The sequence below is a fragment of the Ochotona curzoniae genome, unplaced genomic scaffold (genome assembly GCF_017591425.1).
Source record: "Ochotona curzoniae isolate NIBS_2020 unplaced genomic scaffold, NIBS_Ocur_1.0 contig_293, whole genome shotgun sequence".
NCBI classification, from domain to species: domain Eukaryota; kingdom Metazoa; phylum Chordata; class Mammalia; order Lagomorpha; family Ochotonidae; genus Ochotona; species Ochotona curzoniae.
Genome location: NW_024465655.1, coordinates 2,692,367 through 2,754,252, shown reverse-complemented (window position 1 = coordinate 2,754,252; position 61,886 = coordinate 2,692,367). Strand labels below are relative to the sequence as shown.

At 39.1% G+C, this 61,886-nt stretch overlaps 1 protein-coding gene, 1 long non-coding RNA gene and 1 pseudogene across 2 annotated transcripts; all 3 read left to right on the top strand.

The window, feature by feature from the left end:
* Nucleotides 1-1,185: 1,185 nt before the first annotated feature.
* Nucleotides 1,186-8,783, top strand: LOC121155638 (melanoma inhibitory activity protein 2-like; the record flags this gene model as incomplete). Its single annotated transcript, XM_040979079.1, has 5 exons — nt 1,186-1,324; nt 3,745-3,846; nt 5,295-5,355; nt 6,136-6,171; nt 8,661-8,783. Coding segments are annotated over 5 exons (461 nt in total), but the record flags the coding sequence as incomplete, so codon positions are not given.
* A 273-nt stretch (nt 8,784-9,056) lies between these two features.
* On the top strand, nt 9,057-17,014 carry LOC121155645. Its single transcript, XR_005883694.1, has 4 exons — nt 9,057-9,124; nt 15,038-15,133; nt 16,339-16,399; nt 16,987-17,014. It is a non-coding gene; the product is annotated as an uncharacterized LOC121155645 (long non-coding RNA).
* Nucleotides 17,015-20,735: 3,721 nt separating this feature from the next.
* On the top strand, nt 20,736-45,559 carry LOC121155637 (annotated as a pseudogene).
* Nucleotides 45,560-61,886: the final 16,327 nt, after the last annotated feature.

Here is a 61,886-nt window from a genome sequence, read left to right as displayed (position 1 = left end):
ATCTAGCTCTCAACTTGTGGCCTGGGAAAGCAGTCAAGGATGGCCCAGAGCCTTGGGACCCTGCACCAGCATGGGTGACCTGGAGGAAGTTCCTGGCTCCTGGGTTCAGATTGGCTCAGCTCTGGCCGTTGCGCTCACTTGTGGAGTGAATCATTGGACAGATCTTCTTCTCTGTCTCTCTCCTCTCTGTATATCTGAGTTTGCAATAAAAATAAATAAATCTTAAAGAAATAATACTCAACATCAATTTAATAAATAATTTTTTAACAGTGGCGTAAGTAGCTTAACTTTTAAAATGGGTTGCAAAAGTTTTTTTTAAAAGTACAGATACACATAGTTTTGTGTGTATTCAGTCATTTTCAGTGATTTATTTTTAAGATATTTACTTAAAATATCCTTGCATTCTCATTTAAGTAAGTAGTGAATATTTTAGAATAGTTATATACCCATTACATGTAATTACTAAAATTTTTTACTTATTAATATGATTTTGTATTTTTTCTTTTCATTAAGTTTGGGGTAGTGATAGGTGCCACATTTGGGAAAATATATCTTTCCTACATTCTGTCATCAAATAATACACCTATTTTTGAAGCATTCAGATTATTTAGAATTGTTAGTTTTCATTTTTATAGATTAGTGTAGGTGAATGAGCAGTTGAAGGTAGGTTAAAATTTATACTTTTCTCTCAGGCATAGTTTGGTTTAAGTCTGGAGGACATCTGAGTATTTATTAGCCAAAAGGTCTAAATTTCTTGTATGATTTATTACCCATATTATGTTTATGCCTAAATGTCAGTGCTGAATAGAACTATAATACTATTGAGAGGCAAATTCTTTACTAGATGAAATGGATATTACTGATTGTTATGGAAATAGTTTAAGGGACTGTTGAAATAAAATACTTTTAAAAGCCTTTTTTTCTTCATGGATTTTAGCTTCTAAGTTGAATAATAGATGCTAGATTGAATGAAGTTTTTGAGGATTGTATACAAAAATATGAGACAATATTTAGAATAGTAGACCTAGATCTTTAAACTATTGACAAGCATTAGATATTCTATCATTGGAGCCAGTTTAATTTTGTTAATTTTGTTATTAACTTATTAATTTGGTAACTTCTGTCTTCAGATGTTAGTATGTAACTTAAAATATTCCTTGTGCTATGACCTAAAATTTCCTTTAGAACATATTGAAAATCATCAGAGTGAAGAAATACCTATGAAGTCAGAAGGGACACGATTTGGAAATGAAATTGGGACACATCCACAGGAAGTCCCAATAAGGACTGAAGTATATCAAGGAAATGACATAACGACTTGCAGGTAATAAAAATCATATTGCCAGCTCCATTGGATGAAAAGTAAAATAGCCTTTGAAAGCAGAGTCATATATTACATGCTCAAATTTCTGTGATTACTGAATGTTTCTAATTTGTGATTAGATTTGCAAAAAAATTGATTTGCTCATTCATTTTTTTTTTTATGGTGGAATACTACTCACCCTTTGGAAAGGCTGAAATTCTACCATCTGCAACAAAATGGTCCCAAACCATTGACCATTATGCTCACTGCAAATAAGCCAGTACCAAAAGGAACATGTGCTTTTTCTGATATAAAGAAACTTTCATGCAACATAGATGGATAGTGTGGTATCAAAGAATCACTGTGAGCCCTGCATCTGGATCCAATCACAGTCATGCACTGCACACTGTTGTTTGGGTCAGACAGTATATATAGGGGTGGATCCAAAGGTGTAAATTACCTGGTGACATGATACCTATGTCCAATTATGTGTATTTTCATAATACTGTTCCATAGGCACAGAGATTCCCGCTTCATACCTCATTCTGAACTACTGTATTATAACAGTAGTGTCCTATAGCAACAATCACAAGTCTATGACTCTTCTATTTAAGTATATCTTGGCTTTGTAGGTATAGACAATGCTAGAAAATCTCGTATGCTATGGTCAAAATGTATTTAACATTTTCATTGTGAGTCCTCTTACTAGGGAGAAGAGGTGCATATTGGAAAGTATCTTTAATGATAAATATATGTATGTACATGTTTGCCTAAATATTGATCTGGGATTTTGCGTGCAGGTTGACATATCAGAGAGAATATGTGATGTTTGTTCTTTGGGGATTGACTTCACTGAGAATAATGGTCTCTAGCTGGGACCATTTTGCAGCAAATGGTAGAATTGATTCATTTCGGTGTCTGAGTATTATTCCATGTAGTAGATCTGCTAGCATTTCTTTATCCATCTTTTGAAAGGCATCTGGGTTGTTTCCATGCCTTCGCTTGTGTGGATCATGCTGCTATAAAGTTGCAGGTCACTTTTTCATATGCAGTTTTCACATTATTTGGATTTTTTTTTCAGTACTGGACTAGCTGTACAATATGGTAGATTCACTTTCAGTTGTCCTAATACTCTCCATACTGACTGACAAAGTGGTGGCACTAGGTTGCATTCCCACCAACGGTGAGACAGGGTACCATTCTTCCCACATCCATGCCAGCCATATTAATAGATTGACAAATGTAGTCCATTCTCACTGGTATTTGCTGGAATGGTAATGTGGTTTTTATTGGCATTTCCCTAGTAAATAGGGAGCAGAACCCTGTGAGCCTGTGCCACACTGGGGACCCTAGGATGGCATTGGAGGGCCATTCCCCATCCCCAGGTACTGAAGCAGTTGAGAGTATGGGTGTCACTTCCCTCCCACTCCCTGTTTTCCAAGACACAGAAAGTAGAAAAATTTTGAAACCATGGTCTGATCTACTTTTCCCTAATCCAGGACACTTCCCATCCTAATCGACTGTGTAAACAAAATAAGAAATAAAATGTATATAAAGAAAAAAAAAGAATTTATTTGCATTTATCATGATATAAGACCTGACTTAGTTTCTTGGATTCATATATATATATATATATACATCATTAACAATGCATATATACATTGTTTAGTGGATTGTAAAATTTTTGTCGTGCTGTCTCAGTCTTTAAGCAAGATCATTACATGTAAGTCCTAAGTATAGATTCTGGTACAATCTCAGGGCTTCAAAAGCCACTTATCATTGCAAGAAGTATGCACACTAATAAAAATAGTACTGATTATACTACTAACATAATTTACTTCAGGTGTAGTATGATTTTGTTACTTTCTGATCAGACCCAAAAGCCAACTCAAGACTTAAAACTGATTTAAAATGATTCATTTTCTTATTTGAAAATCGGCATTAGAGAGATGGAGAGGAACCTTGCATCTGCTGGTTGATACTGCACATTCCTGCAGCAGCCAGTGCTGTGCCTGGCTGAGGATCTGCATGTGGGATTCCCACATCATTAACCACCAATCTAAAATGACTGAAACATGGTTTGTTGTGGCTGACTGCTGTGTAACAAATATAATGCTGCTTTATATAGGAAGTCTGGATAAATGTTATGCCTTCTCATAATTTCATTTTTTTACCTTTTAAATCTAATTTCTACATAAAATTCCTACATAAAACTTTGGCATCTGTTGTGATAGCAGTAGTATTTTAGATGGTTTGCATTAAAATTTGAATTTATAATGTTAAATACTACACCAGGAATGTTTATATAGCAGTTTTATGTTGTGTTTGTAATGATAAGTACGAAAATACTTTTGCGAATCACCAATTTTGATATAGTTAAGCAATAAAGTTCATTGTTTTATCATGTGTTATTAAGGGAAATATGTAATATTTTGCTTAAGGGAATTAATGACAGAGGAAAATTGCCAACTAAGGAAGGAAGATCATCTTTTCAAAGTGGATGATACTCTTAAGTGTGAAACAGAAGCGATCAACGTCTATCGGTATTAAATGCTTTTTCTTTTGTGGGTTGGAGAGTAGCTAAAAGCTCACCACGAGAAAAAATCAGAGAAAATGCACAGTTAATATTACTTGGATAGGTATATGAGATTTTTTAAAAAATTTATTCCATTTTCTTGGAAAGGCAGATTTACAGAGAGGAGATAGAAGGAGAAAAGATCTTTCATTGGCTGGATCACTCAAGTGGCTGCAATAGCCAGAGCTGAGCTGATCCAAATCCAAGAGCTTTCTAGGTCTTCCACATGGTTGTAGGGTCCCGAGGATTTGAGCCACCCTCCTTTTCCAGGCCACAAGTAGGGAGCTGGATGGGAAGTGGAGCAGCTGAGATAGGAACTGGTGCCCATATAGGATCCCTATGATTTGCAAGGTGAAGATTTAGCCATCACACTAGGCTGTTTAAAAGTCTCTTTTCATGTATTTATTTTATTTGAAAGTTAGAGGTACAGAAAGACAGATAAAAGAGATTAGCTTGGCCACATGACCAGAAGTAGAGCTCCTGTAATCTGAATGGGGTGCCTATATGAGATTATGGTGCCTCAAACATAGATTTATCCCATTTTGCCACTGAGCCAGCTTTGTTTACAAGACTTTAAGTCCAGCTTTAACCTTGGATCCTCCTTCAGTTGACCCAAGGAAATAATGTAAAAGCTATAGACAAAAGGCAAGGTTCAGCTGTACATGAATAGTTGTGCATCACACAAAAAGCAAAGTTGGACTTTATCTGATTTAGCTTGTTAGTCTTTTTAATTGATTCATGTGTTTGAAAGGCAGCAAACAGAAAGATGAGAAACATGGAGCAAGGAACAATTAGAGAAAATGAATGAATGAAGCTTTTATCTGCTGACTCATTCTCAATGACCACAGCTGTGGGTGGGACAGTATGAAACAAGGAGCCAGTAGCTTGCTGTGGGTCTCCTACATGGGCCCAAACACGCAGGCCATTTTTCTCTGCGTTCCCAGGCACATTAGCAGGGAGCTTGATAATGTGGGGCAGCTGGAACTTAAATGAGTGCCCATGCAAGATGTGGGTGATGCGATAGCAGCCTTTAACCACCTTGTCACAGTGCTGTCCCCATCACTTTAATCTTGCAAAGGTAATGAATAACATTTGCCAAATAGAGGACATTGACTTCCTATGATCACATTAAGATGTCAGATGTCTGAATAAGCCTCCCATGATCATACTTAAAGCAGATATACACACAGTCTAAATCTTGGGATGATCTTTGTTTCAGGAGTGCCTAAATACTAGAATATTAACATCAGATCATGCTTTTTAAAGAACGTGATAGTTCCTCATGTTTATTTCTCAATATGTATAGTTTGGGGAGTTTTGCCCCCTAGAATAGAAAACTCTTGATGTAAATAATGTTTTATGAGTGCCCTGTGTATTGTGCTTATACATTAATGTCAAAATAATTTTTCTTCCTAGCTGGAGAATCAAAGTCCTTGAACAAGAATTGGAAAGAACAATCGATTACTTTCAAATACAGGTGTGTGTGATGTGTGCATGCACATGTGTGTACCATTCATTATTACCAGGTGCAGGTGTGTGTACATGAATGCATGTACCATTCATTATTAACCAGGAACAAGTATGTGTGTAAACACGTACATGTATGTACCATTAATTGTTAACAGGTATAGGTGTGTGTCTCTGTGGAACATTCAGTATTACCACGTATGACACATGTGTGTGCATGTATGAGCATGTGTGTACCACTCTTTATCATCAGGTACAGGGGTGTGTGTCAAGTACAGGTGTGTGTGTGCACATGTGCATGCATGTACCATTCTTTATAATCATGTTTAGGTATGTGTGTATGTGTGTGCAAGCACATGCATAGATGTAGGTCCTAACACCTGAGTGTTGAAATTGAATTGAAAGAGAAAATGAATTTCTCCATCCGTTGCACACTTTTGTTTAGAATGTCACATGTGGCTAAGACATTTCAACAGTTTCAGGATTTCAAAGAGCTTGACACAAGACTTCTTAGGTATCATGTCTCCTGCCTTGTTTTAAAAGTACATTAGATTTCACAAATGAAAATTATTGACTGAAGAACCTAAAGTGGAAGTGTATTACTTATATTTTAATTGTCTTCACATATTCCTATAATATGTGATGTGTACATGAAAATTTGCATCAATATTATTGTTAGTGATGTTAGTGATGTTTGAAATAGTTTTGACTTTTTGAGTTATTTCCTAAGCAAATGATAGGTACGTTTTTATATAAGAAAAGTATACATTTAAAATATTCTGTTTTTCAGATTATTTATTTGAAGAAAAATGCAAATGATACTTGGGTAAGTTTCAAATTCCCTTAAAGCTTTTTAACTTTTATCAATCAAGTTATGATTTTACTTCTAGAAGATAATACTGAGCAACTAAATTGAAGAAAATAAATTGCTATGTAAAAGGATCACTTTATTTTAATTACTCTTCTTGTGATAATAAACACTTTGACCATTCCATACAGTCTGGTTTTAACGCATTGTTATTTTGAAAGGAACCTATACTGTCCGCAAGGGTCAGAAGGATGTGATGTGCATATACAGATATCATGGTCACAGATTCACATTGTTGGGGCATTGGATTGCCCCTTGTTATTTATGAAAGAAAAAAAGTTCTCTGAGTCATTTTAATCATTTGTAAACAATGGGGTGGATAAAGTGCTAACTAAGCCCCTTCTACTTCTAAAATTCAGAGTTCTTTAAATATTTATTGAATTACTCACTACGTATTAAGAAGTGTGTGATTGTGAACACTGGTCTGTGCTGCAGAGAAACTGCATGAAGTTATGAGATGTCTTTTGGGGAGTCCCTGACACAGAGGAGGAGGCTACTTTTGTGCCTTTTGATGTTTTAGGCACTATACTTGAAAATATTGTGAAATAACATCCATTAAGTCTACTTAATAACTGTGAAGTAGATTTTATTGTTACAGATTTTATAGATGAGACAACAGCCCAAGGTCACGTTATTAGGAAGTGAAAAGCAGAGATTGCAATCCTGATCTTTCCGAGCCTAAGTCTTGTATATTTTCTATCACTTTACTTTGATTTTATTATTTGGTGTGTGTGACTTTATGTTAAAAGACATAGAAAGTGTGCCCTCTAGATCTCAATGAAGCAGTATTTGCCACATCCAATAGAAATAGCATGTACTTACTGAAAGTTCAGACCAGGGCAGTTGTCTGACCTAGCATTTTGGATGCCAGCTAGAATGCCTCCATCGCATACAGGGTATTTCGGTTGAACTGCTCTAACTGCAGCTCCTTCAATTTCCTTACTTCCATCTTTGCCCTGGCCCAGTTCCAGCTCATGTTGGATTTGGGAAGTGAAGCAGAGTAAAGGAGTTTATTCCATCGATCTGCCTCCCCATATAAATGAATATGGCAACCCAAATTCAGATGATGTACAAAGCATGTATTTACACACATTTTCAAAATATTTCTAAGATTTGTTTACTTATTTGAATGATAGAGGGGAATGCAGAGAGAGACATTGAACATTCTTCCATCGGCCGGTTAACTGTCCAAAATGGCCACAGAATGTGTCCAGATCTGATTGTATCCAGGATCTAGGAACTCCCCATGCAATCTCCTGTGTGGTTGCAATGAGCCATCATTCCTCGCCTCTAGATCACGTTGGCAGGAAGCTCTGTATGACACTTAGAGTAACTGTGACTTGAACCAAGCACTCTGTTATGGGATGTTGGCTCTAGTCCTGTGGTGCCATAAAGATTACCAAAAGCTCATATGAGCATTTCACAAAAAGTGGAGTACATTATATCCTATCTTTGTAGCCTTATTTCTTAATGTGTTACAGGTATATTTTTGCCTTTCTAAAACTGTTTTCATTATTATTATTATCACTTTATGCTACAATTCCATAGTCCCTGGGATTTTCCTTACTCCTTCCCCAAGTTACCTTCCCTACTGGGTTCCCCTATATTATTACCATAATACATAATACATAAACAATCATATGTCCATCATTGTGGGCATGGACCACGGCAAAGAGCCCAACTTTGTAGCCTTATTTCTTAATGTGTTACAGGTATTTTTTGAAACAAATATTTCATAATTTATTTTAAAAAGTCATGTTTAATTAACCTGTTTGTTTTTTCATTCTTTCCCTTATAATTTCAAATAATTTTGGTTCCACATATCAATATTTCAATAGTTTATTTTAGTGATTATCTTGGCATAATTTCTTAGTAAAAATTTGTTATATGTAGGAATAATATTCACACACAAGCATTTTTGTATGATGGCAAGGTTTGCAAATAACTGATTCATTTTGTAAATATTTATGTGGTTTACTCTTTGTCCAAGCTATTTCTGCCATGCAGTTCAGTTTTTAATAAATATCAGAGTAATTACTTTTATTTTTTAAAAATGCAGACTAACTTCTTTTTCTTTGTAATAAATTATAAATTAAGTGACTTTACCTATGCTTATGTGATAAGCCTAGTGAATCATATGGTTTTCCCAGTCCGAAATTTCACAAAATGATTGCAAATCATCTGGAGATCTCTCAGAATGAGGTTAACCTTTCCACATGAATAGTTGTGATTATTGCATGCTGTTGATATTCACTAGGTTGTGCAAGCTTTGTTCTCTGTAACATTTGATTTTATCTTTACCTCTTACTGAATAAAATGGGATATGATTTATGCAGCGCCATGAACTTACTGGAAGGGCAACATGCATTGATAATTTCATCTATGTTTAAAAAAATAGCATTTAGCCACATGCTGCTGAACTGTTTTAGACCTTTATGGTTTCACAGAATCATAGTGAATTTTCTGTAGAGATGATGGCCTTGAGGCAACTATGCAAAGCTGCCATGTGTAATGATTCTGAGTCTGTGTTGCAGTTGCCTGAGGCTTGCATCCTCCCACATTGCCCTTAGCATATTACTTGACTAATCAAACAGTCCTCCATCTCACATCAGAGAGCAGCATTCATTGGCAAGTGCACAAGTCATCTCCAGTTTTAGGCCCATGTCATCTGCTTACCTGAAATATTTCCTTTTCTAAAAGATCCTTCAATTCAAAATGTTTTATCTGCATTTCGTTATAGTGGATGCATACATTGACAGTGATATGTGTATGCTCTGGAATGTTCATGCTCATTTTCATCTAACATTTGTCTGCATGTTTCTCCATCTTTTGTTATTTTTCAGTGGGCAGCTCGGTTTGCCGAGAGAGAACTCCATAACTTTAAGAAAGAAAATGTATATAAAAGCAAAAAGTAAGTTTCTTAGTGGTAACACTTAACAACTTTCAGCTCTTTTATTGTTACTTTCTTAATTAGGTAATATTATAGGGATAAATAATGAAATTTCAGTGAATCCAGCATGTTTCACTGTGAAGTATTTACTCATTTTGACCCTTGTTTTAAATACTTAGGTCACTGACATATAATTTGAAAGAAACTTCACAGATTTTTATGTATGCTTTTATGTTTTTCAGTATTTAATATGAACTGAGCTAGTCATCTAGTCTAGGATTACTAATTAAGAATCATGCTTAAATCTCCAGACTGAACAAGTATCTTTGCAGTGAAAAAGGCAAAAATGAAGAAGCTTCAGGAAAAACTTACGATAATGACTGAAATGTATAAAGAAAATAAAATAAAATGTCACCAGTGACAAGGATTATATGACAAGCTGCACTGGATGGCAAGAAAGCTAGAATTCAAAGCCTAAGCATATATTTCATGTTCAGTCGCTGTGATCACTGGATATTCACAATTCATGATTCATTTATAAAATATTATTTGTTCTTAAATACTTTCCTCAAGAAAGTGTTGAAAGTAATATTAGACATTCTAAGCTATTACACAAATCATGTATCATTATCATGTGACTCCTCAGTGTAAGATCACCTTAAATTAGATCATAATTGATGCTATCTGACTGGGTCAAGGGATTCAGTTCCATTCAATTTTGCGTGCATCCACCTCTAATATGTATAAAGCTGACACTTCTCCTTTGTGCTGATTGCTCCTGCTCAGGTATTCTATGTCTTAGTTAAAGATTCATTTGTCTAGTTGATCAGGGTGACTCCTCAAGCTATACTTGACATCAGCGCTTTATGACATTTAAAATGCTAGAGAGGAACTTCTTATTAAAGAAGATTTATTTTGCCTAATGGGGTGGAAATACACTGTCCAAAATTGAGTGGCCTCATGGGTTCTGGCTTGGTGATGGTGGAGAACAGTAGAAAGACCATTTATCATGGAGTGGGCCAGGAATCAGAGAGAGACTGGAGACACTCTGCTTCTATAACCTGCTCTCTCTACAGACCTGTCTTGTTTTGGCAACTGTTCAGTGACCTACAACCTCTCTTTAGGTGCAACTATCTTCTAGATGATATGATTTGATCCTGCCTCCACCACCAATGAGCTATCATTAATCATTAGCCTTTCTTCTTTGAAAATAAGATTGATTGAATTCAGGGAGGCAAATAATAACATTTTTACTCATTTTATAAATGTATTTTGACCATTTTTGTGGTTTCTGTTCTCTTTTTATGTGTTTATTTGGAGATTCCCAGAGCCGCCCTCCTTCCTCTCTCCTTATTCTCCCCCATACCATTTTCTCCTATATTATAATAGTATTACACTTTAGCAACAGTCATGAGTGCATCATTTGTTATTGAAGTGTATCATGGGATTGTAGGTATAACTATTGATATAGAATCTAGTATCAGACTGTCAAGGTGTACTTGACAGCCTTACTTGGAGTCCTCCTTTCAGTTGGGAGTAGAGACGCAAACCAAAACATATCTTACATTACTGGTGTGCTATCCTCCATTGTAAAATTTATCTATGAGAATATATGTATATACTTTTTTACCCATATTTCTATTCTCTTTTGTATTTTGTGTGAGTGTTTCTCATCAGAGAAACATATTATTTATTTTGGGGGTAGACTGGCCTATTGCACCTATCATAATAGTATGTATTTACAAATGGCAGATTGGTACAAATGGCTCAAGTTCATTGTTATAGTTGTTGTGCGATATTCCAAAAAGTAGAAGCACCACGTTGTTTTTGTTTTGCATAACCAATTCCACTTTTAAAAGGATATCTGGATTGTTTGCATTTCTTTGCTATCGTGGATTGTGCTGCTGTAAATATAGGTATGCAGGCCACTTTCTCATATTCAGATTTCAATTCCTGTGGATATATTCCCCGAAGCGGGATACTCAATCATGTGGCAGATCGGTTTCCACTTGGCAAAGCACTCTCCATACTGATTTCCATAGTGGCTGGACAAGGTACTCTTCCCACCAATGTGGAGCAGGTGTGCCTTTTCCCTCATTCCTATGAGAGGTGATATTAGTAGATTTCTGTGTGTGGGTCTTTCTCACTGGAGTGAGGTGGGACCTCAGTGTGGTTTGCATTTCTCTAATGGCTATGGAGCCTGAGTGCTTTTTCATAAGTCTGCCAGCCATTTGAATTTATCCTCTTGACAAATTCCTGCTCATGTCCTTCATCCATTTCTTAATGGAGTTGTTTGTTTGACTGTAGTTTGAGTATCTGAAGCTCTCAGTAAATCTTGAATGTTATTCCACTATCTGTTGTATATCGTGCAAAGAATCTTTTTTTTTCCCATTTGGTTGGTTTACAGACTGTTTTTCTCCACACTCCCCACTATTATTCTGGTGTAATCCATTACCACTTATACCTGAGCCATTCCAGTAGCTTCATGAGCTCTTACCATTTGCATTGTTGCCTTCAAAGAATCATTCCCTGGCTACCTAATTAAAACATGTGAAACCCCTTTCCCTATTCTATCTTTTATATTTTTTTCATAGCCCTTATCATTTTTGTTTGTTGCCCTTATTGTCCTGTGATTCTTTTTTAAAAGCATTTTCACATTTAAGGTAAACATCATGAGTGAATGGTGTTCTCCTGTTCGTGTCTAAAGCTATGCAAGCCTGAATACATGTGAGACTGAAATCAGAAACCCAGAGCTGCTTTCAGAGCTCCCAGTTGGGTGCAGGAGCCCATCTACCTAAGTACTCTTGTGCTGCTTTCCAGGCTGCATTAGCAGGGAGCTTTGTTGGAGACCTGGGAGCAGCCAGGTCTTAAACAAGCACCCGTATGGAATGCTGGTGTCACAGGCAGAGGCTTAACATACTATATACCACAGTGCCAGCCGCAGAAATTTCAATTATGAACTATTTCTGTAGCTTGTGTTTTTTATCATAAAGGGCAATAAAATACAACAGTTTGATGCTTCATTAGTAAATTAATGAAGGGTATTCCTGGCTAATTTTTACTTTCTGTTTTAAAAAAAAAAATTTCTGCTTGGTAACATTTGTAATATAACATCACTGCTAACTCGTGATTTATTAAGCATACATTTCCAGCTGAGATTGAGCAGGGCGAAATAAGTTTCAGTTCTCATTGTATAAGCAAGTGTCTAATACACAGTATGTATTGTGCCACATTTTGGTGGTCGTTAGTTAATTAGCTACTTACTGTGATGCCCAAGCATAGTACTGAAATGTCTTGCACTGTCCTACGCGTAAGCAGGATACTATGGTTTTTCTTTTTTAAAGAGAATGTATTTGTGTCAGATAAATTTTGTTTTGGCATTAATTACAGTGCTATCGACTCTGAGCCCAATGTTAATAAGTCAATAATACTATATTAAATGAATCAAAACTAAAGCAAACCTAGAATATAGTAAGTATTGGTTGACTGATGAAAGTGTTTTGTTATAAACTAGCGGAAATGTTGCCTTGTGTTTTCCTTAGAAGTAATGATACACCATTTAACACTTCAGGATTTTTTCACTGATAAAATATTTTCTTAATTCCTTTTATGCTCTAAAGTTAGACACCAGGGAACACAGAATTACTGAGAGAAAGACAAAGAAATTTATCAAAAGAGACAAAGGAAAATGAACTAGATGCTGGTTCATTCCACAAAAGTCTGCAAGGCCACAGAGCTTCTCCCAGACAGAGATCTGTTTACTGTTTTCCTCCTAGGATAGCTGAAACAGTCAGGGCTGGGGCAGAGCACACAAGCTTCATCCTGGTCTCCCGTTTGGGTACTAGGCATCTCAGATATCAGGTACCCTCCTTGCAGAGCTGATTTAGTCATTAATATGAGTATCTGCAAGGCGTATGAGCAGCTTATGTTAAAATCTCAGGGCTCTATAAGTACATACTATTGCAAGTAGTATGCACACTAATAGAAACAGGCAGTACCTATTATACTACTAGCAAAATTTACTTTGGTTACAGTATGATTTTGCTTCTTTCTGATTTGAACCAGAACCCAACTCAAGACTTAAAACTGATTTAAAAAGTTTTATTCATTTACTTATTTGAAAATCAGCATTAGAGAGAGGGAGAGGAACCTTGCATCTGCTGGTTGATGCTTCACATACCTGCAGCAGCCAGCCTTGCGCCTGGCTGAGGATCTGCATGTGGGATTCCCACATCATTAACCACCAATCTGAAATGACTTAAACATGGTTTGTTGTGGCTGACTCCTATGTATTAAATATAATGCTGCTTAATATAGGAGTCTGGGTAAATAGTATTTATATGAGCTATTTCATTTATTTTACCTTTTTAAATTGCATTTCATTTTGTGACACAATTTCTAAGGCTCTGGGATACCCCTAACCCCTCCACATACACATACCCTTCCCCAGGGTGGATTCCTCCACCATTTTGCAGTAATAGAAAAATCCAGTCAAGATTCTTTCATTGCAAGCATGTACCATGCATATAGAGTCCAGCATCTTATTGTCCATATAAATTCAACAGTTTCTTGGGGAGACCATCTCTCGTCAGAACGTAGAGCTGGCAGAATATCATCCCGATCAATTAAAGACACAGCATAATAACAATAATTTACAACATTATGGAGTTAATTGACATGGTATTGAGTAACCAGTATGTTAGAAGATGCAGGTTTTTAACCACATCCTGTGATTACTTCATTGACATTTCTATTTTAGTTTATACACAGCTGGCTGCTATACACCTTAAAATGGCTATAGGGTACTATTCAGCTGTCTCATGTCTATTTTCATTTTAGTATTTAGCAGTTTATAGTGTTGAAGCATAATTTTTACTGAACTTGGCAGATTTTAGATAGTCTAAACTGGCTTATAACTCTAACAAGCCATATGTCAACAGTTGAGGTACAGAACACTTTTAGGAGGGGTGTACAGAGAAATCTTCAATACCTTAGTGAGGAGTAACTTATCTTTGTGTCCTACCTAGTAAGGTATATGCGAGTCCTAGCTGACCTTTTCCTGTCTGGTTCTAAGCTTTCCTTGTTTTTCTCTGACTATCTAATCTAATTTTGGGGGGAAGTAGCTCCAGAGCGATCTTGATGATCATTGCAAGAGAGGATGGGGATCCAAAGCTGGAACTAAGTAAGGAGCAGAGAAAGCTCCCTTCTTGAGGTTTGAAGGGCATTTACTATTCTTCTCTTTCTGCGGACTGCTTAGGGCTCCTGGCTATTGTTCCAATGACATTAGATCCAGTGAGGAAGGATCTGGGCATCTTCCATCCCATGTGGGAGATCTTGGCCTGTGAGGATGGAGTTATTGCCCTACGAAGGCAGTCCAATTCCCCGTGGTCTCTTTGGCAGTTGGGATATAGCTCTTGGTGCCTATACTGGTAGTCCTTGGTGAGGATCCAGGAGTCTCCAGGGTTGGTATACAAGCCTTCTCCTGTCCACCTGCTCCACTTTGGGGTCTCCCCCAACCCCTGCTTTGTGCATTTGTCTTCCTGTTAAGAGGTTGTCAGGATCACTCTTGATTCCTCCTGTATGTCTTTGTGGTTTTGCTGATGTCTAATGCTGATTTGAGTCTGTTATCTAGAAGTTATCTGTTATATTCATTTTTTTTTTACCTTTTCAATCTTATTTCTGTGCCAAATTCATTCACAAAACTCTGGAGACTGTTGTGATAGCAGGATTATTTTAAGAGATGTTGCTTTGAAATTTGAGTGTGTAATGTTAATTCTACATCAGAAATGCGTGCATATTAGTTTTTCATGTTGTGTTTGCAGTTGTAATTGTGGATATTTTTTTATGGGAGACTCCAGTTTTGATACAGTTAAAACACTATAAGTCTTAATGACATGCCTTGAATGTTTTATAAATTTTCACTTTTGCTTTAAGGAACCTGCTGATCGAGGAACACTGCCACATAGAGGAAAAAACCATCTCAATTGTTGATGCAAATTTCAAATCTACAAGAGGAGTTGACTTATATTGGTATTAATGCTTTTTCTTTTGTGTCCTGGAGAATAGCCAGAAAAATATTTAAGCAGCCTAATATAAGGAGCATATTTTGCTACTTTTAAATTCCAAGTTCTTGTTATGAAATTCCATACAAAACCTTAAAAGGAAAAACAATACCCTTATGCATGTGATTTTTAATCTCATGTTTGAATATGGATCAGTCTTACCTATTACATCAAGGAATTTATGAATAGACACTTATTTCGTTTTTACTCTTTAGTTCCAATGGAGAATAATGTGTAGGACATGAAGGAATCCAGCAGTTATGTTATAAAGGAATGTATGAGCCATAATTAGTATTATTTGTATAGGTTTATAAGAGAGTAAGTTTAGTTTTTACCTTGGAGCTTTCCTTTCTTGGCCAAAGGGGATACTGAAAAGCCTAAAGACAAAGGGTAAGATTCAGCTGTATTTGCATACTTGGAGTACTTCATTATATGTCAGGAAGTGTAAGGTTGGGTTGGGTCTTATTTTAATGAAGGAAGTAGCTGATTTCTTTTTGATTTATTCACTTGAAAGACAGAACAAAGATAGAACCTGGAGGTAGGGGTAGAGGAATACACACACAAGCACACAGAATGAGAGAGAGTGACACTTCCATTTGCTGATGAACTCTCCAAATGGTCACCACACCCAAGGCTAGGTCAGTCTGAAACCAGGAGCCAAAAGCTTCCTTTGGAACTCCCCCGTTGATACAAGGGCATGAGCAGATAGCCAGCATCCTTTACTTTTTCAAGCACATTATCGCAGTGCTGGATTGTATGTGTAGTAGTAGCTAGGATTATCAGGTATCCATATAGTTATCAGGTGATGTAGGTTGCCCTCGGTGCCACAGCTTCAGTCCCATATGGGTAGTCTGATAAGATATGTAATTTTGTGAGGGAAAGAATTCATTTCCTATAGCCACTTAAACATTATGAATATCTGGATGAATCTTCCATCATGTACTTACAATACCGTATGAAATATTGTTTTAGGAAAGTTTAATGAGTAGAATTTACATTAGATGAAGAAAAAATGAGAATTCTATTTGATATTTCTCAGCATGTGCAGTTTTTGTTATTTGTTCCAGGAAATAGTGTGTTCTTGATGTTGTAATGTATATTTTTAAAGTAGAGTATATTATTTTATTACAGTGATTACATATGAATAATTGAAAATTTATATCTTCTAAACAGTAAAAAAGCCAAAGATACTGAAGGAAGAGTGCAAAGAACCACTGTTTATTACCAAGGAAGGGTAAGTGTGTGTGTGTGTGTGTGTGTGTGTGTGTGTGTGTGTGTGTGTGTGTGTTCAGTGTGTGAGTGTGTTGTGCATGTTTAGGTGTGTGTGTAAATATTTATTGTAACCTGTGTCTTTATGTAGAATGGAAAGGGAAAAGTGATTCCTTTACTAGTTTTATGTCTTTCTTGAAGTGTTACATGTGGTATTCAGTCATTTCCATGTTCTCAGTGCTTCAAAGAATATGTAATAAAAAAATCTCATGTCACCATGCCTCCTGTCTTTGGTAAAAGGAATTACATTGCAGAAATAAAAATAGATTCTAACTCACCAGTTGGGTCTCGTATTCAGCCAGGCTAGTTATCTGTTCATTGACAGTTCCTTTTGTGGCTGATTACTGACAAGGGAACATAAACTAAAAGTGTATGAATTACAAATTTTAGCTGCTTTTAGTGATGATGTGTCCATGAAATTTTGCATAAAGTTGTCTTTACTGACACAAAATGTGTGTGGAATATTTCTTAGCTTGTGAGTTACTTCCTATGTGAAAGACAGGATGTTCTTTTTGTTTAAGAAAACTAATTTTCAAGCATTCTGTTTTTCAGGTTATTCATTATAAGAAAAAAGCCCACCAAAATTGGGTAAGTTTCAAATTGCCTTAAAGATTTTTCTATTTCTTAAAATAAATTCTGCTTTTCCTTCAGGAAGATAATGCTGGGGAGTTAAATTTATGAAAAAGATAGTATATAAAAACCAATAGTGGTATTACATTCCATTTGGAGAAATAATACATTATCAAATGGTGGTTATTTCCACAGTCTTCTTTTAGCATTTTTCTTCCTCAAAAGTAGCCTAGAAGAGGGTAAGAGGGTTAGAGAAACTTGGTGCATATGCTCATGTTTATGTATTTACATTTTGGGACATTGGATTGCCCCTTGTTATCTAGAGGAGCCAGAAAGGTCTCTGGATCATTTTACTCAATTGTCAAACAAATTGGATTGGAAAAAGAGCTAGCTAAAGCCCTTTCTAGTTCTAAAATTGAGGGTTCTATTAAGTGATTCTCAGTGTTGGTAGGAATTAAGGAAAGGGTCATCCGGGGAACTAGTTGTCTGTGCTGCAGAGGAACTGCATGATGAGGAAGTGAAGTGGCTGTAAGTTTGAGCAGTTAGAAGGAAGAGCAGAGATGGAGCTGTTGACAGTAGCTGTCCACTGGGAGTGCCTGTCACAGGGAGGTGGAGACAGCATTCAGGGATGTTTGTCAAGTGCTTGACACTGATAAGCATGAAGTCAGTGTTAACTGGTGTTACCATTGCTATTACAGTGAAGACAGTGAAGACTTGTAGATGTTAGGGCAGTCAGAGAGGAGCATAGAATGAGAGAGTGGTATATTGAATGTCAGGTCCCACCCCTTTCTGACATTCTGTTTGTTTTGATTTCAAGAGTTCAAGTGAAGATTCATTAGTGAATTAGCTAGGATCTTTATAGATTCAGTTTTCTTCACCATTTCACACCACTTTCTAAATACTTACGCATGTTAATTTTTAAAGATGAAGAAGCTTTTTTTTTTTAAAATTCTTGTTATACTAGGCAAAGTACTTGAAAGTATTTTGTACATATAGGTATGAAATCCATTTAATAACTGCAATTGGATTTTATCATTACAGATTTTATAAATGAGAAAACAACCCAAGGACACATGATCATTCAGATTCTTTTACAGTTTCTATTAGTTTGCATTGAATATTTGTTTAGTGTGTGTGACTTTGTGTTCAAACATATAAAAAGTATGTTCCCTACTTGTGGCCTAGAAAAGCAGTGGAGGTTGTCCCAGTGCCTTGGGACTCTGCACCCACATAGAGGACTGTGAGGAAGCTCCTAGCTGCTAGCTTCAGATCAGCTCAGCTCTGGTCACTGTACCTCTTAGGAAGCAAAACCATGGATAGAAGATCTTTTGTTCTCTGTTCATTTCTCTCTGTCAATCTGTCTTTCCTAGAACATTAAATAAAACTTTGAAAGTATCTACACATTTGATGAAACTTGCTTTGTTTCCAGTTTTTTACCTGTGTAATTTCAACTGTTACTTTCTTCATTGACCACTTCCTTGTTCCATCCTTTTGGATTAACTTTATTTCCTTTAAACTTGCATAGTAGTCTCTTTCATGGTCTGCGGTGAATACACTGTTCTTTACTGAGGTCATTTAAAATGTATTATTCACATACACAAAGTTAAGAAATGTCATATATTTCACATGCATGATTTTTAAAATATGCTTTCTACATTATTCTTTTCCCTCTCTCCTTCCTACTTTGTTATTTTTGTTTTAGTTTTTAAAATTATATACTTTCCATTTTCTTTACAATCATATGCTTTACCTTTCCTTCGTTAATTGAATAATTCAATCTATAATAGTTAGAAAATTAATGTTCTTCAGAAGAATAAATGATAGTGTTCTTCAGCCATAAATGATAGTGAAATAACAAAATATTTAATGTATTTGTTGCACTCTGCATATTTTTATGCAAAATTAGGGAAAGAATAGATGTCTTTTGGCGACTGACATAACAAGTAAGCGTAATGGTCACCAATTCCATAATATTGTGAAAGACAAAGTTTACTTTAATGTGTGAATACTGTTCCATTATACATGCGTGTGAAATGAGTATAAAGTCTTGAGAAACAATTAGGTGGAGAAAGATAAGGAGAAAGAAGTGGAAAAAGAACGAGGCAGGGAGAGAGAAATGGCATGCAAAAGTGAAGTCATTATTTGGTTTAGTTCTCTGAAAGCTAATCTACTTGTGCAGTTTTCTGAGACTACTGAAGCTCAGTTTGGAACTCAGTCCATGTCTTTCATGCAGGTGGCAATGGATCCAGATGCTTAATCCATTGCCACTAGTTTCCAGTGTTTGCTTGTTCAAGAAGCCAGAACCAGGAGATGGAACCGTAAACTGAACCCAAGTTCTCTAAAGTGGGACATGGCTGTCTTTACTGGCAGCTTGCCTTCAACACCCAACAACAGCAGCCCTTACTGTGATCATTCTTTGTGTCTTTACCCTGAGTTTCAAGTTCCATTAGTGAGCGGATGTCCCTGTTTCCTTAGCAGACCTCTCAGAAGGCTTTATAGGTGTGAGTGCTCAGTGTTTGATATAGTCATTGGCTGAAATTTGTCTTAACCTTTGAGAATAAGCTGTAGACTCAGAAGTAGGTGGGCAGTTCATGTGGCAGTAAAGATGCTACTTAGGATACCTGGTCCTCAGTTGGGCTGCCTGGCTGTGTGCCAGATGAGGCGTCAACAGGTGTATGGAATAAGTCTTCCATTGCCATTCAGATAAAAGAGTAAAAGAAGTCTTAACTATTGGCTGTGACTTTGTATTTATTTATTTTTGGCACCATGTCTTTGATATTAGTAGTGTGTTGCCTATATAGTTTTTTGCCTTCTAATTATCAAGTAGATATGTTACAGTATTATGCAAAACATTCAGAAATAGTTTTGTTTCCGCATTAGTATTCATTCAAAAACTGGGTGATTTTAATAACAGGATCATTGTGACATAGTTTTTCAGAAAAAATGATGACGTCATTTTGTGTTGGGGAAAGATTTTTATATGTAATCTTTTTGGATGGAAAGCACTACAAATAATTTGTGAATATTTGATCTATTCTTTGGCTGAGTTACTTTCAACAACTTGATGAATCATAAGTTAACAAATTTCATGTGTGTGCTTATATGCATAAAAATTTGAACTGTGTGATTTTCAGTTGTATATTACAAAAGTATGTACGAAGTGATTTTATCGACCTTTATATGATGAACTGGTGGGTTTTGATAGTTTGGTTAGTCAAATTTTCTAAGTAACTGCTGCATCTAACCTCTGTATTCCTCAGAATACATTTAACTTTTCCATGTTAATTTTTTGTGGTTATTGAATATGGTTGAAAGTTACCATGTTTTATAATTTGTTTTGCCAGTAACATACTGAATTTTATCTTTTGTGAAATAAATGGATGAATATTTACACTACAGTGAGTTTTTTCTAAAAATGATAGCCTTGAGGCAAATAAGCAAAGCTGCCATTGATAATGACTCTGAGTCTCTATTTGCATTGCCATAGCTCATGGAATATTTCTTGATTAATCAAACATCCTTCATCTAACATGGGGAGCTTAACATTCATTTACAAGTGCACAATAGGCTTCATTTTTATGTTCACATTATTTTCTTACTCATTTTCTTTTTCAATAAATCCCCCAAATTAAAATCTTTTATTTAGATAAGACTTTTAATAAAAGTGATATGTGCATTGACTATGATATTTGTACACTCTCAATAAGATGTGTTGCTCATTTTAATCTAAATTTTGCATATATGTTTACCAATATTTTGTTATCTTTAAGTTGGCAGCTTGTATTGCTGAAAGAAGCCTGAATGACTTGAAGCAAGAAAATAAAAGTAAAATGTAAGTATATCAGTGATAACACTTGAAAACTTTGGCTACTTTATTCTTTTTTATGAAGTAGTTATTTTCTAAGGATAAATAGGAAAGGGTACGGTGAATTTTGCATATTTCATTTTGAAATATTTACTCATTTTGTGGCTGTTGTTTAAGTTCTTGGGTCACTGGAATATTATTTGAAAGAACACAGCTTCCCTACAAAATTTTAAAGTTTTCCATTTTTGATATTAATATGAACGAAGTTAGGTAGCTCGTTCATTGTCATTGAAAGCACATCAAAAATGTCCAAACCAAGTGGAAAAGGCAATTAAAATTTCTGCATTTTGAAAGTGAAATTCCAAAGATATTTCCATTATTGTCTAAGTGATATCAAGAAAGTGAAAAAAAATTTCACAAATAACAAAATATATGTTGATAACTCCAATAAATATAATGAAATAAAGCTTGGAAATTCTAGTCCTTTATTGCACATTCACTTTTTGAAATTACTGGACATTCTCAGTTTCTGATTGAATTTGTTCATTCATCTCTTGGGATGTTATTTGATCCTAAAATATTTTGGGGGGGGGAAATTGTTGAACTAATATTTATACTTTTAAGGTAGTGTTATTTCTATTATGTGAATATTCAGTGTATTTTTGCTTTAAATATAATGATACTGTGAGGCCAGGGCAGGGAAATAAGCAGGACATGCATGACTGCATTATTCCTTACATGCATCTCTGATTACACACACACACACACACACACACACACACCATTGATTCAACTTTCCTGGGCAGATTGCTCCTGCTGTTGTCGGGTTTTTGATGCCAAGTACAGCAGCAACCTCAATCCTTGTCTCATAGGAAAGAAGAATTTTCACTCACAGTTTAGTTGTTGTTTTTTTTTTTTTCTTTTTATTGATTGCATTGCATTATGTGGCACAGATTTATAGGCACTGGGATTCTCCCTGCACAATTCAGTTTTAAAGCAAGATTTATTAGAAAAGTTGAGAAAGGAGACTCCTGTCCTAGTGATGGGAGGGAGCTCTGAGATAGAAAGGACCCTTACCCCCTGCCATAGTGGCAGGAGGAGAAGTGGAGAAAAAAGAGACCCTAGTCCTCTGCCATAATGGCAGGAGGAAAAATGGAAAAAGAGACCCATATCAATGGTGGCGAAAGCATCTTTTAAAGATTTACTTCAAAGGGGCTCCCCAAGGAAGAAAGGAAATTCCTGGTCCCCCTGGTATCTGGCTTTGGGGCAAAGGCCAGACAGGTGTCAGACATTGGCCTTGGGAACATGAGTACTACTTCCTCCAGTCCTTCAGTGATAAGGAGACCAGCCTGAGGCCCTCCCACACAATGGCCGGAGATGATGGCTGATACTTCAGCTTGAGGAATTGATATGCTAAAGCACCCTTGTTCCTGGGAAGAGATGTGTTCTCCTGAATCCAAGACTTGGTGAGGAAAATACTCTTTTATATTTGAGTAAAAATGACTTGGGGACCCAGGATACCCTAACTGCCTACTGCCCAGTCTAACTCCTCTCATCCTGCCAAGTGTTGCTTGAAACATAAAAGCGGGTTCATTTGCTTGGTTGATCAGAGTGACTGCTCAAGCCACCCTTGACTTCTGGTTTTATATTGTGCTTTAGTAAGCTTTTAATGACTATTTGAAGTACTGACTAGTAATATCTTAGGAAGGAAGATTTATTTTGGCTAACAGGCTCTAGATACGCTATCCAAAATTGAGTGGCTTCATGGGTCCAGGACTGGTGGGGGTGGAGAACAATGGAGAGCCCATTCATTACAAAGCAGACAAGGAAGCAGAGAGCGATGTGAAGCTTAGTGTGCCTCTCTTGAGAAGCACCTCCCTGTTAGTGCCTTCTCATTAGGCTCGTGCACAGCCCAGTTGCCCTGCATAGATTTAATCACCATCAATTCACTGGAAACTTATCTGTTTACCAGTATACATATTTGTTTTGTGTAGTTGCATAACATTGCCTTATTTCAGAGAACATACTGTATTTTTTTCCTTTTGGAACTTGTTTATTTCGCTAAGCGAGGTGCGCTCCTCTCCAACTGCAAATAGTGGACTGTTGCTATTGGTAGATTTTGATTATTTTTAATGGATATGTATGTTTTGATGAAGTAGATATAACACCTTTTTGTAACCGTTGCGATTCTATGGACACAAATTATTAGTATATGATTGCTGTCATGCATTGTGCTGCTGTATATATAGGTATGCAGGTCACTTTCTCATATTCAGAGTCCAATTCATATGGATATATTCCCAGAAGTGGGATACCAGAATCATATGGCAGATCAGTTTCCACTTACCAAAGCACTCTCCATACTGATTTCCATAATGGATGGACAAGGTAGTCTCCCCACCAAAATGGAGCAGGTGTACCCTTCCCCCTCATTCTAAAGTCCTCGCCTTGCATGTGCCAGGATCCAATATGGTCACCAGTTCTAATCCTGGCAGTCCTGCTTCCCATCCAGCTGCCTGTTTGTGGCCTGGGACAGCAGTTGAGGACGGCCCAAAGCCTTGGGAGCTGCACTCATTTGGGAGACCCAGAAGACCTCCTGGCTCCTGGCTTCAGATTGGCTCAGCACCAGCCATTGTGGTCACTTGGGGAGTGAACCTTTGGACAGAAGGCCTTCCTCTCTGTCTCTCCTCCTCTCTGTGTATCTGACTTTGCAATAAAAATAAATAAATCTTTAAAAAATAGTGTGTATTAATTCTTGAATATTTTTCATAGCTTGACTCTCCTCCTCTTCCAGCTTTTTTATTTCCCTCCCCATTGTTAAAGAAAATATCTTTCAATTCTGACATTCTTTTCTTCTGCCTCATTCTGTTATTGAGGCTTTCCACTGAATTTTTAATTTGTTCTATTGTGTCCTTCATTTCTAATTATTTGTCTTGATGATGTTTCAGCGTTGCCATTGCCTGTAGGACATATTCCCTAAGTTTCTTGAATGCTGTTTTTGCTTCTCATTGTTGTTTTTCTTTATACCAAGTTTTCAAAAATTCTTTTTTCCCCATTTTTGAGATTTCTTCCTCTGTTAACTCTGAGGTTCCTTTGTAGGGGAGACGTCAGTAATATTCATTGTGCCTCTGTCTCTTCTTTTGCTTTCAGCATTGCACATCTGCCTAGCAGATACCTCTCCTTAGGGGACACTTCCAAATTGTGTTGCCCACTGGTCTACAGGCCAGTTTTCCTTGTTTCATTTAGTACCTGGTTCTTTCTTCGCAGTCACTTGTGCTACTTCCTCCAGTGAATTTCAGTCTCACATTCTTGTGTTAGACTTCCACCAGGGTCTCTGTAGTCCCAGCTCTCGGTTCTCCACTTTCTACCCCCTATGATCCTGTGCTATGGCTTCACCTTTCCCTCTACATCCTTTTTCCCACTCTCAGGTAGAACAGTGCTTTTGAGTAAAAAGGCACCAGCTATCCTAAGTTACAGGGTTGCCAGCGGTGCTGCTCTTGCTGAAATCTGCTGGCCATTAGATCTGAAGGCCACCAAGATCTATTTTGGGTGGAACCAATGGTATAACATTTTGATACTATTTTCCCTGTGAAACTAGTACAATGCATTGTCCTGGAAGTGAATTCTTCTCTGGCTCAGTGACTGCAACCCACTGTTGTTTCTTCAGTTGCTCAGCCTTATCCTAAGTACACAAAATGGGACCCCATGTGGCACTCATCGGAGTCTGGGCCTTCTAGTTGATAGATCTGGCACTACCTAGACCTATCTTGAATGGATTCTGTAGAATGCCAAGTCAGTACTCTTTTCCCTATGGAATTAGTGCAATACATCGAGCCAGGAATTAGCTTGTTCCTGGCTCAGGCATGCACAGCTCTCATTGATCTTCAATCACAGCCCTGCATCCTTTTTTCAAGTACACAGAAAGGCACGTGATATGACAATGTTGGGTTTCTGAGCCATGCAATCCACCCTTTTTCTGCACCTGACTGATTGGGCTCTGCTGCTACATTCTGCTCCTGGTAAAATCAAGCATATCAGCAGAATGGGCAGTGCTATGCATGGATTCAACTCCTGAACTTGAGGTGAACTCCCCTTCCCACAAGGCTGTTGGTGAATCTCTGATTGCTGAACACTAACTGCCACCGGGGTACCTGGTCACTGCACCACTGCTCCACTGTCTTTCCTCTGCTTTCCCATGTCCACAAGTCTGCAGTGTGTTTCTACTATTGGTCTGGCCTCTCCTATTTCCTGGGATCCAAGCCTCTATGCCTCACCCTGGTTAATGATTCTCCATCTCCTTAATGTATCCCTTAATCCATTCCTCAATCTTGTTTCCCCACTACATACTTTTGAATGTATCATTGGAACAGAGTGCTAAAACATTTTGTAAGTTATTGAATTTAATTCTGGTGTTATGCAATCTGAAGGAGGAAATGGTACTTTTTGTTGTTTTAAAAAGGTGATCCTTATTATATGTGTTCTTTCAGTGTGATTTCACATATGCAATAAATATTGGATTGCTGTGAATTGATACTAATACTAATGTGTCATTCTTGCCCATAAACTGCTTCCTAATGGGATTCAAGGAATGTTGCTGCTAGTAATTCTTTAGTGTACAAATATAATCAATAGGTAAAATGCTAATTTTAAATTCATATAGTACATTTTAGCTTCATTGATTTTCTCTATTTCTCATTACCAATTTGGCACTTTAGTAACACATTTCGAAATTTAATATTGGAGAAAGTGAAATGGAAGAACGTAATAGTCAGCTATGCTGCTTTAAATATTTGCAGTAAGAAACAATCATGTATTGATCATATCATCAGGGTTTCTTTTGCATTAATACTTTAGTAGGCCCTTTGAAAACCAAGGAGTGTGTACACAGTCCTCATCTGTAGAGGGACAGGTGTCAAAGGATTTCTGATTGTCTGCTGCTTGTGCAGTCTTTAAAAACATTCTTCTCTCCCATGTCCATGGTCATTATACTTTCATGTACTTCCAAATGTGATGGCTTTATTTCCCTTAATGCTTGCACAACACCTGATATAGTGAAATGCTTCCTAAGGGCATTTAATACAGTATGTGGAGCATAAACATTTGCTGAGCCCCTGAGTTCCATGGTTAATTCACTAAAGGTCATAAAGGCCCAGAGTCATCTGTTTGGGATTTCAAATATTACGTCAATCAAGATGGATAGTGTAGTATCAAAGAACCACTATCCGTGAGCCTTGCAACTGGATCAAATCGCAGTCACATATTGCATACTGTTGTTTGGGTCAGACAGTATATGTGATGGTGGTCCCAAACATTTGTATTACCTGGTGACGTGATTAGTATACTAGTTTAAGTATATTTTCAGAATTTGTCCTTGTTTTTCAGTGAAACAAGGCTTCATTTCATTGCTCTGTTTCATTTATGTTTTTATTCAACAGGAATATTAGAACCCTCTGTATCCCTGTTCAGTCCTTAAGATCAGGCTTTAAGACGTTTTTTTCTGGTACAGTCTAAGGGCTCCATAAGTACTTATCACTACACGTAGTATGCACACTAATAGAAATAGGCAGCACTGATTATACTACTAGCAATATTTACTTTGGATGCAATATAAATTTGTTTCTTTCTGGTCTGACCTGGAAGCCTTGTCAAGACTTTAAAAACTGATTTGAAAATGATTTATTCATTTACTTATTTGAAAATCAGCATTAGAGAGAGAGAGGAAGAGAGAGGGGGACCTTGCGTCTGCTGATTGATTCTTCAGATAGCTACAACTGCCAGGGCTGTGCCTGGTGAGGAACTGCATGTGGGATTCCCACATCCTTAACCACCAATCTAAAATGACTGGAACACAGTTTATTGTGGCTGACTCCAGTGTAACAAATATAATGCTGCTTTATATAGGAGTCTGGATAAATATTATATGTATGTATATGTAAGATTATGTTAAGAGGTGTTGCTTTGAAATTTGAGTGTGTAATGTTAATTCTATATCAGAAATGCTTCCATATTAGTTTTCATGTTGTGTTTGCAGTGATAATTTTGGATATTTTTATGGGAGGCTCCAATTTTGGTACAGTTAAAAACATAAAAGTCTTTTCTTTATGACAGGCCTTGAATATATGATAAATTTTCACTTTTGCTTTAAGGTACCTGAGGGTCGAGGAAAACTGCCAGCTAGATCAAAAGGCTGATGTATCACCTGTGGATGAAGATCGTAACTATAGAAGAAAAGAAATCTTGATCTATAGGTATTCAATGGCTTTTGTGTTGTGGCTATAACATGTCTAAAACTCATTTTTATTTCTAAAGGAATTCCTAAATGATCTCAATATTAACATTAGTGAAAGAAAAAATAAATCAGATCTCTCATTTAGTTCTTACAGTGTGCTTGTATGAATTCAGTTTTATCAGGAAATCCTCTTGATGTTTTAATTAATATTTTAAAATAGTATATTCCCATAATTATGTATTAATAGTAGAATAATTACTTTTTCTTTATAGAAAGAGAGTTGAAGATCTTGAACAAGAACTAGATAGAACCATTCGTAATTCTCAAAGATTGGTATGTATGTGTGTGCGTGCGTTCATTCATTCATATGGTTTTTTATATCAGTGTGTTTATATGGATTGAAAAAGAAATGGAATACATTGATTATTTGTATGCCTTTCTTTTCTGTTTAGAGATGTTTTCACATTTCCAGGGATTCAAATAATGTGAGATTAAAAAAAAATCTTAGAGTTATATCTTCTTGGGAAATGAAACACATTGCACTCGACAAAAGAAAGATTTTAAAACATCAGTGGGGTCTCATAATAAAGCAGGGTAGTTGTGAAAAAGACATCTGTTATTGTGGACAGTTATTCCACGAGAACATCAAGTAGAAGTTTACCATTTAAAATCATTAATTACCTTTAGATATATAGCAGAATAAATAATATATCCATCGAGTTTTACATTAGATGTGTTTATGACTTCGGAGTTGCTTGAAGTTTTTTTTTTTTATTTGTCAGTTATTTCCAATGCTTATTATAAAAAACATTTATTTTTTTTGTTGTTTTTTTTTAGATACTTTCTTATGAGAAAGAAGCACATATCAATTGGGTAAGTTTCAGAGTGCCAGAAATATTTTGTCTGTGTTTAATTAAATTTTGCTTTTTTGTCAAGAACCTGGGCATGGAAATTGGTGAAAAAAGAACTATGTTAAAAAAAAAAAGGTAGTAAAATTATGTTGCTCTGATAAATAATACACTGTTACATTATGGTTATTCATTCAGTCTACTTTCAGCACAATGCTACTTCAGAAAGAACTTGTATTCTCCTAGGGGGTTAGAGGAACTTGGTGCATATGCTCATGTTTATGCATTTACATTTTGGGACATTGGATTGCCCCTTGTTATCTAGAAGAGCCAGAAAGGTCTCTGGACCATTTTACTCAATTGTCAAACAAATTGGATTGGAAAAAGAGCTAGCTAAAGCCCTTTCTAGTTCTAAAATTGAGGGTTCTATTAAGTGATTCTCAGTGTTGGTAGGAATTAAGGAAAGGGTCATCTGGGGAACTAGTTGTCTGTGCCTGCAGAGGAACTGCATGATGAGGAAGTGAAGTGGCTGTAAACTTGGAGCAGTTAGAAGGAAGAGCAGAGATGGAGCTGTTGACAGTAGCTGTCCACTGGGAGTGCCTGTCACAGGGAGGTGGAGGCATCATGCCCTGTAGTTAAATGTGTTGCATCTGAAATCAGCCTGTCTTGGTTGTATGCTCTCTTTATGACAATCCCCTGTTTTTCTTACCTATGAAGTAGAGATACTAATAGTATTCATTTCTTGGTTTATTGTGACGATTAAGTAATATATGGATGTTTGTCAAGTGCTCCACGTGATTAGGCATACGTAGAGTCTGGTGTTAGCATTGTTGTTACTGTGAAGATCTGTAGATGTTAGGCATCTCCGAGTGGAGCATAGCATGAGAGTGGTATCTTTATTTACGTTGTCCTGACCCAATTACACCAGTTGTTAGATTTTGGAGATAAAGCAGAGGTCTTGAGCTCATTTGTCAATGTCTTCACATAAATAACTATTATAATAACCAATGTTCAGATGATGCAGGAAGGTGCCATAAAGTCATCCTCAATATCACTTTCATTGGGTAGACTTTTTCAGCACTCTTAGACATATATACACACATATACCAACACATGTGCATACACACATATATACATGCACACACACTTATTGAAAACTTTGTAATGTTTATATACCGAATTGACAGGTCGAGGGAGGAATAGAGACAATTAACCTTCCATCAGATGGTACCCTTTTTTAAGGATTTATTTATTTTTATGTATTGAATGAGCTCATCTTAGGCAATTTTGGATAATTGGGGACTGAATGAGTGGAGAGAAGAGCTGTCATCATTTTAAAATGTTTTCAAAAATTTTATCTTCTACATAGTAACATATTTCATATTTTTCAAATATATGATTTTAAGAACATAATAAAGTTCCCCTTTACCTTCTTTCCTACATTATTCACCCTTTCTTATTTTTCTTTCAACTTTTTCTTCATTTTCTTTAAAAGTGCAAGATTTTCCTATCCTAAAATAAATAATGGAATATATATTAAGTAGAAAAATTACTGTTCATGAGAAGTTTAGACAGAGACAATAAATATTTGTTCACAAATGTATTATTACTTCTGTCATTATGTCTGTTTGTGGGATATTGCCTCTGGATCTCTGCCTGCTAAGCCCATGCTGGAGGCCATAGGCACGTGGCACACCATGTCCTTGGCTGAGACCCCGAGCTGGCCTGTTCACTGGACATGCAGCAAGAATGATGAGCTGCATCCCAGTCTCTCTTCTCTGCCCCTTTAATGAACTGTGCTAGGACTTCCTTTATAAACAACTCTAGGAAGTCAAACATTACATTCATCCTGCTTTTCGGCAGGTAAGGAGTTTGCCCTGAGACACAGCCAGCTTTCTGTGCTTCCTGACCTTCAACTTTATTGAAGGGTTCAAAGAGACAGACATATCTAGCAGCGTGTCACAGTATCGTGGTTGGGTGGAAGTATTGTCAGGACCACCTTTCTGCCTGCCCCTTTTCCTACCCTTTGTAAGCGTGTGACTTCTTTCAAATAAACCGACATCCCCTACTATCAGTTTGTCTCCATTGTTTCTGCTGCAGAGGATCACTGTGACTTCACCCTTCAGTGATCTCAGGACCTGCTGAACAGAAGACCCCCGAGATTAGTTACCCCATGAAGTGATGACATGTCTTTTGGAAACTGATTATTAAACCTGAATGTTCTCCATTTGCATGCATTTTGTTGTGAAAGATGTTTAATGTTGGGGTCCCTTGGCCAGCAAGTCAAACCCAGACACTCGTTGTCTTTGTGGAACCTTTATTGTAGAGATGACACAGCAAAACCGGTGCGCAGTGGCCGCACAGCAGCTGCCATGCAGCCACCGCACAGCCGGCACATCGCAAGATGCGCAGCAGCTACATCATGGCGAGACGCTCTCTCTCCCTCTCTCTCTCTCTCTCTCTCTCTCTCTCTCTCCCATTTCTCTGGCTCCCTTATATTGGGTAACTTGGCCAGTCAGCGTAAAGGTCACCTCTGCAAGCAGCAAGCAGGCCAATCCTCACACAGATCACACGCTGTCCACGAGCCATCCACGCACCCCTGGGCCAATCACAGCAGACTTCCTGAGACTTGAATTTTCTACCACAGCAGGAAGCAGCAGTTCGGCGCCTGTCTGTCTAGGGTGTGGGATGCAGGCCCCCTACAGCTCCCCACAGTTTAAGACTTTTTTGCCTGAGTAGTATTCGTGTGTGTGTGTGTGTGTGTGTGTGTGTGTGTGTGTGTATGAGAGAAAGAAAATGTTTTAAAGTTATTTGAGGGCCCAGGGATATAACCATTGAGTCAATCCGCATCTTGCATGAACCATGATTCCATAACGGTGACGGCTAATGACCTGCTTCTTATACTTCTTATGTAGCTCCCTGCTTGTGGCCAGGGATAACAAGGGAATAAGTCCAAAACCCTTAGAATTATACACCCATGTGGGAGAGCTGAAGGAGACTCCTGACTCCTGACTTTGGATGAGCTCAGCTTAGGCAAGTGTGGACAGTTGGGGAAGAACTTTCTCTCTTCGGTCCACTCATTCACTCCTTCCAATAAAGATAAATGAATCTTGGGCCTGGCGCTGTGGCCTAGTGGCTAAAGTCCTCGCCTTGAACGTGCCAGGATGCCATATGTGCGCCGGTCCTAATCCCTCCAGCTCTACTTTCCATCTAGCTCACTGCTTGTGGCCTGGGAAGGAAGTCTAGGATGGGCCAAAGCCTTGCCTTCCTGCACGCACGTGGGAGACCTGGAGGAAGTTCCTGGCTCCTGGCTTCAGACTGGCACAGCACCGGCCATTGTGGTCTCTCAGGAAGTGAATCATTGGATGGAAGATCTTCCTCTCTGTCTCTCTTCCTCTCTGTATATCTGACTTTTCAATAAAAATAAATAAATCTTTTTAAAAAAGATAAGTGAATCTTAAAAATGTTGTTTGAGTAAGAATTGCCAGGGAGAGAAGAAAAAGGAGAAAGAGACAAACAGCCCTGTGCATAACTGCTTTTGCATTAGAACCTACAGTGATTGTGGCTGGGCTGTGGCTGAAGCCAAGAGTTGGAATTCAGTCCACATCTCTCATGTAGATGGCTGGGGTTCCAAATGATTAATCCATTACCACTGCTTCAGAGTGCATGATCAGGAATCCAGAACCAGGAGATGGAGCCATGAATTGAACCCAAGTTCTCTAAAGTGGGACATGGCTGTCTTTACTGACAGCTTGCCTTCAACACCCAACAGCCCTTACTGTGATCAATCTTTGTGTCTTTACCCTGAGAGAGTTTCAAGTTCCATTAGTGAGCGAATGTCACTGTTTCCTTAGCAGACCTCTTAGAAGGCTTTGTAGATGTGAGTGCTCAGTGTTTGAACACAGTGTTTTGGAGTATAACATAATCATTGGCTGAAATTTGTCTTAACCTTTGAGAATAAGCTGTAGACTCAGAAGTAGGTGGGCAGTTCATGTGGCAGTGAAAGATGCTGCTTAGGATACCTGGTCCTCAGTTGGGCTGCCTGATTTAAGTCCAGGCTCCTCAGCTTCTTATCCAGCTTGCTGCTAATGTGCACCTTAGGCTAGAGCAGCTGATGGTTGAAGAACTTGGTGCCTGACACCCATGTGGGAGACCCAGATTGAATCCTGGGTTCTTCTTTAGTCTGGCCTGTATCTGGCTGTGTGGCCGATGAGGAGTGAATAAATTTATGGAAAAAAATCTCTGACTCCTTGTCTTTCATAATAAAATAAGTAATCTCAAGAATTTGCCATTAGTTTGTATAGAATTATTTTTCATATATATCCTTAATATTACTAGCTTATTACCTGTTATTCAATTTTGTCTTCTATTTAACAAGCAGATGTGTTAAAATACAGTAAAGCATTTTGAAACAATGTGTTTCCACATTGTTAACAGTTTAATAAATGTTTTGGTATAGTTTTTTAGTAAAAGTTGATGACATCATTACATACTGGAAAAGTTTTTACACATGCATTATTTGTTGAAAGCAAGGCCTACAAATAGGTAAGGTATCATTTTTGTAAATATTTATGTGACCTATTCTTTGGCCATTGCTCTTTTTAGCATGTACTTAAATTTTGATAAATACAAGTTTGGTATTATATTTTGATATTATATTTCTTTTAATTTGTGAAAAGCTGCATACTATGTTGTTCTTTTTTTAATGTTGTTCTTTTGTAGAAAATTATAGACCAAGTGATAGTACCTACGTTTATATGAAAAGCTAGTAAAATTTTTTTTGGACATTGCTACCTTCCACAAAAATGCATGTAATCTGAGTTTCCTAAGAATAACATACTTCGAGTTTTACCCTTTTATCAATACAAATGTAATGTGATGTACAGAATTCTGTTAGCATCATTGAAGTCCAACAGACATTGATCATATCAGCTATATAAAAGGGTGTGTTCTTTACCAGCAAGCTGTGAAAGTGTTTTAGACCTTTATGATTTCACTGAGTTGCAGTTTGTTTTCTCGAGAGATGATTGCCTTGAGGTAACTGACCAAACTTTCCAAGCTCTAGGACTCTGAGTCTTTTTTCTTTGCTTGGAGCTTGCATCCTTTTATATAGCCCTTAGCTTATTACTTGGCCAATCAAACTGTTCTTGATCTTACATAGAGAGCACCATTTCTTGGCAGGTATTTGCTTACCTGAAACTCATTTATTTTTTCAACAATTTCTTAAATTCAATGTGTTTTACTTAGAATTGGTTAAAATTATATGTGCATTGGCTGATATATTTTTGCTGTCACTGTGATATTTCTGCTTATTTTCATTTAAGTTTGCATAGATATTTTAATAATATTTTGTTGTTTTTTAAGTGGGATGCTTATACTGCTAACAGAAACCTGAATGACTTAAAGAAAGAAATGACTTCTGATATGCCAATGTGAGTATTTTAGTATTAACATTTTAAAAGTTTATTGTATTGTTATTTTACTAATTAGATAATTCTGTCATAAGGACATGTAGCAAGTTTTCCAGTGAACCTGGCATATTTCATTGTGAAGTATCTACTAGTGTTTTTCCAGCTGAAATGCTTAGTTCCGTGACATATTACTTGGAAGAAACTTTGTGATATATCTGTATCAAATTTTGATTTTCACATTTTCATATTGATGTGGTCCTGAATCAGCAGCTTGTGTCGGGTTACTGATGTGGAAACCACATTTTTGCCCTGACTGATGTGGGGTTACTGATGTGGAAACCACGTTTTTCCCCACTGACGTGATTAGATCTGTTGACTTGTCAGTCAAGTGACTCCCTTGTAGTGATGCCTCTCTGCACATGGAAGCTGAAGTTGCACATACCACTCCGAGCCCCCACTGGAGCCCATGTGGCAGAGAAACTCACACTGTCTTGCAGGAGATGCAGCACAGACATGTATAGAAAAAAAAAATCAGGTTTTCAAGCAAGAGTTGCTGGAGTCAGAAAGATGAAATATAAAGGATGAAGCTCTGACACAGTTATGCTCCAAATATCCACATCTTCTGATAAATATGTGAAGAGCAATCATGTTATCTCAAGTCCTCATTTTCTGCATAAATTGACATTGTTTTGCAATATTAAGCTGGATGAGAAAATAAACATGCGATGTACAATAGAAGGGGGGAAGTAAGTGTACCGTGAGAATGGTCTTTGTCTTCCCAGAATTGATTTCTTACCACAGTGTGCTGAGTATTCAGCATTCTTGCTTGTTTTCCTACTCTCCGCAATTGACTTTTTAATGTTTGTTTCAGCTCTGATGATCAAGAACTAAGAAGATTGTTTTAGAAGTTACATTTGTACTATAAAATGTTTAAGTAATAAAGAAGTAGGAAGATTTTGCAGAATTGCTGATTTAAAAGATAAATTACCATTGTGATCAAATTACAATGAAAAGCTTACGTTTCCCAGACCCATAAAGTTTGTGTTTTAATCCTGGCACTTGTCATTTTTTATACTTCATTTAAACCTTGCTCAGTTGCATAATGATGGAGTGGGATCGGTTGACTTTGATAAGCTCTTCCATTTCAGTCATTTGGCTCTGTGTCACAGTATTCACGGTAGTCTCATTTTGAAGTGGAAAAAAGCAATTCCAAGCTTCAGTAGAACACACTATTCTTTAGCAACAAATATTGGTATTCCCGGGATAAATACTGGGAGATACAAAAGAGTGTTTTGATCAGAATCATCCTAGAAGATCTGCTTCTACAATGATATTGAGTTAGAGTAGCTACTTTATGGCAGTGGTAATTTTCGTGAAGTGTGGGTGGTTTCTCTTGGAAAAGTAACTGAGAGCTGCTTTTTCTATTTGCAGTTTATCTGACAGTGAATTGGAAACTTTACAAAAAGATTCTTACGTGCTTGAAATTCCAGATAAAGCCTTTGACAGAGGTACACTATTTTTCTCAAACCCTGTTACAAAATACATGTCAGATCTTTATATATTCTGATTGTCAATTTATGTTACTAGAAATTAAAGAGGTTATTTAGAAATATTTTAGATTCTGGAACTATGAAAGATCTGTTCTAAGCTCTCCTTAGAACTACAAGGTTTGAGGTTTTATTTCAATCACACTAACGGAATGTATTTATGCCTTCCTTTCTCAGTGGGGCTTTGGAGGATGATAAATGTTCAGTGTTTTGACCTTTAAAAGCCAAATGCTTGACATGTTAGGTATTACTAATTTTTGGATATGAATTAAGGAGTGCTTAAACGGAAAAGCATCCGATTGTTTATATATGAGATGCATATTAAATTTTCATGCATGTTGAATTAGATGCTTGAAGTTTCATAAAGTATCGTAATAATGAGAATTAAAATAGTTGGCTTTTAACTATTTAAAAGGTAGAAAAGCTTAATCTAAGTATGGCAGCAATAATTAAAGCAAGAGAGGACTATTATAAGATATTTTATGTTACTATTGTAAAATGTATTTTATGTCTCTATCCATTCATTGTTGAGTTAGCATATTGAATTATCTCAGACTATTTTAGTAAGTGATTAAAATATGGGGCTTAACTCAATTTCTGCAGCATTGAAAATAAATTTATAATTATATAGAATCACATTTTAATAACCTTAACAAGTTACAAAATTCACTTTGGGGAGACAAGCTTCATTAAAATTAGTCTTTTTCTATATTTAAAAAATATCAAATTATTACAAATTTGAAGTAGCAACAAGTTTCGAAAGGGGAAACCGCATTGAATAAATTTTTCAATTGAATAAATTTTTATCTAATGAAAAAGTCCTGGGGAGGATAAATAATGTTTCAATCTGTTGTAAATGACTTATGTCAGTCACACTTCATGAAATATTGCATGTTTAAGAATTGTTATTTTTGTGGTGTTTAAGTTTGATTTTTATAATTGAATTTTAGCTTTGAAAGGATAACCATTATTTCAGAGTAGTTTGCAAAATGGTAGACCTTTTGGTTGTTTACAGAAATATTGCTTAATTAGTATGTATAAATTGACTATTCACTGATGAATCAAAAGTAGTTTCTGTTGCCTTAGAATGTATTTTGTGTTTTCTATTTTACATATCAGAAGCACTTCATAAATGGCCCGGCTGTGCTTCCATGTTGCAACCTACATATGCCAAAACATACAAAAGCATGCTGCCATTAAAAACTAAACAAAATCAAATTGCTTGTCCCCTAAAACTTCCTACCACTCTGAACTATATCCAGCATATTTTTGCTTAACCTCTAGTTAACTTCAGTATAATAATTATTTTATTGAACAAAGTTTGATTCAATTCTGTCTGGTAGTAACACAAAGTTAGTTAATGGTCAGAACATGCATTAACCTTTAACATGGCAATAGCATAACTCAGTGGTAATTGTGGAAATGGATCCACTTGTGTATAGCTAAATGAAGCTATGAAGACTAGTGCTTATGTGAATCCCAGCACATCAAAGGGGAGGGTGGCCAATTGAGCCATCATGCTGGAATACTTTGTATTTTCATCTCATTCTTAAAATGATCTTTAAAATACACATCTGGAAAACACAGATTCCTTACACTTACTGTTTGTTAGTTACCTTTGGAAAAAGAGCTGTATGACATCAAATATATACACATATTTATTTTTCTCATATATATATATATTTTTTTCTTGGAGGTTATGCTATAGTACATTTTTTAATCTTTTGATCCATAATTTTGCCATTAGAAAGCAATTTGTTATACTATGTAATAAATTTTAAGGAGAAAACATAATAGAACATCAAAACAATCTAATAAAATCATCATTTGATGTATCATTATTAGAATATAAAATTTCAGAAAAACAATTTCCACATTGTAATCATGATATTTTTATTATAGCAAATCACAAAATAAAACTAACCTTTTTAGAGTTAAGTAATTATGAATTCCTTTTATAGACAGGATTTAGAGACAAATCATTTGATATTTTGGAAACCAAAATTGTCTGCTCTGCATTTTCATAGCTACCTAGAGTGTAAGCAGTAGATGCTGTTTTTTCTCTTTCCTACCTTCTTTATAAAGGCTCTAGTGCCTTTAAAACAATCTGTACCTTGAGCTTTCTTCTGGAAAAAATGAATGACTTACAAAAACGATGTGGTTCATTTAATACAGCACATCCATGAGGAATAGTTGATCTCCTCACATGCAAGTCAATTGACGTAACTTTACAACAGGAACCATATATTGCTTCAAACAGATTAATACAGATTATATAAAGAACACTTATATTGTTTTGTAGAAGTTAATAAAGAAATGATCAAATTAATTTTGATTTCTTAAAAGAGGTGTTAAAATAGATGAACATTTTAATGTCAGGCTTCTGTTGTAAAAACAAACAAACGGAAAACATATATTCAGGATAATACAATTTGATTGATAAATGAGATACATTTTGTCTAATTGAAATTATATTAATCTTTATATCTTATTCAAACATGGATTTATTGTGTTGCTTTTATTTTTGAATATGTGATTGACATTAAAACACAATATTTTCTGTGGTCATAAAAAATGTCAAAATAATTCCCATAATTATAAATATTTTTTCCCACATAAATTTTTTAAAAATATATACGTGTACATATAAATAGAGAAGTAAACACTTATTACTATTATTTTTTCCTTTATTAAGGCTCAAGAAACTGAGATCATACCTTAGACCCTTTGATTTCAATTGAGAGAGGAAAACCAAACTATGACAAATCCCCTAATTTTGACAGAAATTTTTCTGATATTGACTGCCTGTTAAATTGTTGGCATCTGGGTTTGTTCCTTTGTGAAACATATGCCCATTTCTTGAGTAATTTGTTTGTTTTGGTGTTTTGGTTGTTCTGAAGTTCTTTGGATATTCTGGAGATTAGCACCCTATCACTTAAGTAGTGTGCAAAGATCTCCCATTCTGTGGGTTGCTTTTTTACTTTGTTGATTGTTTCCCTTGCTGTACAGAAGCTTCTTAGTTTGATGAAGCTCCATTTGTTTATTTTGGTATTAATTGCTAGTGCTTTTGGTGTCCTTTTGATGAAGTCAGAGCCTATACCTAAATCTTACAGGGTGTTTCCAACATTTTCTTTCAAAAGTTTGAAGGTTTCTGGATGTAGGTTTAGGTCTTTTATCCATTTAGGTTTGATCTTAGTGTATGGTGAGAGATGTGGGTGTATCTTCTGGTTTCTGCAGACTATTAACCAGTTGTTCCAGCAGCATTTATTGAAGAGATCTTCGCATTTGCCTGGATTGTTGTCTTGTGTTTTTATCAAAGATTATTTGGCTGTATCTGTGTAGGTTCCCTTCTGTTGTTTCTATTCTGCTCCATTGATCCTCCTCTCTATCTTTGTGACAGTACCAGGCTGTTTTGATAACCACCACCCTATAATATGTACAGAGGTCTAGAACTGTGATTCCCCCTGTTAACTTTCTATTCTTAAGTATGGTTCTAGCTATTTGTGGTTTTTTTGTGTGCAAAGACATATATAGGGGGAATCAAGAGAGATCCTGACAACCTGTTAACAGGAGGTCATATGCAAAGAACAGGGGGAACCAAAGAGTGGAGCAGGTAGACAGGAGGAGGCTTGTATACCAACCCTGGAGACTCCTGGATCCTCACCAAGGACTATCAACATGGACACCAAGGACTACGTCCCAACTGCCAAGGAAACCACGGGTAATTAGAGTGCCTTTGGAGGCCAAGAATTCTGAGGTCATCCGCTCCCATTTGGATCTACCACATGGGGTGGAAGATGCCCAAATCCTTCCTCACAGGATCCACGGTTATCGGAACACCAGCCAGGAGCCCTGAGCAGTCTACACAAACAGAACAGTAAACTTCCTTTGGGACTCGGGAGAGGAGCTTTCTCTGGTCCTTACTTAGTTCCAGCTTTGGATCCCCACTCTCTCTTGCAATGATCATCAGGGTCGCTCCAGAGATCCCCCAAAAACAAACATACAAAATAATTAGAATAGATAGAGAACAACAAGGAAAGCTCAGAACCAGGCAGGAAATAGCCTGGACTCACATATACCTTAGTAGGTAGGACACAAACAGTTACTCCTCACTAAGGTAAGGAAGATTTCTCTGCACTCTTCTAAAACTGTTCTGCACCTCAACAGTAGACATATGCCTTGTTAGAGTCATAAGCCAATTTACACTGACCTAAAATCTGCCAAGTTCAGCAAAATATGCTTCAACACTATAAACTGCTAAATACTAAAATGAAAATAGACATGAGACAGCTGAATAGTACCCTATAGCCATTTTAAGGTATATAGAAGCCGGCTATATATAAACTAAAATAGAAATGTCAATGAAGTAGTCACAGGATGTGGTTAAGAACCTGTATCTTCTAACATATTGGTTACTCAATACCTTGCCAATTAATTCAGTAATGTTGTTAATTGTTGTTGATGTTATGTTGTAGCTTTTAATTGATTGGGATGATATTCTGCCAGCTCTGCTTTCAGACCACAGATGTTCCCCCCAAGAAACTGTTGAATTTATATGGATAGTAAGATGCTGGACTCTATGCTTGGTATATGCTTGCAATAAAAGAGTCTTGACTGATTTTGTACTGAAATACTGCGACAAGGTGGAGGAATCCACCATGGGGCAAGGGTATGTGGAGGGGTTGGGGGAATCCCAGAGCCTATGAAACTGTCACATAGTGCAATGTAATTAAAAAGATGTAGCAAAAAAAAATGTTTGGAAAAGGAACAGAGAATGGAGATTGCTCAACCAGCTATGCAGTTTATTACCAGAAAATTCAACTTAGGCTATCAATACTATTGTTGTTAGCTACTGAATTTATCAGTAACTTACACTTATTGCTTGCAACCTGTGAGAGTAGACAAGGAATAGAAGTACTGAGATATATTGATTATGCAAATCTATTTATGTAATTCAGAGTTAAATACATTTTTAAAGATGAATATACACATGCATATGGAACAAATGTACCTTATTATTTAATCGAACTACCAGTAGGGATAGTATCATGAAAATTCAGTTTTTATACGACAGAAATAAACAAAGATATGAGATAAGGTTTAACATATTCAAATGTAATTAATTCTTATTTTACCTTTTAAGAAAAGATTTATAAATTTTACACAAAGCTAGGTAAGATAACAGAGAAAAAAAATGTTTCTCCCTAAAATTAGCAACAACAACCATAGCCGCTATGAAGCTAGGAGAAAGAATCATCTCTTAGTTTAGCAAAGATGTGCATGTAGAAAGGAAAGGGCCAGGCTCTACTAATCAACCAGACAAATTCAAAGATAAAATTAGAGGAAAAAAGCTCTCCAAATGTTATACAATGTGATGTTTGAAGGATTTATTCAAGTGATACATTGACAATAGTGTGAACTGTTTTACACTAATATTCAGAACTCAAAATACAAACATCACAATATAGCTAAGTGTCCACTAATTATTCAGCCAGTCCTAACAGTATTTAAATAAGGTGTCCTGAGATACTGTTTTCCCATTACACAATTCCTTCAACAATCATATGGCCACTGTCTGAAGTTAGGCAATCTATGTTTGTGGTTTTTCATGGGATATCAACAGCAAGTAGAACTTTCAAAAGACAATGAAAATGTTGTGAATGATTCCCTCAGGAAAGGCTTTCTATTGCAACTGAGGTGCTTGGTTATATCTGACGCAAATATTTCTTTAATAATATGTGTTGGTGTTTGATTTAACTGAAGACAGTATTAGAGTGAGCATGAGAGACAGAATTGATCTTAGATCCCCTGGGTCAGTCCACTCATGGCTGTGATGCCATGATGTATGGCAGGGTGAAGCCAGAGGCAAAGACCTGCTGGTGTTTTCCACAGGAAGGGCCAGGGCTGGTGCATTTGATCCAATATCCACTAATTTCCAAGGAACTTGAGCAGGGAGCAGGGTGTGAAGTGCACCAGGTGAAACCCAAATCATAAAAACAAGGGATGCTGGCATTTCAAGGGCGTCTTCACAATCTATATCATTGGACAAAACATGGAATAATTGTATAAGAAATCGGGGTTTCAGTAAGGTTTATTTTTCTGTACCTGAAAGGCAGGGCTACAGAGAGGAGGCACCAGGGGTGTGTGGGCTGCATGTTGTGTCTCTGGATTCTTCTGTTTGTTTGTTTTCTGGAGAGTAGTTGATGTTTAGGGGAGAGGTAGCAGAGTCACACAGAGCAAAAAGTGACAAGAGAGCTTGCATGCTCTGCCCGACTCCACAAAAACCACAGCCAAATCTGGGCCATTCTGATGGTGGGAGCCAGGAGTATCTTCCAAGTTTGCCGTGTGTCTGCAGGGTGCTGCCTCTGCTGGTTTTCCTGGTTTGGAAGCAGGAAGCAGGATTAGAAAACATAGCAGCAGCCAGTGCTCCCCATGGTGGCCATTAGTATGTTGGTGAAGACTGTACTTGATGGGTATGAAGCATCTGATACCTTGTGCATTCAAAATGTGCCAGCTCACAGTCTTCACCATTCAGTGACCACATAGCGAGTGTAGGTGCGTTTCAGGAGGATGGATGTTGTCAGGTGTTGAGGAGGAACCTGCTTCAGTCAGATGGAAGGCCACTGTGACATGGCAGTGTGAAGCCGGCAGTATGTTGAAGGAGATGATCAGGTTGAAACGTTGAGGTTCCAGTTGTCATAGATGTGGGCTGTTGTGAGTGAGTGAGTGAGTGAGTGAGTGTGTTTTCCCAGGGTGGGGAGTTTAAGGGCTCTTAGTTTTCCACCTCTTCTGGCAGTCCAAGGGGCTCAGGTGTAGGTAAAGTTATGTGTGAGCCTCAGATTGCTCTAGGCTTAGCACGGTGTCAGTCAAGTACGAAATGAAAATGACTTGTAGGACAAGGATGTTGGCAAGTATCCAAACTGTTGGATCGTGGAGTCTGGTGAATCGGGAGAGGAGTGAGCAAGTGAGGATGCTGAGTGGTCAGGGAACTAACCCTTAGGTCTGAGCACCAAGCGAGCTGCAGTGTGAGTGACTAGCCGAGAAAGCAAGGGAAGGGTCAAAGTGTTGTATTCCCAAGAGGGAGGTCTGAATGGATGTCCTCGGACACTGAGCAGTCCCCGATGGTAGAGTCTAGGAACACGTATTGCCCAGCGGGGTCTAAGGTTGGGCAGTATTCATTGCGGGAAGAATGAGGAAGCAGGAACAGAAAGGGAGGAAGAAGAGAGGTGCTACTCTCTGGACAACTTCTCAAAGCTGCTGCAGCAGGTGGGTTGCTAAGTGCCAGCTGGAGAACCCTCAGCTTCATTTGGCTGTAGAGAATTTGGCAGAGCAGGAGTTCCAGTGGCCTCAGTGTATTCTTGTGGCCATGGCTAAGCATGCAGGTGTCAGCCTGGCTTATGCACCACCCTGGATGTGGGAGATATCACAGTGTCCCTTGCGCTCCAGAAACGTCCCAAGAACAAAGTGATAAGACCCACGATGTTCATGGTTTCCTTTTTTCCCTTTCTTTCTTTTTAAGAATGTCTATGTCTGAACCTATTTCCTGAAAAAGAATTGAATAAAACACATGACCAAGACAAGCTGGAGGTAAGTCCTGACAGTGTAATTTTACCCGTTTGTGGTGTGTGTGCGGGAGCTTTCTGATCTCTCCCTTTTTTGCAGAACAGACATGCCCCTAGTAATTCATTTTCTCTAGAAATCTGTTTCTTTTCCGAGTTGACACCTCTCAGGGAGTACACCAGTGTAGCAGGGGATTTGGTTTCCCCCTTAGGTTATGCATAGGAATATTTTGACGTAATGTTTTGAGAGTCTACTTTCTGAGATTTTCAGTTTGGTCCTCTGCCACCTCTGGAGTCAGCTGCCCACTTGTTCTTTCCCTTCTCGGGCTCAGCGTGCTAGGTACTCTACATTGTGGATCTCCTGGCCTGTGTCTGTGCATTTTCTTAAGCCAGAATATTGCTGTGTTGTCGAAACCTGCTTTCTGTTCTTTGACCACACAGTTGCGATCGCTCAAACCCATCTGATGTTTCTCTGCACCAGTTAGTCTGTATAGTATGGGTTTCTTATAATTATGTCCCTAAATATTTGTGTATGAATTTTGCATTTTTTTATTATTAGTGATATCAGATTTATGTTATTTTGTTACAGAACTGCAGCATAACTGTGCCAGCAGTTCCCTGCGAGAAAAAAGAATTGTGTGATTTCCAGGGTACAACTATGGCTCATCCAGCCACAAGCCCAACTGTTGCACCGAATCCGTACCAGAGGGTAGGGCCTCCTCAGGCTCGCCCCCCTGCAGGAGCTCTGCCAGCCAGCCCTGCTTCCAAATTTTTGCCAACGGGGTTTCCTGTCATATTGCCATTACCACCGAATGCTGAAGGTATGTGATTTGGTTTGTCAGGGATTTTTTTTTTCTCTTCCTTGCACACTACAAAGCTGAAACACTAGTTTTATTCATGAAATAGATGCTCACTTGACTGTGGCTCATCTACTCATGAGAGAGAAAGCAAAAGCCAAAACTGACTCTAATGCCATGTGAGTGAAGCAGGCCTTTTCATAATTGTGAAGGGAGCCAGCCAACCATAGACAGCCTTAATGTGAATCATCCAAATGATGGGCAGTTGCATACATGTTGTAATACTTCAGAAACCCACTTGCTTCCTTTTGCCCCGATAACAAATAAACAAGCAGCACCGTAGGCGTTGTGTGACACTGGTGGTATTGGGTGACACTGGTGATATTGATTGCTTGACTCTTCACATCCACCATTCACCAAGACACAGGTAACCGTGGAATCAATTGTCATGTAACGAATGATTTATAAAATCCTGTTAAATTGTCTTGTCTGATGTCAATTTTCCTTGTGCCTGGGAAATGGAATGCCAGGTAAAATGAATTTTGTGTGAAACATTTTCACATACACTTTTGGATGCAGCCAAGTGTTTGCCCACCTTTCAGCCAGTCCTACTTGCATTTGGCTAAGATGTCCCAAGCCAAACTACTGTTTTCCCATCACTCATTTCCTTCAACAGCCTCGTGGCACTGTCTGAAGTTGGGCAATGTAGGTATGTGGGTATCCATGGTGAGTGGACAACAGGAAGAACTTGTGAAAGACAACGAAAGCTTTAATAAGAGATTCGCTCAGGAAAGGCTGTCTATTGGCGTGAGAAGCATAAGGTTATGATGCTGTTGTCAGTTGTACCATTTAACGGACAAGCATTATGAGAGTGAGCGTGAGGGTCAGAAGTGATCTTGGACACTTGGATCAGTGTGCGCATGGCTGCAATGGCATGGCTTAAGAGGTGATGGCATCGCAGTAGGCACGTTCACACACTGTATCATTGGACAAGCCATGGAATCTTTGTTTAGGAAATTGGGGTTTCGGTAAGGTTTATTTTTCTGTACATGAAAGGCAGGGCTGCAGGGAGGATGCACCAGGGTTGTAATGGTTGTTTTTTGTTTGGTTTGTTTTTTTTGTTTTGTTTTTTGTTTTTTAAGATTCATTTTTATGAGAGAGGTATAATTACAGACCAAATTAATTGACTAAAATAATTCTTGCATCCCGTTTTAATCCATGAAAAAAATTTTGTATTTCTTCAACTTTCTGATTTTAAATGCTATCAAATTATTTTGTTTGTCTCCTGTTGAATTTTGTTTTTCTCCTGTAACTTTTCTTAGTCTTTGTGTAGCTCTATTATGAATTACTTCTAGGAATTATTCCATCGAGTTATTACCCTTTAGCTGTTTGTTTCATCTCCTCAGTATATGGATATTTACCTACTTTTTTTTTTTTTTTACTAATTTGATTATAAACCTGAGGTTCAGTATCTATGCAGTAGTAACAAGTGTTTTGCAGGTACTGGGAAAATGAATAATGAATTTCTTAAATTATATTAGTGTTCTCCATTTTGCTGTTTAACACCAATTTTCCTGAAAATATTTTTAGCATGTATTAGGAAATAATTTTCAAATAATCATTTCTTTGTATAAATATGTGCTTTTTGGCCATGCTGTATGCACTAGATGATAGAATTTACTGTATTATGTGCTTACTAACAATTCTTTTTCATTGTTTTAATGTGAATAAAAATTTTATCTTCCCAAATACATTATGTTATTTTTTGCTTGAAGGTGTTATATTTTTCTTAGTATTGTTGAGGTTTTACATTAAGGTATGATTCTATTTAGATTTTGTTAGAAATTATTTTTTTATTCTGTGGTTTACCCAATCTCTAATTAAAACAACAACAACAGTAAGCTTTTTTTTCCTATTTCTTTCTGCAGTGAGAAATGTGTGCACAAAGGATTATCCTCGTTAGTCTCTTTGTTTCGCTGGATTTTTTTCCACCCACCCAATTTGAAATCCAGTGTGTGTTCCTCTGTACACCATCTTTAACCAGCTCCGGAACATCTGCAAACCAAGAAGGAAATCTCAAACTAATTTTAATCACTCAGCCCATATAATTTTGTCATCTCTCAACTTTTCTCTTTTCGTAATGTCTCTTACTTAAGTGTCTTTTTTTGCTCACTGTGAACCTTCTTGCAAGGTCCAGAAACTGATGCCCAATTCCAGCTCACTGAAATCAAAAAATATTTCAACTCTTACAGACTCACAGGCAGAATGAATTGTGTACTAGCCACATATGGAGGCATTGCTTTGCTGCTTATGTACTCCAGCTTAAGGTCTAAAAATTCCAGCTGTGAAAGCAACGTAAGTGGATTAGAAATCATTTCCCCATCTGCCTTCCTGCCTGGAGAAGCTAATTAACTCGACATGTGGCAATTCAATTTGTACAATAAGCTATGAACCTGGAAAAACAAAATCTGTACCATGGCATTGGCCCGAATAAACTCATTTTAAACTTTATTTTCTAGGAACCTTCTGAAATATCTTAGTCAATATATAATTCTATTACTTTGTCCAACATTTTTTTAAAATTTCCACTTTACTACTAAAATGTATTTCAATCACTGCATACATAGTATTATATAAATTTGTCTTCATGTGTTTTAACAATTCCCTATTGATACAGATTGATTGTTTCTGTTTTATTCCCATCATAATATTACAGAAACCTGGTGTTTCTATAGGACCAAATATATGCAAGATAATTTCTACTGTTGAATCCCATCAAAGGACATTTGCATTTAAAGAGTTTCTTAGAGAGTTGTGACAAAGTAACCTTCAAAGAAACTTTATGGCATTACAGTCTTACCAATGTGAGTCCAATAGCCTGTTTCCTTACCTCTTTATCAGCAAGTGTATACTGTCAGACATACTCAGAATTCCTTCAGACACTGCAGATTTCCCATTTTCTTCCTTTTTTAAAATTTTTAAATTTTGTTTTATGACACAGTTTCGTAGGCTCTGGGGTTCCCCCAACCCCTCCAAAAAGCCCTCCCCCAAATTGATTTCCTCCATATTGTTACAGCAGTACAGTTTGTATCAAGTCATGATTCCTTCATTGTGGGTATGGACCACGTAGAGAGTCCAGCATCTTATCGTCCAGATAAATTTAAGTTTCACTGGGAGACCATCCCTGGTCTGAAAGTAGAGCTGGTAGAATATCATCCCCTCCAATGAAAAGCCACTATACAACTTCAACAACAATTTACAACATCATGAAGTTAATTCACATGGTATTAAGTGACCAATATGTTAGAAAATGCAAGTTCTTCAACCGCATCCTGTGACTACTTCACTGACATTTCAATTGTAGTTTTTATACAACCGGCTCCTATACACCTTATAATAGATATAGCGTACTATTCAGCTGTCTTGTGTCTATTTTCATTGTTATATTTAGCAGCTTATAGTTTTCAAGTGTGATTCCTATTGAACTTCATGAATTTTAGGTTAGTCCAAATAGGCTTATAAATCAAACATACCATATGTTAACAACTGGGGAGCAGAATAGTTTTAGGAGGGGTGTGCAGAAAAATCTTTAGTACCATAATGAGGAGTAACTAATCTTTGTGTCCTACCTAATAAAGGTATATGGGAGTCCAAGCTGACTGCCTCCTGTCTGTTCTAAGCTTTCCTTATTGGTCTCTGTCTATCTGATCTATTTTTCCATTTTCTTCTGATCTTCACCTTCAGGTTCTCTTTCCTTCTTTGTAGCTCTCTGGTCACACTTGGTTTGCTTTTTGATTTTTGTTTTACCATGAATCCCTGTGAAGACTGTCCTGTGCTCATTTCCCACTAACACTCCACATTCCTCATTCTCCCAACCATCTTTTTACTTTTATGCTCATGGACTTCCCTTATAGTTTCCTGAAGCTCTCCAAACTGAACAGAAAACAGGTACTCTTTCTTAACCTCCAAACCTGCCCCTCTTCTGAACCAACAGAAAAAGCTGATCAAGAAATTGTAGATGCAAGTCTGATGGTTTCAGCCCCAAATACCCAGGAATTGAAAGCCACCAGATCCTCACACTATGTCCTTTTTGTGATTAAATAACTACACATCAGCACTGCTCTTCAAAAGGTTAAAGCCTAAATTACAAATCCAATCTGCAGGTGCAAATGACTAATCCTGAAAGTTACTTCTAACCTTCAAACCCTTATTGCTTTATAAATGAACACTTGAACCCTACGGTGATTTGTACTTTACCTACTGGGGCACTGTAGAAGGACATTCAGAATCTTTGCTGTTGTGGGAGACATAGCCAGTTGCATCTCCCCTGAAGGTGCCAGGAGCAATGGATATGGAGGTGAATGAACAGGCAACCTGGTTTATAAGTTTAGATATAAACAAGTTGTGTTATGGCAACTCTACCTTGCTGTTGAGATGTAAATGGATCAAGCTCCTTCTCTCTGGGTGCCTACATGACAACCTTCTTTAAAAAGTCTGGTGCTGTTAATAAACTTCAGCTGTTGCCCACCAGTCAGTAGTCCATGCATGTTATTATCTACTCCATGCCCCAAATCCATCACTGCAGGACAGTGACAGAGCAATTTTTATAATACTCTGCAACTGCTAACTCAAATGTAAGATCAAGTGAGGCAGGAAATATCATCTGTCTTTCTCAGCATCTTACCCTTAGTAATTAGCCTGATGTCTAGAATAAGGCAGTTACTCAGTACATCCCTATGATGCTTAAATTCATGCGTACATTACACTCCAGAATCAGGATAAGTTCCCTAAAACATGCAAGATTATTGTTTTATTTAATCTTTACTTCTTTTTATTATCATTTTATGATACAGTTCCCTAGGCCTCTCCCCGATTTTCTCCTCCATCACTATATAGTTATTATAGTGTAGTTCTTCAAACACAGTCATATGTCCATCACTGCAGGCATGGACAATGGCAGAGTCCAGCATCCTACTGTCATGATAGAGTAAACAGTTTCATTGGGAGACCATCTTTGTCTGGAAGTAGAGATGCATACTGCATTGTATCCTCACATCTGAATATGATAGTCTCCATTACACAGTTACTATATATCCCCTGAAATGAAAAGTCACAAAATAAAATAAACAACAGGAAGAAAGGAGAAATTAACAAGACCATGAAGATAAATAACATGCTACTGAATGATTAATATGTCACTAAAGAAAGGAAAAATAAAATCAAGGACTTCCTTGAACCTGCTTTATGATCTATGAGTCATTCAAGAATTTAATCAGGAGAATTTTGAAGAGATGAAACTAACAAAAATATCAAAATTCATGAGATAAAGTTTTCACTGATCTTTGTGGGTGAGATATGTCTCCTGCAGGCAACAAACAGAGAGGTTTTGTTTTTTAATCCAGTCTACTAATCTATGACGTTTCCTTGATAAGTTTAAGCCGTTTACATTCAGGGTTAATACAAATAGGTTGTAATTTGGTTCTGTCATTTTAGCAGTGGGTTGTTATTTTACTGGGATGCTCTTTGCATTTGCCTTTGATTTTGGTGGGTGCTACTCCTTTGCTCTGTCAAGAGAACATCTTGAAGTATCATTTTTAGGGCAGGTTTGGAAGATGCATATGCTTTTAAATTTTCTTTAATGTGGAAAAATTTTATTTCATTTTCAAAGCCAAAGGAAACTTTTCCTAGGTACATTATCCTGGGCTGACAATTTTTTGGTTTTAGAATCTGGAATGTATGGCTCCATTCTCTTCTGTTCTGTAGAGTTTCCCCTTTGTGGCAGGAAATGTCTTCTAATTCTGAGATGCTTTCTTCTACCTCCTTCATTCTGTTTTGGAGACTCTCCACTGTACTTCTAATTTGCTCCACTGTATTCTTCATTTCTGATATGTCAGCTTTCATATGATTCCTTTCCAGTATGACATATTCCTTGAATTCCTTGAATTCCTGCTTTACATGCTTCTCATTGTTGATAAGAAGTTTTATAACAACTGTTTTGAACTCTGTATCCTTCATTTTCTCGATGTCTTCCTCAGTGAACTCTGAGGTTGGCGAAGGGTTTTGCTCCTTTGCAGGGAAGTCTTCAGTAATATTCATTTAGCCTTTGTCTCTTCTTTTGCTCTTGGTCATTATACTTCTTGTTAGCAGAATCTTCTCCTTGGGGCAGGTTTCTAAGGTGTGTCACCCACAGGTCTACAGCTTGGTTTTACGTATTGCACTTCTTATATGGCTCTTTGCTTGTAGCTAATTGTGCTACTCTTTGCAGTGAATTCCAGGTCTGGGTTCTTATGTTAGATTTCCACCATGGTATCCCTAGCCCCAGCTGGCTCACCACACTCACCTCCTGTGACACTGCTGAGGCTTCACCATTGTTTTAAAACCTTTCTCCCACTTCTGGTTGGAGCAGGGAGACACTAGGAGTCCTCTATAGCTAAGGTGTTGGTGGTGCTGATCTTGCTGCAACCTGTTGGCCATTATGTCTGGGGACCACACAGACCTATTCTGACCCATATGAAGCCATAGTTGGTACTATTTTCCTGTGGGACCAGTGCAATGCACTGAACCCAGTGAGTTCTTGCTGAGTTCAGTGCATGTACAACTCAGTGTTGTCCCCTGCAGTCTTAAATTCTTTGCCACACTGTAAGAAATGGCACCTGATGTGCCATTGCTAGAGTTCTTGATCTGTTTGCCGTCAGGTCTGAGGGCTACCCAGATCTCTCTTGAGTGGAACATGTAGGATTCCACGTTGTAGTTCACTGAGTCAGAAATGAGTTCACTCCCAGCTCAGTGCATGGGCAATCCTGCCCCATAGCCTTTGCCTCCATAAACAAAATAGTGCCCAAATTGGCTCTAGGAGGTGGACTGGGCTATGAAATCCACCATGTTCCCATACTGCCCATCTGGGACCTGCCACTCTGTCCCTGCTCCTGGTCCAATCAAACAGACCAGCAGGATGGGTTGTTCGTTGTCTGGGTTCACCTCTGCAGTTCTAGCTGCCGGTGGAGCTCAGATCGCTGTTTCTGAATGCTATTGGGGTATTAGTCACTGCAACACTACACCATTGTGTCCACTGCTTTCCTGTGTCTGCCTGTTTCCAGGTACCTCTATGCTGTTGTTCTGCCCTCTTCTGTTTCACAGAATGTGCCTTCTCGGTTTCACACAGGCTAATATTTCTCCATCTGTTTAAACATGTCCTTACCCTATTCCGCCATCTTGATTCTTGAGGAAATGATTGCAAGCTTATTTTTGGCAATCTACACCAATGGTGTGGGCCCTGGTTTGTGGTTTTCAGAACACAGCCTATGTTCTCTTCTTGTCCCTCTCTCCTTCCCATCTCTCATGATCTGCATCACTGAATCTTCTGCTGTTCTAGCTTTTTTCTTCCTTAAAACTTCCTTGTTTTTTTTTTCTTGAAACTGTCACTAAATCAGGTGAAAAAATGTCATAGATTTCAAAGTAGTTTTATGGAAAAGGCCCAAATGACATCAAGTGGAAGGAAGTGCTCTGGCTTTCTAATGACCCTTAAGCATTTCCGCAAAACATATTGTGACACATGGTGGCATATGACAACACCCAAGAAATCTGCTTTGTCTAGAGTCCCCCCCCCATCTCTTCCTGCAGATAAACCATTTTTTATTGTCTTCCATTCAAACTCAAAAGCACCAAGCTAACCACTACAGCTCAGAAAAGAATAGGAGAGAAGGAGCAAAGGGCACAGACCCAGGCTGCCTAGGGAGCAACAGACTCCTCCTTATGTAGCACTTTTGTTTCTGGTGTGAGGTTGGTCACAATGGAAACAATACAGCAACATTTTTTTTCCAATACCCTCAGTCACAAACGCCCCAGGACACTATCACAGATACTGCATAGGCTTCTGTGTGTGCAGCAGAATGAAAACATGACAGTATTCTATGAGGTAAGAAGAAAGGGAATATATTGAGCAAAAAAGGAAAAGATGCCAATTCATAAAATATTCAAATTGAAATGAATCACTATGATCAGAATCCTGTGAATTTACAGGTCAAAATTACATTTCAGCCAGAATTTTTCTCAAACCAGGTATATTTCTGGTGAAGGATCCATTTCCTTGAGAGATGACACCACCGCAATGCAAGCCAAGGAGAGCACAGTTCTGACTGCACGATGTGAGAAATGGATAGCTATATGTACCAGTATTACCTTGGCTAACAGACTTCCTCCTGCCATAGGACTGTGAGACAAGTTAGGACTGCAAAGATAGAAACACAGGCAAACAGGAGCTGTTCGGTGACACTAAAGGAATCTGGATCTCTAATTTGTATTGTGAATAGTACTTTTTGAGATTTTGCTTTACTTGTACTTGCACAAGAAACTGGGCATAATCAGGTATATCCTAATACAGAGCAGCTCACACAGTACTCAATAAATAGCAACCAAAATACGATGGAATATTGCACACCACAGACTGATTCTGTGACTTTTATTGAAACAGACATGTTAGGCAGATGCCTTTTAGCACAGCAAAGTTAACCTAGTGCTCAGTTCAAGGAGGCAGCTTGAGGAGGCAGTGCTGAGAAGAGAGAGAACTGAAATGTCTCTGCAAATCTTCTCAACTTCACAAAATGAAGAGCAAAACGGTTCTCATGATGATGGTTATAGAGGGTGGAAACTATGCCAATCTCAGAATAAATATGGTGTGGAAAAACAACCTCAGTTTACAAATTCTCACCAAGCTTCAAGAAAATTGCCTTGTCTACTCACCACCCAATCATCTCAAATTGCAGCTGTTCACTGATGAAAGCTGAGCCAATAATCTCAGCAAACAACTGATTCCCAGCTTTGTGTTTCCAGGTCAAGCTGAGGAAAGGGGCTCCTGGGCTTTCCCAGTAGCATTCACCAACTAAACACATCTGGTTAAGATATAGATGGCGTACAGAATTATCTGACTTACCAAGAGCTAAAGGAAATACAATCTGCTGATTCCACTCATACCCACAAGCCAAAATACTTAAGAATCAGTCAGACCAAAGTTGTCCATGCATAGGGATTTTCACCACTACTCACTTCAAAGATGGCAGCACTGGCAGCTCATGTTGCTAAAAGTTCTATGAGAAGTGGAAAGCACTTATGCTGTAGACAAATGTCATATCTCTGCAATAGTAGTAACTTTGAAACTCTAAACTCAATCCTGGGAATAATAGCTACCTCTGTGGAAACACATTGCCCTCATAGGGCTATCCATGGTCATATTGCACATATAGGTAATTTTTTTTTAAGATTCTAATTTTTTATTGGAAAGTCAGATATGCATAGAGGAGGAGAGACAGAGAAGATCTTCTATCCAATGATTCACTCCACAAGTGGCCACAATGGCCAGAGCTGAGCTGATCCAAAACCAGGAGCTTCTTCCAGATCTGCATGGGTGTAGAGTCCCAAGGCTTTGTGTTATCCTCAGCTGCTTTCCCAGGCCACAGGCAGGGAGCTGGATGGGAAATGGAACAGATGGGATTAGAACTGGCACCCACATGGGATCCTGGCATGTGCAAGGTAAGGACTGTAGCCACTAGGCTACCATTCTGAAGAGCCTAATTTTAGCAGGTAGAGACCTAGAGAAATGCTGGGAACCACTGCATAGCGTAAGTGGAGGCAGACTACCACAAGTCCCTTACTCAGCTGCAGTTCACTATATTCCACTCCATTGGAACTTGCATGTCCTTATCCCATGTGTACATTTCACAAGCACATGAAGTCCAGGTGGTGAAAGCATGTGCCTGAGGCATGGGCATAGCCAGACGGCTTGTCACGAGGTAAATGGGGTGGTGCGTGGCCAGTGTGGGTTTGCTTCAGGACAGCCAGAGTCAGCCCATGCCCATGTCGACCTGTGGCTTTAAGGGTTGTAGCATCAGAGCTGTTATCCCCATCTGAGGCCATCTTGCACAGACCTGGCTGTATAACCTGGACCCGAATCACACCTTGTCTGTTCACCCCTGCTGGGTCAATAATGGTACTTGCTCATCCATAGCCCTGCAGTGCCTAGACATGCAGTCCCATTGCTGGTAGTCTGGAGTTGTGCCCACACCCCCTTAGCTCCTAGTCTTAGAGTATCTAAACAGCAGATACCATGTGTGGAGCCTTGGGGGCACCTGGTGTACAGGGAGCTTAGATCTCCAGGCAGGGATAGAGTGCCCCAGGCTGGCAGGAGACACATGGTCAACCATCACAGGCAAGTCTTCCCACGGTGCAGGGCTTTTGCCCTGCCAAGACCTTGTGCCTGGGCCTGGGAGCTCCCTTCAGCCAGCTGATCAATCAAAGGCAACCATGTTGGCTCAGTCAGCTAACCTCCTGGGTTCTACAGTGCCACTGTCTGCCTGGGTGCCCCTCAGACCCTGCTCATGGTATTGGTACTTGTGAGTCTTCTTAGGAATCTTTTCCTCTTTTTAGATCTTATTGTGAAGAACCATTGCCCAACTTTCCTTGGAAGTGTAACTTCATACCAGGTTTTGAAGTGTTCACTTCACAAGGTGCCATTATGTGGCAGCCTCCAAATGCACAATGGCCCTATTGAAAATCTACCCACTCAGACACAGGGTAGCATGGTATGACTCATGTCATCTACCAGAATTTTGTCCATAGTGTTATCAATCCTCTAAGAAGGTAAGAAAGTTTTGGCATACTAGAAGGAATGATGTGTGTATTTATTGTTGTGGTGCTATCAATGAACAAGACTTCCTCCCTCATATTTTCTCAGGGTCACATTGAAAGTCACATTGCTCTTATGTGGTGATATGGATGAGAACTTGGGATGTGGGACCAGATCTGCCCCCTAGATCTTGGGTTTCCTTAGAAATATTTATTGTTGGACATGTTACTTCCCTGTTACGTTTTCATTTCTCATTTGAGGTTTCCGGAAAATTCTAGTTCTATCATATGCAATGTGATATAAAACCATACAAAGATCTGTATCATGGATGGAGTTTTTCCTTTATTTTAATAATCTTTATGTAGATGATTAGGGCACAAAGGGTCAAGGTGTGGTTAGTGGCTGACCCCACGTGTATAATAGGTGATCACAAGATGGCGCCTGGCTGAGGGCCAGGAGGCGGGATTTGTCCCGCCAGCAGGTAAACAGGAAGTCACAGGGATAGGCTAGTGATTATGTCATTGCTACTGGCCTATCAGCGCCCAGTGGACCCATGGGGAGATGTGATTGGTGGAGAACAGTATATAAGCAGCCTGCTTTCGGCAATAAACCCTTTTCATTCATCTCTCCTTTCTTGTTCGCCTGTTCATTTGTGTGTGTTAATGTGTTTGTTCAGTGTGTGTGTGCCGGTTGTAGTGGCGGTTCCAGGCCCTCGAGATTCTTCTTCATTTTATTGTCACCGCAGGACGGAGACATACTGGTGGCCCTTAAGGGGAATTTTTCGGCCTGTGCTGGGATAAGAAAAGTGGCAGAGGGGCAGTTTTTGGGCCTGTGCCAGCATAAGAAAAGCGGCAGAGAGGGGATTTCCCAGGCCTGCACCAGCATACAAGAATGGAAAAAATACAGAAACGGGAAGGAAGAAAAGAGGAAAAGAGGAGTACATAAGCAGTAAGACCCACGTATGGGGTATTCCCAGCCTGCACTGGCGTAAGTGTATAGAGAAATAGTTACTTTATTTTCACCTTCGAGGTGGTGAAGTGGTTTTAGGCCAGGAAGGTAGTATATTGCCTAGGGAGGTGGTCATATTGCCCAGAAAGGCAGAATAGTGCCCAGGGAGGTGGAATAGTGCCCAAGAAGGCGGAATATTGCCCGGGGAAGTGGATTTTAGCTCTAAGAGGCAGTGGTTTTTTATTTCTGAGAAGTAGCAGGATTGTGCTCTGTCTTATTCACTCAGATGGAGTCTGAGGTTTCACATGCCCACATGGAGGAGCCATTAAAGGGGTTGTTCCTCCATTTGTGTTTCTTGTTAGCAATGTTACGTAGGGATTCACTTACTTGTGGAATAGATTGTTTTCTTTCAGAATGTTGGAATACAACCGAGTATCCGCTGGCTGTGGTGGCGTGCATGCCCACCTATTTTCCCAGACCAAGGATGGTTAAAGAAGACCTGTCAGACCTCCTGTGGCCAGAGCACGACTTTGGAGTTACCGCTGCCATTGTGGCAGCAATTGCTACAGCTGCCACTGCTGCCACGGCCATTATGGCCCTAGTGACTGCTGTATTGGTGGCTAGGACTGTGAATGCCCTGGCACAGCAGACCTCTGTGGTTCTTCAGACACAGGAGCGGTTTAACCAACATGTTTGGGCTGGCTTGCTAAACATGAGCTAATGAGTGGACTTGATTTAAGAACAGGTGGACTTGTTATCTGAGGTCCTCTCAGTTTCCAATTTGCAGCTAATCTGTTTAGAAGCCTTCCAGTTTATTTAAATGGGACTTGGAATGTTCAGTTTGATAATTTACACACTGGTACGTGGAAAAATTGTAACCATCATTGCCACCTGGCTTGAGGTGGCTGCTGTGGAACAATGGATTTGTGTGGATACAATCTGTGGTTCATTGGGACGGGTTTTTGTCCTTTGGAGGGTTATTGTGCCTCGTAATCTTCCTGCTTGTCTGATTTATGTGCCTGAGACATCGACAAGATAATGCCATTATGCGACAGGCCCTGATGGCCCTGGCAGCAAGGGCCTCCCCACAGGTATGGTTAAGCATGCTAGACTGGTAGTCAAAGACAGGTAAGACCTGTGGGGGACACTTACCAACCTAAGACAGGGCATAGAGCTGGAAGCTCTGCCACCCAATGACAGGTCAGGAGGTAGTCCTGCTGCGGGCGACCTAAGACAGGCATGGCCTCGCTTAAATAAACAGGGGAGAGATGTGGGGAGTGGCCGACCCCACGTGTATAATAGGTGATCACAAGATGGCGCCTGGCTGAGGGCCAGGAGGCGGGATTTGTCCCGTCAGCAGGTAAACAGGAAGTCACAGAGATAGACTAGCGATTATGTCATTGCTACCGTCCTGTCAGCACCCAATGGACCCACGGGGAGAAGTGATTGGTGGAGAACCGTATATAAGCAGCCCGCTTTCGGCAATAAACCCTTTTTGTTTGCCTGCCCCTTTTCGTTCGTCTCTCCTTTCTTGTTCACCTGTTCATTTGTGTGTGCATTTGTGTGTTCATTCAGTGCGCGTGCCGGTTGCAGCGGCAGTTCCAGGCCCTCGAGATTCCTCGTCATTTTAGTGTTGCCGCAGGACGGTGACATCAAGGGCTACAGGAAAGTGGGTAATACTATTGTTTCCACATTGTTGCTTTTTTTTTTTTCTGTATCTTGGGTAAAGGAGGAGAAAAAGGTTAAGCCCCACCCAGTCTCCAACCCATCCCAGGTCCCTGATGTGGGGAATGATCTGAGGGTCCTGCTCAAGTGGTTTTGATAGTTCAACACTTATGAATTGCTACTGATCTCGACCATTCCAAACATAATGAAGTAATAATCCATAATCCACTGATTGACATAGTACACCTTAGAGTCTCTGTTTGCCCAGTTAATCCCTGCAAACATATGGCTGGGGTAGTTGATTGCTTTGTTCAGTCCTCTGTTGTGGTGCCAATTATCCTCTACAGGTTCCGATAGACTGCCATATCCTCCATGTGCAGCTGGGTATGCTGTCCTTTGCTCTGTCTCTGCCTCTGAGGAGGCTCAGCTCTGACATTTGCACTCCATGGGAGACCATGAAACCTGCACTTCTCTTCATAGTTAGGGTTCTGAGTCCGGTAGTTCAATTGGGGAGATGCCCAAAGAAACTTTGAGGTAATCCCAGATCAAATTCTTGTGTGCACTTGCCAGTACAGGGCCCCCATAGTCCGTTGCCCCAATCAGCTGGTGGTTGGGATTGCTGTGTCAGTTCTGCCTCCAGCCTTGTCTTCCACACAAAACAATGAATGCTGCAGTCCAGCCTGATTCTGCACACCTCACACTCAGCCCTCACAAAAACCAGTGGGGGGCCTGGCGCGGTGGCACAGTGGTTAAAGTCCTCGCCTTGCACGCCCGGGATCCCATATGGGCACCGGTTCTAATCCCGGCAGCCCCGCTTCCCTTCCAGCTCCCTGCCTGTGGCCCGGGAAAGCAGTCAAGGACGGCCCAAGGCTTTGGGACCCTGCACCCACGTGGGAGGCCAGGAAGAGTCTCCTGGCTTCGGATCAGCTTAGCACTGGCCGTTGCGCTCACTTGGGTAGTGAATCATCGGGCGGGAGATCTTCCTCCCTGACTCTCCTCTCTGTATATCTGCCTTTCCAATAAAAATAATAAAAATAACCCCCCACAAAGCCCACCCCCTGCCCTGGTTCCCATGCTTGCCAGTATGTACGGCAGACTAGTCCAGTCTATCGCAATCCCATTCACCTCTTCTACATGTAAATGGGCATTGAAGCCTAGTTCAACCCAACCTGCTCCACCATCCAGTCCTCACACATGCAGGCACGGCTGCCCCAGTCCTGGTTTTCATGCTCTCCAGTGAAAGTGGTAACCCAAGAGGGAGGTGCCCACTATTTTCCTACTGGACCCATTCCAAGATCATGCACTTTCCAGGTGGTTCTGTAGTTTAACTTGTCAGAATTAGCCACCAGTGCCAGCATCTGCCTTCTAGTGCTAAGGCAAAGCCCAACCAACCCTTGCCCATTCTGATTTATGCTTACACCAGTTGAGACAGTCAATCACACCTGGCTCTTCCCTGATCTTGCTCACATGAGGCCCACAGGTGTTGTAGCCCTGCCTGGTCTGGTTTGCCCCCATCCCAACTCACACTCTCCAGCCGGTGAGGTATTCCAGCAGGGGGGTCCTCTACATTTCCTCTACCAGCTTTACCTCCTCCATCCCTGGTTCCTACTAGTTGGGTGCTGTGGTCTAGTCTGGCATAGCCTGCTTCACCTCAGCATTTGCCAATGGGTGCTCGGCCTGGTCCATCCCCAATTCCAGCTGGTGAGGGTTACAGTCTAGCCCAGCCCAGCAGGCACCTAATCCCAGCTGTAATGTGTACTGGCATATGTTGTGACTGAACCTGGCCTAACCCACACTGTTCTGGTGCTCAAATTCACCAGTGGGTGATGTAAACTGGTTCAGCCTGGTCAGTCCCTGACCTGTGCCAATTGTATGCCAATGGGTACTTTTCCCTGACCTAATCTGGGGTGTTCTTTATTGTGTTTCTTGTGCTCACCTGCAGGGACTCTGTCCTGGCAGAGGAGTTGCCCAAGTGCCTCCATCAGAACCTCTCCCAATGCCAGATCTCACGCATACCAGGGGTTCCATGAGCCAGCCCTACTCAGTCCATCTCCTGCCCTAGCAGGAACAGTGGCCTTTCCTGACTGGTCTTCAACCCATTCTGGTTCTTACCGTTGGATGTGACAGCCCAGCCAAGGCTTGTCCATACCCAGACACAGCTTACACTTGGCTCAGTAGGAGCAGAGACCTAGCCTAGTTCATCCTACATCTACCCAGGTCCTCCAGAGGTCCAGATGGTGCTGGAGTCTGGCCCAGCTTGGTGCATCCAGTCCCAGTTCATACTTGTGCCAGCAGAGACTGCAGCCATATCCAGACCAGAGCACAGCCCCCACAGTCCCCGCATTCCCCAGTGGGAACTCCAACCCAGTTATGGTGTCTTCTTGGCTCCCCAACAGAACCTGTTCCCAGCCATAGATTGCATACATGCCAGTGGTTGCTCTGCCACAGTTTGGCATAGCCCCACACCTGTCTTGACCTTTGCATTACATGCTGTGACCTAGCTTCCTTGGCATATGCAGACCAGTAGATGTAAGAACCTAGCTCAATATGACCTGTGCTCCATCCTGATTTCTATTTTTGGTTGTGAGCTAAGGTTTGCTCGGCCCTGTCTGGTCCATCCCCTTCTATTACCAACCCACACGTTAGCCAGCCATTACAGCTACTATGCCCAGCTTGTCTGAACTCCTAGGCCTAGACCATGTATTCATCTGCAGGAACTATGACCCCCACTAGGGGAGTTTCCTAAGTTTCTCCACTTGGCCCATGCCCAGACCCAGTTCTCATACATGCCAGTGGGTGTTAGACAAGTGTCCAGCATAGTCTAGCTTTCCATTTGGCCTTGTGTGAACTGGTGAACGTTGCAGCCCAGCCCACTCCACACCCTACTGAGGATGTACACTCTGGTGCTGCTGCCTTGACCAGCCCAGACTGTTGTTGGTTCCTGTACCCGTGAGTGGTGGCAGGTTCCTTGGTTACACCTAGCTCAGCCCATCACCACCCCAACTCTTGAGCTAACCAGTGGGACTAGTATTTCCACAGGGTTTGGTCCACATATACCCCTAAGAATCTACCCCTGGAAAATGGTTTTCTCATGTGCTGGTTAAGTCATAGCCCTACCTAATGTGACCTGTCTCCAGATCCAACATTTTGTCAGGTACTAGGATCTGAGCCTGCTAGACAAGCCCCGAGCCTTAGGTTTCGCATGGATTGGTGTGTGCTGGTCAGCATCATTCGGTGATAACAAGTCCTACACAGTACCCAAAGGAGGCTGGTGAATCATTATGACCCATAAAGATCATCTGGTCCATCTCCTCCAAACCACCAGGTCTCAGAATCCTTGCTTACCTTCAAGGAAAAATTACTCTGTCATTGGGAGTCTTCAGGATTGATTCACAAACCAGAAGAACAGTAGGCTAAACATGGGAGTACCTAGGCAGCAATTCATACCCCCCAAACCCCCGAGCTCACCTCCAGGCAGCCAGCAGGCAGTCTGCCAAATGGTGCACTGGCCAACTGGGGACAAGTCACCACGTGTTCACAGTGGCTAGAATCAGGGCTCTGAGCATGGAGTCTGACCCGGCCTGGGACCTCCCAATAGCCAACAGGCTGCTGGAAGTTCTCCCACCCAAACCCCCAGTGGATTTTTTTAAGTGAGATCATTTACAGAATGCCAGAATGTCTCTGCTCCTACTGAGCCAAGTGCAATTCTTCAATGGCGTCTATTGTTTCTTACTAACCCAGATGGCAGTCTCAAGGAGCTCATTGGTCCTAGCCTCTGCCACTACCAGCAGTCCCTTCAGACTCAGCAACATCTGACCAAGACCCTCATTGGATTTTTCTCTTTGCCTGTCAGGTACCCAGAACCGTATTTGGTAATGGTGGAAAATCCCGTAAATCTCAATTCAATATAACTATTAATAAATTGGATTTGTTTTATCAATTGACTATTTTGTTGTCTATGTTGTTTATCCTCAAAAAGGCATAAATGTATAACACAAGAGCCTGGAATTCAGGTTTTCTTCTAAAACCTGTAGACACGGTTGCTTTTATGCTCCCAAAACACTCAAACAAGAAAGGCCATGACTCCATTGTGCCCTAGGGTCGAAATCTGGAAACACATCAGAATACATCTCACTAGAATGAACAAGCATATGAGAGGGTGGAAGGCATGATAAAGGAATACTGATCACTACTCCCAGGCATTTTGTGGGCCCTGAGGGAAGAGTTCCTGCAGTGTTGCCTGTGTATCTTGGATATAACGGTGCACTGAACCGGTTGCCAGAAGCAGAACTGAGGAGTCTGTGGCTTCCAAAAACACCCAACTGTCTTTGAAGCCACAGCCTGTGGCCTGAGATTCCTGTACCCACCTTTTTCTGTATGTTGAAAAGTTCAAATGCCTGATAAACTTCATCAAATGCCTGATAAAATCTTCCTTTAAGAAAATACATACAGGCATCTACAAAGACAAAAAAAAAAAAAAAAATCAAGGCTAACAAGAGTAGCAACTAACCAGGCAGGAAGTTACACTCTGGCTTGGCATAGTTGCTTCTTCTTGGGGGCCTGGGACAACCTCATGAGCTGTTCAAGGGACGACTAGGAGTGGGAGAAAGGAATGTGCAGGAAGATTGTAAGGTGTAGCAATGACAAGATTGTAATGCACAGGACTAGCACCATTTGTCTTTGTTTCCACATGAAAAAATAAGGCACAGACAGCTCCCTCATCCCCCAGTTGTGTGGTCCAGCTATGAGTAGTTAGGTTCCTGACAGGAGAAAGACTGCAGAAAATATAAGAGTTGCCTCACCTTGGCTCACTGCCCTTTGCTTTGAACACACTATCCTGCCACCGAATCAGCGATCATCACCTGCCTCTCTTGGGAAGCTGAGGCATTCCCTTGTGTACTGCACACCGCATTTATAGAATCCTCTTGGCCACAGACCCTAGTCCCTTGACTAAAAACTGTCACTTACATTTGAGTAGCCAATTTGAACTTGTTGCTGTACAGGAATCCCTCTGGTATGTAAGCAGTAGGCACCTAAATAGTAGCCCTGGTAGGTGCCTCCTCTACATAGGACATGGTCTTTACACAGTTCTATCTTCTCTGTCATTTCTTTCAACTCATGTTCTGTTCCTTAACACACTGCTTCGGATTACAGATCAGCAGATTTATGGGGAGTGACATCATACCCCTCCATTTGAGATGGCATGTGGAATTTGTGCCCTAGTCTCACTTCATACCTGTGTTCAGATAACAGCTGCACAAGGTGCAAATCATAAAAAATAAATAAAAAGAGGCTTTTGCAGAATTATTTTAGTCAGAATTTTTCATTAGAAAAATTAGAACATTTGCAATGCAATACAGATACATTTTTAATTTTTGAATTTAGTTTATTTGAAAATAGAGAGGGTGATTATGTGCCATCCACTGACCGCCTGGTCTGTCTTTTCCCCTGAAGT